This window comes from Eubalaena glacialis, chromosome 5 (assembly GCF_028564815.1).
Source record: "Eubalaena glacialis isolate mEubGla1 chromosome 5, mEubGla1.1.hap2.+ XY, whole genome shotgun sequence".
Classification (NCBI taxonomy): domain Eukaryota; kingdom Metazoa; phylum Chordata; class Mammalia; order Artiodactyla; family Balaenidae; genus Eubalaena; species Eubalaena glacialis.
The window spans coordinates 155,760,697-155,832,382 of NC_083720.1; the positions used below are offsets into that span (position 1 = coordinate 155,760,697).

General features: G+C 42.8%; 2 protein-coding genes and 1 pseudogene across 3 annotated transcripts; 1 reads left to right on the forward strand and 2 right to left on the reverse strand.

Annotated features, from left to right (window-relative positions):
* Window positions 1-4,457: 4,457 nt before the first annotated feature.
* Window positions 4,458-5,666, reverse strand: LOC133091868 (tektin bundle-interacting protein 1-like; annotated as a pseudogene).
* Window positions 5,667-6,708: 1,042 nt separating this feature from the next.
* On the forward strand, window positions 6,709-36,321 carry CTSO (cathepsin O). Of its 2 annotated transcripts, XM_061192673.1 has the most exons (8): window positions 6,709-7,076; window positions 20,728-20,836; window positions 21,407-21,546; window positions 24,410-24,577; window positions 26,143-26,264; window positions 31,811-31,974; window positions 32,555-32,647; window positions 34,555-36,321. In XM_061192673.1, the coding sequence occupies exons 1-8, from the start codon at window positions 6,975-6,977 to the stop codon at window positions 34,587-34,589; spliced, it is 933 nt and encodes a 310-aa protein (XP_061048656.1). In that variant the 5' UTR covers window positions 6,709-6,974; the 3' UTR covers window positions 34,590-36,321. The 2 variants fall into 2 exon arrangements, with proteins under 2 accessions (XP_061048656.1, XP_061048657.1); XM_061192674.1 differs by lacking the exons at window positions 32,555-32,647; window positions 34,555-36,321 and adding an exon at window positions 32,319-32,509.
* Window positions 36,322-38,980: 2,659 nt separating this feature from the next.
* Window positions 38,981-59,811, reverse strand: TDO2 (tryptophan 2,3-dioxygenase). Its single transcript, XM_061191780.1, has 12 exons — window positions 59,777-59,811; window positions 59,450-59,555; window positions 58,025-58,115; window positions 56,015-56,085; window positions 54,857-54,984; window positions 53,161-53,347; window positions 51,758-51,865; window positions 43,607-43,718; window positions 42,949-43,006; window positions 41,507-41,586; window positions 40,869-40,959; window positions 38,981-39,134 (listed from the first exon to the last, which is right to left on the reverse strand). The coding sequence occupies exons 1-12, from the start codon at window positions 59,809-59,811 to the stop codon at window positions 38,981-38,983; spliced, it is 1,221 nt and encodes a 406-aa protein (XP_061047763.1).
* Between the last annotated feature and the right edge of the window lie 11,875 nt (window positions 59,812-71,686).

The following is a 71,686-nucleotide window of genomic DNA, read 5'->3' on the forward strand; positions in this document are numbered from 1 at the left end:
TGTGCTGCTAGTGTCGAGAGGAGGCTGTGGGATCTGGTTTCCCAGGCGCACCAAGGGGTCCAGCTCCTGGTGTTCACAGCCTGTGTCATCCCCGCCACCCACCCTAGACCAGGCTTGGTGTGTGTAACTCAGGGCAGAAGGGTGCTGTGCAACTTCAAGGTTAGGTCACGGGAGACACTGCGGCCTCATCTCGGTCCCTCCCTGGCCTGTCCTCCCCACCCCTGGAATGGCTCGCTCTTGAGGAAGACAGCTGGCAGGCCCCATGGAGCCCTTGGGGGGGCCCAGGTGGTAGGGACCGGAGCCCTTCATCCTGAAGCCTGAGGACATCTGAGGACCCCTGCCAACAGCCATGTGAGCTTGAAATCGAATCCCCCAACCCCGTGAGACCGCCAGATGACCACGGCTGCTTTCCACAGCTTGCCTGTGTCAGCTGAAAAGAAGCCACAAACGAAACGTTGAGAATTATGTATTATTTGGCAGACATTCTGAGGACTTAAGCCCGGGACGCAGCCTCTCAGATGGCTCAGAGGGACTGTTTCAAAGAGGCAAGGGGGGAGCCAGGATATAGAGGAGTTTTTGCTACAAAGACCAGGTAGTCGGAACATCAAGAGATTACTGTTAAGTAAAGAAAACCAGACATCTCAAGTTAAGGAAGTTAGAGCTTTTCGGTGTGTGGGAAGATGCAAACTCTGGGCTCACTGAAATTGTTCCTTTGATGCGCACCTCAGCTCTCTGGGGCAAGTCTCCTTCGGGTGCATCACTGCAGGGTGGCTGCGGTGGCTGAGGGCTAGATGGCGGGCATCCTGTTTCCATCCTGAGTTCCCTCAGGGCTCACCATCCAGGCGGCTGTAACGTGCTGGCTCAAGGGCTGCAACATCCTTTGTTTACTGATACGGGGGCAACAGCTTTCATTGACATCTGCGACCCCAGGAGAGAGCCTGAGCCAGAATCACCCAGCTAGTTCGCTCCTGGATGCCTGCCCCACAGACACTGTGTGAGGTCATAAAGGTTAGTACTTTTACCTGCTAAGTTTGGGGGTTATTGTTATGTAGCAACAGACAACCAACACAGAAGCAAAAGAAGCCCAGTGTGCTATTCTGCCAATGTAATGAGAAGAATTACACCTCCCACACAGATGAAATTGATGATGTTTATTCTAAAAATTAGCAGGACCTGCAACCTTCAATTTTCAAGGTAAAAAGCTTTTTCAAATCCCTTTCTAAAAACTACTTCATAAGTAATTTTGATTCCCCTTCAACCTGCAGAAAAGTACACAGTCTGAGGGCCGCTTCTGCTCTCCCCGCTTTCTCTCGTCTCCACCACGCGGACGTCTTTGATGCTTCTGGACCATGCCAGGCGCACTCCCACCTCAAGGCCTCGGCACTAACTATTCTTTCCATCTTAGTTTCTCTCCCCCAGACACTTGAGCATCTCACTTCACCTCCTTCAAGTCTGCTCAGATGTCTCTTCCCCAGAGAGGTTCCTCCTAAGCACCTTACTGAAAACTGCAGCCCAACCACTCACTCCTGACCCTCTGTATCCTGTTTTATTGCCTAGTAACACTTTTACTAATTTTTGTGTGTATCCTTCCTCCCTGGAGGCCAGCTCCACGAGGGTGGAGACTTTTGTCTCTTCACTCACTTACTTACTGACAGATCCTCATTAACCAGAATGTCTGGCACTTAATAGGTGCTCAATACACAATTGTTGACGTGAGCTTAGGAAATAAATTTAGTTTAAATGGCTTTTTTACTGAACCAATTTTCCTGGAGTAAGGTGGCTGCCTGTATTTAAATGTTCTGACTCAGTAGGTTGTCAATAAACAGTAGCTATGATCTGAATGCAAACTTTTGCTAAAAAATATATATATATATATATATATATATATATTAGCTTGAGTGACTTACAGGAGAGGGCTGGTTGCAGAAGAACAGCCAGAGTTGATATGAGCATTGATCTGTGAGCTTGCTGTTTAAATTAAACCTGTACCCCCTACATTCCGAGAGCAATCGTCTCATCATACATGCATAGAAAAAACTTTCATGTCTTTATTCCTAATACCCAGAACAGGAGTACATTATCTTTATTATCAATTTTCCATCAGAGACTAGTATGACTCACCGTACCTAGGCAAAAACGAAAGACGTAAATCAGATGGTGGTTCTAAAAAGTCTAAGAGGACTGACCTTGACATCAATTCCGAAGACTCCTGGAAGCCTTGTTTAGAAAAGATTATAGTAGAAAGGCCTAGTAAGCCGCCTGTGTGGGCGTGTGGCACGGGGAACCACACAGGACCCTGTGCTGAGAGAGACTCAGCACTTGTTGCCATCCTGAAATTCTTACTTTTTTTTAAAAAATTTATTTATTTATTTATTTATGGCTGTGTTGGGTTTTCGTTTTTGTGCGAGGGCTTTCTCTAGTTGCGGCGAGCGGGGGCCACTCTTCATCGCGGTGCGCAGGCCTCTCACTATCGCGGCCTCTCTTGTTGCGGAGCACAGGCTCCAGACGCGCAGGCTCAGTAGTTGTGGCTCACGGGTCCAGTTGCTCCGCGGCATGTGGGATCTTCCCAGACCAGGGCTCGAACCCGTGTCCCCTGCATTGGCAGGCAGATTCTCAACCACTGCGCCACCAGGGAAGCCCCTGAAATTCTTAATAACGTGTGAATAGGGGGCCTCCATTCTCAGCTTACACGGGGAGCTGCAGATCACGTAGCTGCCCTGAGGCCAGAGAGGACAATATTACTCACTGTGCAAGGAAATGAGCAGAGATGAAATGACCAGAAAGGAATATGAATTTTCTCTGAGGGAGACACCTCAGCCCTCTTTCTTTTCCCTGCCGAGTGAGGGGAGCGGAGAAACCGCAGCGGGGTTGGTGCGCTGCTTGCCATTCTGAGCGTGGCCCCTGCTACCAGCAGCAACAGCCCTGGGAGGTGGTTAGAAAAGCATCATCAGGACCCACTCCAGAACTACTGCACAGGAATTTGCACTCACTCTGCACTTTAAATTGGAGAAACCAATCTGTGTTCTTCTAAAAGACAGTGGACACTGGAAGTGGCCTGGTCTCCTTGTTACCCAACTCGGGTTCAGTTGCTAACCGCTCAAAAGCCAGTAATTCGAGAGGCAAGTGTGAATAGAAAGGAAAGGTGCTTCAATCAGAAAGGGCGGCCACCTGGGGAGAAGGTGGGACTCGTGTCCTAACACCAGCTCCCAAGATTCTGCTCAGCCAGGACGGTGTTTAAAGGGAAAAATGGGGGAAGAATCTCAGTGAATCATGGAGGCAGAAGAGCATGCAGGCTGGCTGACTCCTTCTTCAGATGTTATCTCCTCTGCCTAATCTGCCTGCAGGATCGTTAAGGGGCCTTGGGGGTAGAGAGATAGCCATTCTTTACTTGCTGAATTCTTCATTCTTCCTTCTTTTTATCCAGGAAAAGAATCAACAGGTTAGGCAAGGCATGGTGTGCATTCAGGAGCGCATAAGTCAGACGTTAGGTTAAACTGCCTAGTGGTCTCGTTCCTATAATTATTCTTTTAAGGTTAGAGGGGGACAGAAATGTGTAAATAGGAAAGGAACAAAAGAGCTGCTTTCATCCTTAAAGTGGTCCCCCCCTTCACCAGAAAATCCTTAACCTGAGATGCTGCTGGAACGGGATGTTAACCGATTTGAACACTACTTCTGCTCCTTCTGTGGTCCGTTCTCTAGGATTACGTTAATATGAAGTGAAATGATCTGAAGAAAATAAAAAACAAGGAGAAGAAAGCGTGAAGAACTGGGTGACTATGAACTAAGCTGAGCAGGTGGAAAGCAGTGTAACAATAACCAAGGGGGGGGAAAGCTACTCAAAATAAAACACATAATAGCTAATACTGAGGGCTTGCAACGGGCCAGGCACGTGCCATAGCTAATACTGAGGGCTTGAAACGGGTCAGGCACGTGCCATAGCTAATACTGAGGGCTTGAAACGGGCCAGGCATGTACAAAGTGCCTTTGTGCGATGATATACTTTATTTAAACTTGACCACAGGGCCGGATGTGAGGCTCTTGGGCGCAGGGCCTGCCCCGAGCTCAGCCCCAGCCAGCCTAGGGTCTCCCGGGTGCCGCCAGCCCTGGAGGACAGAGCCATTGCTGAGCCTGCCAGGAGCCCAGCCTCGGGGTTAGGGGCTGAGCCCAGACCCTGGCCGTGGCGATGGTGAGGCTCAGCATGCCGGGCAGGCGCCCGAGTGCGGCTCCCTGTGCCCAGGCCGCCCGGGGCCAGGACTGGGGCCCGGGGTAGGGGGAGCCGAGGGCAGGAGAGGTCGTCTGTCTGACTCTGCCTTGGAGCTTGGTCACCAGCGTCCTGGTTCAGAGCTCCCTTCACCTGGCTGCCTGACGGCCCCAGGCCCCGGCCCCAGAGGCGGACAGACGCCTTGGGGGAGAGGCGCCGGGTCCCCGAAGAGCCACATCGGGCAGCGCGACCTTTATCAGTGACTGGCCGTGTAGACGGGCGGGGGCTGCTGGCCGGTGGAGGGGCATCAGGGTTCCGTTCCCACTGCCGGTAGTTCTGGGTGGTGCAGCGCGGGCACTGGGCGCTGGCAGGCATGGCACGTAGTCAGACGCGCGCCACAGCGGCTCCGCTCCGAACTGGTGCCTGCGGATCACTGGGGGTCCAGGACCCCGCTCACCGGCCGACCCCGCCTCCTGGCCCCGGGCTGTCTCCCCCCAGCCCCTGGGTCGCGTGCCCCTGGCCCAGGCTCACCGTACTCCTCGCCCCGATGGGTCTGTCTTCCCACAGCACGCTCCCTACCGCGCGCGGGGCCCTGTACTGCGCGGGGATGATGTTGTCTACCAGGCCGTCTCCCGGAGACGCTGATGTAGGCTGCAGGGCAGGGGTCGGGGGTCATCTCTGCACCTCTGGGCCTCACCCTCCCCTCGAGGCGGGCCTGGTATCGGGGCGGGCGGGGCCGGGCGCTCACCCGAGGGCATGCTGCGCTCCCGGGGGCTGTGGCATCCGCGCCTGCGGACATAAGCCTCGAGGTGCGGGCTGTCCAGAGCCCCCGAGGGAGCGTGTTGCAGGCTTCTCAGGGGTCCGAGCTGGTCAGGCCCCTGTACCACTGCGGGCCGGCCGCGTCGTGTCCCATGGGCGTGTACTTCCGACGGGGCCCCTCCTGGGACAGGTAGTCATCGCCGAGGGTGGGGGTGGGAGGAGAGAGGCTGTGCTTTCGGACCCCCTGCCCTCCCCGGGCCTCTTCATCCCCTTTGCCAGCACTGAGGGTGCAGAATGCAGAAGCTTGGCCCGAGGTGCGGGGGGGGCCTCGTCTGTCCTTCAGTACCGGACACCCTCCCACTCAGGCTGGCAGAGGGTGGGAGGCTGACCCCCTGTAGCCCCTCCTCTCTGCCACATCCTCCCCAACCCCCAGGACCTCCTAAACATTTCATCTTTTCTTGCCTCTACTAAGTCCTTTGCCCAGCCTCCCAGACCTGCAGGTCCTTTCCTCCAGGAAGCCCCCCTGGACTGGAGGTGCACCAGGAGGACGTGGTCTCAGCTGTGGCTGAGTGAATGGCGCTGGTTTCACTGTCATTGGTCTGGCCTGGGAGCCGTGGGCTGGGGACACAGGGAAAGTGTGTGGGGAGCCCAGGCTCCCAGGGAGACCTTCGGGGAGCTCTTGCACCATCACCACCTGCCCAGTCATCGGGGCCAGCTGGGAGTGAAGACAAGCTCACATTTAAAGGAGAAACTATGCAGCTACACAGGAGTGCCTGTTCCGGGGGCCTCCGTTGCCAGAGCCTGTCCCAGGCTGAGAGCATCAGGAGGGCTTCCCCGAGGAGGAGGTGGCAGTGATGTGAGGCGGGACCCGCTTGTGCAAAGGCCCTGGGGCATCAAGGATAGTGTAAGGAACAGAGGCTGGCAGAGCAAAGAGGGAAGTGGAAATATGCTAACGATGGCAAAAATCAAACCTCAAGGAGGTACCATTAGAACTAAAGGTATCCTTCCGGAACACCCTCTCCACACCACTGCCCAAGAGACAGACATGGGCACGAGCTTCGACCTGGCGAGCTCCCTCCGGGGAGATGCCCCAGGGAATGAGGCCGTGGCCCCAAGATGGTCCGCGCAGGGATGCTGATAAAACGTTCTCCCCTGTGCCTACTTGGAGTTCTCACTCCTCACGGAAAACCAGAAACCCACGTGTCTCATAAGAGGTGGGCTCAGCCCTGTTGGTTCCGGGACACAGGTTTCAGGAAGTGGCCGCAGGCTGGGTTTGCCGCTCGCAGGGAGGGGAGTTTGGGGACCATCTGGGGAGCCCCACTCTTCTGAACTACAAAATGAGTCGAAACTACAAAATGCACCTGGCTTGTAAAAAGGAATTAAAACAGTCTAAAATAACACACACACACACACAATTTGACCACAAGCTTAAGAATTAAACGCTACGTTTCTCTTTCTGTGCAAATGAAGAAACTGGCTTCCAAAGTTCGAAACGGCCATAATGTAATAAACCGAAACATTGTGTACTATTTTCACAACTGTACGTTTTGATATGTATTTAATAAACATATGCTGAATGAATGTCTCCGTGCAAATTCACAGACATTATTTCGGAATCAGGATCCCAACGTCAGAGCCCATCACAGAAGAAACAGGTTGAAGGTGAAGTTAAACTCCGCGGCCGCCTGCATCTTTCCATCCGAGACAAGAGGAGGCGGCAGAAGGGGCTTGACGCAGCAAGTGCGGTCACGCGACAGCGCGTACTGTCACGCCCGTGCGAGGCCGACCCTCAGGCTCTCTTCCGGCAGGCGGGAGGCGACCCCGGGGCACGGGGTCCCGCGCGGGCGCTCCGCCCAGCACAGCGCGAAGCCCCGGTTCGCGGCCGCCGGACGCCCATTTCCGGGCGGCGGGGAAGAAGGGGCGTCACCGTCTCAGCCCGCGCCCCGCCCGCGGCCCCCAATCCCCCGGACCCGCCGGCGGCGGGAGCCCGCGACCGGAAGAGGGAGCGCGCGCGATGGAGCTGCGGCGCCTCTGGCTGCTCTGCTGCTGCTGCGGCTGCTGCCCCGGCGCCGCCCCGGCCCCGCCGAGCGGCCGCAACCCGCCCGCCGCCTTCCGGGTACCGCGCTCCCCGGGGGCCCTTCCCGCCGGCCTGTCCCGGGAGGGGGAGGGGGAGGGGGACCTGAGCGCACCCCGGGGCGGGGGAGGGGGACCTGAGCTCACCCCCGGGGTCCCCTGGGCTTCCTGTCCCGGGAGGGGGAGGGGGACCTGAGCTCACCCCGGGGAGGGGGAGGGGGACCTGAGCGCACCCCCGGGGTCCCCTGGGCTTCCTGTCCCGGGAGGGGGGAGGGGGACCTGAGCTCACCCCGGGGAGGGGGAGGGGGACCTGAGCGCACCCCCGGGGTCCCCTGGGCTTCCTGTCCCGGGAGGGGGAGGGGGACCTGAGCGCACCCCCGGGGTCCCCTGGGCTTCCTGTGCCGGGAGGGGGAGGGGGACCTGAGCTCACCCCCGGGGTCCCCTGGGCTTCCTGTCCCGGGAGGGGGAGGGGCACCTGAGCGCACCCTAGGAGGCCCCTGGGCTTCCTGTCCCGAGACAGAGGGGCCACCGGAGCGCCACCCCCGGGGTCGCCTGCGCGCAGTCCGGTGACGCGCCTGCGTTCCGGAGCTGGCCTGCCGCCCGCGAGCCTCTCCCTCTGTCCCTGGTGTCCGGGTGTCGCTCTCCCCCAGGCTGTGCTGACCCACAGAGGGGTCCTCCAGGAAAGACGTGCAGCTGCGGGTGACCACTGGCTACGTCCAAGGTGGTCCTGATTGGAAGGCGCAGCCCCCGGGCGTCCTCGCCGCCTCCCCAAACTGTGCATTTCGGGGATGGGAAGCGGAAGTAGGCGGAGAAACCTGCCCATCTTCCGGAGGGGGCGCTGGCCACCTTCTGAAATCGGAATTTTATCCGCACACAGCCAGCCTTCAGCGAGCTCAGGGAATCCTGCCCGTTTATGATTCTCCTGAACCCGGGCCCCTTGGACTAGCGCACCCCCTGCAAGTTCCCCTGACTTGGTGGAGACCGATTTAGAGAAGGGGGACGCATTTCATTTCCTTTTCAGATTATTTTGAAAAGGCTTGGTAATCTCAGATGCGCGCCAGCATCAAAACTCAGGAACACACCGGATAGCTCAGGATAAATAAGGTTTTTCCTGAAACCAAGCAAGCTGCAAGAGGTGACGATTTAGAGTTGGCCTCACTGTGTTGTTGTCAATATGTATCCCATACTGTGTAATATGTTTTAAATCATGAGAGGTCATTATCATTTTTTAAGTTGTTATCAAAGAAAATCCTTTCTTAATCAAAAGCAAGTATGAAATCAGTAATCCTGCTGCGTAGTGGAATCGCATTTATTATTTTTCCTGGTATTTTCTTGAGCTTTCTCGTGGGGTTCTGTAGCGGTGCTGTCTTCTACTTCTCCTGCTCGTTGCCCTGGACCTCCAGTGTTTAGGAAGTGCCAGCCTTGCCTGATTCTGTCCATTCTTGTTTTTTGCCCAAACCAAGATGTGTATTTTTATCACCAATTTATTTCTCTAGCTTTCAAAACTACAAGCACTGGTATAATCGCTTAAGAACAAAGTTTTTGTCCTGTATTCCATTCCTGCCCTGAACTTGGTGGCATATGGTGGTGAACTAACACCTTAGGGGGAAAACAATCAATCCCACCCATACCGCTAATGTATTCATTGACTGAAGAAATAAAAGCACTGCCGTACTTCTCAAAAATAAAAGAATTGAGGATTGAAGTCACAAGGAGGCCAGAGTAATGAATATGTATTTTAAACCTATGCTATTTATATAATTTATAAATATGTATGTATTCACTCATATTGTATAGTTACTCGTACTAGAGGCCATACCCAGGAGATAATGTCTAGAAAATACAGTTCCTCTCGGGTTCTGCAAGGGTGCATGCCAGGAGATAGACAGTTGTAAGCAGACAAGGGCAGAGTGAGGGAGATTCTCGGTAAGTTTAAGAACCTTAAGCTGGGAAAGCCTGAAAGATGTTCAAAGCAACCGCTCTCGCTGGGAGTTTAGTTCTTGAGATGGGGGCCCGGAAGGGAGAGCAACGAGGGCTTCTGTCCACACTTGCTGGAAACTGTGTTTGAACCTAGACAGCTGTTTGGACCTGGGGCAGAGCTGGACGTGAGCAGATAGAAAGGGCCTTGCTTGCTGGGTACCTGCAAGCATTGGGAAGCACCCCTCTGGCCTGGCAAGATGGATGAAAATGTGTTGTAACTGACACTCAGTATAACTCTGCAAAGCTTTATCTCTTTAAAATTATGTCAGATTAGGAATTGGTTAAGTTGAGATTCTCTGTTTACCCATCAGGGTAAATTATGTACAGATTCTAGAAAATTCCTTGGCCATAACCAACTTAAAACCAACTTAAAACGAAAAAAAAGGTTTAAAACTTAAAGTTATAAAGTGCTCTGTGTTGTGCTAGGGAGAATGGAAAGGTTTTAGGGTGAAAAGTGGACAAATATTGAGGACCAGGAGCTGTAGACTTTGGATCTTGGTATCTTATTTAGGGAGAGCAAAGAGGTGTCCTCTTGTTTGCAAATGCATTGATGACTGACTAGTGGCTGCCCAAAACGCAGTGGAAACGTATTCAGGGAACTGCTGACACAGTCAGAGAAAGGATCTGATTGATTAGTAATGTTTTTCACCGTCATGGGTTCATGGTGAAAGGTTTTGTCATCCCTGCCGTACGGGTTTTCCTAAGTTCCCCGGGAATATTCCTTGAGCGGAAGTCAGGTGGCACCTGTGATACTTGTACACACACCGACACTTCGCTATTGTTGGGTGAAGACCAGGCGCCTCCTGGGATGATTATGGGATGCCTCACAGGATAAGTGACTGGGGAAGGGGGGACAGCAGCCGCCCCTCTGCCCTTTCGCTCCTTAGAAGCTTCTGGTGCTCAGGAAGGCCCTGCCGTTGGGTTCAGCCTGTTCTTTGTGCTACAGCCCAGGTGTGGACTGACATTGACTGAGGCTCCCTGTCTGACCACAGAGCAGCTGGTCTTCTGACCCCTGTGGGAGACCACAGACCCAACAGGGGAACCAATAAAAGTTGTATGTTCTCACCTCAGAATAGTATTTGTATGCCAATGCACACGTGATTTTGCCTAAAATTTCAGAAGCTCCACCTTAAAATTTCTTGCCTCCATGATTACATGCTCCGTTTTTTGTTTTTGTTTTTTTTTTTAAACATCTTTATTGAAGTATAATTGCTTTACAATGGTGTGCTAGCTTCTGCTTTACAACAAAGTGAATCAGTTACACATATACATATGTTGCCATATCTCTTCCCTCTTGCATCTCCCTCCCTCCCACCCTCCCTATCCCACCCCTCTAGGTGGTCACAAAGCACCGAGCTGATCTCCCTGTGCTATGCGGCTGCTTCCCACTAGTTATCTATTTTACATTTGGTAGTGTATATATGTCCATGACACTCTCTCACCCTGTCACATCTCACCCCTCCCCCTCCCCATATCCTCAAGTCCATTCTCTAGTAGGTCTGTGTCTTTATTCCCATCTTGCCACTAGGTTCTTCATGACCTCTTTTTTTTTTTTCCCTTAGATTCCATATATATGTGTTAGCATACTGTATTTGTTTTTCTCTTTCTGACTTACTTCACTCTGTATGACAGACTCTAACTCCATCCACCTCATTACAAACACCTCCATTTCATTTCTTTTTATGGCTGAGTAATATTCCATTGTATATATGTGCCACATCTTCTTTATCCATTCATCCGATGATGGACACCTAGGTTGCTTCCATGTCCTGGCTATTGTAAACAGAGCTGCAATGAATATTTTGGTACATGACTCTTTCTGAATTATGGTTTTCTCAGGGAATATGCCCAGTAGTGGGATTGCTGGGTCATATGGTAGTTCTATTTTTAGTTTTTTAAGGAACCTCCATACTGTTCTCCATAGTGGCTGTATCAATTTACATTCCCACCAACAGTGCAAGAGTGTTCCCTTTTCTCCACACCCTCTCCAGCATTTATTGTTTCTAGATTTTTTGATGATGGCCATTCTGACCGGTGTGAGATGATACCTCATTGTAGTTTTGATTTGCATTTCTCTAATGATTAATGATGTTGAGCATTCTTTCATGTGTCTGTTGGCAATCTGTATCTCTTCTTTGGAGAAATGTCTATTTAGGTCTTCTGCCCATTTTTGGATTGGGTTGTTTGTTTTTTTGTTATTGAGCTGCATGAGCTGCTTGTAAATCTTGGAGATTAATCCTTTGTCCGTTGCTTCATTTGCAAATATTTTCTCCCATTCTGAGGGTTGTCTTTTGGTCTTGTTTATGGTTTCCTTTGCTGTGCAAAAGCTTTTAAGTTTCATTAGGTCCCATTTGTTTATTTGTGCTTTTATTTCCATTTCTCTAGGACCTGGGTCAAAAAGGATCTTGCTGTGACTTATGTCATACAGTGTTCTGCCTATGTTTTCCTCTAAGAGTTTGATAGTGTCTGGCCTTACACTTAGGTCTTTAATCCATTTTGAGTTTATTTTTGTGTATGGTGTTAGGGAGTGTTCTAATTTCATACTTTTACATGTACCTGTCCAATTTTCCCAGCACCACTTATTGAAGAGGCTGTCTTTTCTCCACTGTATATGCTTGCCTCCTTTATCAAAGATAAGGTGACCATATGTGCGTGGGCTTATCTCTGGGCTTTCTATCCTGTTCCATTGATCTATATTTCTGTTTTTGTGCCAGTATCAAACTGTCTTGATTACTGTAGCTTTGTAATATAGTCTGAAGTCAGGGAGCCTGATTCCTCCAGCTCCATTTTTCGTTCTCAAGATTGCTTTGGCTATTCGGGGTCTTTTGTGTTTCCATACAAATTGTGAAATTTTTTGTTCTAGTTCTGTGAAAAATGCCAGTGGTAGTTTGATAGGGATTGCATTGAATCTGTAGATTGCTTTGGGTAGCAGAGTCATTTTCACAATATTTATTCTTCCAATCCAAGAACATGGTATATCTCTCCATCTATTTGTATCATCTTTAATTTCTTTCATCAGTGTCCTATAATTTTCTGCATACAGGTCTTTTGTCTCCTTAGGTAGGTTTATTCCTAGGTATTTTATTCTTTTTGTTGCAATGGTAAACGGGAGTGTTTTCTTAATTTCACTTTCAGATTTTTCATCATTAGTATACAGGAATGCAAGAGATTTCTGTGCATTAATTTTGTATCCTGCTACTTTACCAAATTCATTGATTAGCTCTAGTAGTTTTCTGGTAGCATCTTTTGGATTCTCTATGTATAGTATCATGTCATCTGCAAACAGTGACAGCTTTACTTCTTCTTTTCCGATTTGGATTCCTTTTATTTCTTTTTCGTCTCTGATTGCTGTGGCTAACACTTCCAAAACTATGTTGAATAATAGTGGTGAGAGTGGGCAACCTTGTCTTGTTCCTGATCTTAGTGGAAATGGTTTCAGTTTTTCACCATTGAGGACAGTGTTGGCTGTGGGTTTGTCATATACGGCCTTTATTATGTTGAGGAAAGTTCCCTCTATGCCTACTTTCTGCAGGACTTTTATCATAAATGGGTGTTGAATTTTGTCAAAAGCTTTCTCTGCATCTATTGAGATGATCATATGGTTTTTCTCCTTCAATTTGTTAATATGATGTATCACGTTGATTGATTTGCGTATATTGAAGAATCCTTGCATTCCTGGAATAAACCCCACTTGATCATGGTGTATGATCCTTTTAATGTGCTGTTGGATTCTGTTTGCTAGTATTTTGTTGAGGATTTTTGCATCTATGTTCATCAGTGATATTGGCCTGTAGTTTTCTTTCTTTGTGACATCTTTGCCTGGTTTTGGTATCAGGGTGATGGTGGCCTCGTAGAATGAGTTGGGGAGTGTTCCTCCCTCTGCAATATTTTGGAAGAGTTTGAGAAGGATAGGTGTTAGCTCTTCTCTAAATGTTTGATAGAATTCGCCTGTGAAGCCATCTGGTCCTGGGCTTTTGTGTGTTGGAAGATTTTTAATCACAGTTTCAATTTCAGTGCTTGTGATTGGTCTGTTCATATTTTCTATTTCTTCCTGGTTCAGTCTCGGCAGGTTGTGCATTTCTAAGAATCTGTCCATTTCTTCCAGGTTGTCCATTTTATTAGCATAGAGTTGCTTGTAGTAATCTCTTATGATCGTTTGTATTTCTGCAGTGTCAGTGGTTACTTCTCCTTTTTCATTTCTAATTCTATTAATTTGAGTCTTCTCCTTTTTTCTCTTGATGAGTCTGGCTAATGGTTTATCAATTTTGTTTATCTTCTCAAAGAACCAGCTTTTAGTTTCATTGATTTTTGCTATTGTTTCCTTCATTTCTTTTTCATTTATTTCTGATCTGATCTTTATGATTTCTTTCCTTCTGCTAGCTTTGGGGTTTTTTTGTTCTTCTTTCTCTAATTGCTTTAGGTGCAAGGTTAGGTTGTTTATTCGAGATGTTTCCTGTTTCTTGATGTAGGCTTGTATTGCTATAAACTTCCCTCTTAGAACTGCTTTTGCTGCATCCCATAGGTTTTGGATCGTCGTGTCTCCATTGTCATTTGTTTCTAGGTATTTTTTGATTTCCCCTTTGATTTCTTCAGTGATCACTTCGTTATTAAGTAGTGTATTGTGTAGCCTCCATGTGTTTGTATTTTTTACAGATCTTTTCCTGTAATTGATATCTAGTCTCATAGCGTTGTGGTCGGAAAAGATACTTGATACGATTTCAATTTTTTTAAATTTACCAAGGCTTGATTTGTGACCCAAGATATGATCTATCCTGGAGAATGTTCCATGAGCACTTGAGAAAAATGTGTATTCTGTTGTTTTTGGGTGGAATGTCCTATAAATATCAATTAAGTCCATCTTGTTTAATGTATCATTTAAAGCTTGTGTTTCCTTATTTATTTTCATTTTGGATGATCTGTCCATTGGTGAAAGTGGGGTGTTAAAGTCCCCTACTAGGATTGTGTTACTGTCGATTTCCCCTTTTATGGCTGTTAGTATTTGCCTTATGTATTGAGGTGCTCCTATGTTGGGTGCATAAATATTTACAATTGTTATACCTTCCTCTTGGATCGATCCCTTGATCATTATATAGTGTCCGTCTTTGTCTCTTGTAATTGTCTTTATTTTAAAGTCTATTTTGTCTGATATGAGAATTGCTACTCCAGCTTTCTTTTGATTTCCATTTGCATGGAATATCTTTTTCCATCCCCTCACTTTCAGTCTGTATGTGTCTCTAGGTCTGAAGTGGGTCTCTTGTAGACAGCATATATGTGGGTCTTGTTTTTGTATCCATTCAGCCAGTCTGTGTCTTTTGGTGGGAGCATTTAATCCATTTACATTTAAGGTAATTATCGATATGTATGTTCCTATTCCCATTTTCTTAAATGTTTTGGGTTTGTTATTGTAGGTGTTTTCCTTCTCTTGTGTTTCTTGCCTAGAGAAGTTCCTTTAGCATTTGTTGTAAAGCTGGTTTGGTGGTGCTGAACTCTCTCAGCTTTTGCTTGTCTGTAAAGGTTTTAATTTCTCCATCAAATCTGAATGAGATCCTTGCTGGGTAGAGTAATCTTGGTTGTAGGTTTTTCTCCTTCATCACTTTAAGTATATCCTGCCACTCCCTTCTGGCTTGCAGCGTTTCTGCTGAAAGATCAGCTGTTAACCTTATGGGGATGCCCTTGTGTGTTATCTGTTGTTTTTCCCTTGCTGCTTTTAATATGTTTTCTTTATATTTAATTTTTGATAGTTTGATTAATATGTGTCTTGGTGTGTTTCTCCTTGGATTTATCCTGTATGGGACTCTCTGTGCTTCCAGGACTTGATTAACTATTTCCTTTCCCATATTAGGGAAGTTTTCAACTATAATCTCTTCAAATATTTTCTCAGTCCCTTTCTTTTTCTCTTCTTCTTCTGGGACCCCTATAATTCGAATGTTGGTGCGTTTAATGTTGTCCCAGAGGTCTCTGAGACTGTCCTCAGTTCTTTTCATTCTTTTTTCTTTATTCTGCTCTGCAGTAGTTATTTCCACCATTTTATCTTCCAGGTCACTTATCCGTTCTTCTGCCTCAGTTATTCTGCTATTGATCCCATCTAGAGTATTTTTAATTTCATTTATTGTGCTTGTCATCGTTTCTTGGTTCCTCTTTAGTTCTTCTACGTCCTTGTTAAATGTTTCTTGCATTTTGTCTATTCTATTTCCAAGACTTTGGATCATCCTTACTATCATTATTCTGAATTCTTTTTCAGGTAGACTACCTATTTCCTCTTCATTTGTTAGGTCTGGTGTGTTTTGACCCTGCTCCTTCATCTGCTGTGTGTTTTTCTGTCTTCTCATTTTGCTTATCTTACTGTGTTTGGGGTCTCCTTTTCACAGGCTGCAGGTTCGTAGTTCCCGTTGTTTTTGGTATCTGTCCCCAGTGGCTAAGGTTGGTTCAGTGGGTTGTGTAGGTTTCCTGGTGGAGGGAACTAGTGCCTGTGTTCTGGTGGATGAGGCTGGATGTTGTCTTTCTGGTGGGTTCGTCCACGTCTGGTGGTGTGTTTTGGGCTGTCTGTGGCCTTATTATGATTTTAGGCAGCCTCTCTGTTAATGGATGGGGCTGTGTTCCTGTCTTGCTAGTTGTTTGGCATAGGGTGTCCAGCACTGTAGCTTGCTGGTCGTTGAGTGAAGCTGGGTCTTGATGTTGAGATGGAGATCTGTGAGAGATTTTCGCCGTTTGGTATTACGTGGAGCTGGGAGGTCTCTTGTGGACCAGTGTCCTGAAGTTGGCTCTCCCACCTCAGAGGCACAGCCCTGATGCCTGGCTGGAGCACCAAGAGCCTTTCATCCACACGGCTCAGAATAAAAGGGAGAAAAAATGGAAAGAAAGAAAAAAAGAGGATAAAATAAAATAAAATAAAGCAATTATAATAAAAAATAAGAAAAAAAATTATTAAGAGTAAATTTATTAAGAAAAAAAATTTTTTTTAATTTTTAAAAATAGATTTATTAATTTTTTATACTAAAAATAAGAAAAAAATTATTTAGAAAAAATTTATTAAGAAAAAAAATTTTTTAAATAAAAAATATGAAAAAACTTATTAAAAATTTTTTTAAAAATAGAAAATAAGGAAAAAATTATTAAGAAAACATTTATTAGGGGAAAAAAAAAATTTTTAAGCCAAAAAAAAAAAAAAACGGACGGACCTAACCCTAGGACTAACGGTGAGAGCAAAGCTATACAGACAAAATCTCACCCAGAAGCATACACATCTACACTCACAAAAAAAAGGAAAAGGGGAAAAGTTAATATATCCTGCTCCCAAAGTCCATCTCCTAAATTTGGGATGATTCGTTGTCTATTCAGGTATTCAACAGATGCAGGCACATCAAGTTGTTTGTGGAGCTTTAATCCGCTGCTTCTGAGGCTGCTGGGAGAGATTTCCCTTTCTCTTCTCTGTTCGTACAGCTCCCGGGGTTCAGCTTTGGATTTGGACCTGCCTCTGCATGTAGGTCCCCTGAGGGCGTCTGTTCCCCGCCCAGACAGAACGGGGTTAAAGGAGCAGCTGCTTCGGGGGCTCTGGCTCAGTCAGGCCGGGGGGAGGGAGCGGTACGGAGGAGGCGGGGCGAGCCTGCGGCGGCAGAAGCCGGCGTGACGTTGCAGCAGCCTGAGGCGCGCCGTGCGCTCTCCCGGGGAAGTTGTCCCCGGATTACGGGAGCCTGGCCGTGGCGGGCTGCACAGGGTCCCGGGAGGGGCGGTGTGGAGAATGACCTGTGCTCGCCCACAGGCTGTTTGGTGGCGGCAGCAGCAGCCCTAGCGTCTCATGCCCGTCTCTGGGGTCCGCGCTGATAGCCGCGGCTCGCGCCCGTCTCTGAAGCTCGTTTAGGCGGCGCTCTGAATCCCCTCTCCTTGCGCGCCGCGAAACAAAGAGGCAAGAAAAATTCTCTTGCCTCTTTGGCAGCCGCAGTCTTTTTCCCGGACTCCCTCCCGGCCAGCACCGAAGCCCGAGCCCCAGCTCCCAGGCCCCGCCCGCCCCGGCGGCTGAGCAGACAAGCCTCTCGGGCTGGTGAGTGCTGGTCGGCGCCGAGCCTCTGTGCGGGAATCTCCGCTTTGCCCTCCGCGCCACTGTGGCTGCGCTCTCCTCCGTGGCTCCGAAGCTTCCCCCCTCTGCCACCCGCAGTCTCTGCCCGCGAAGGGGCTTCCTAGTGTGTGGAAACCTTTCCTCCTTCACAGCTCCCTCCCACTGGTGCAGGTCCCGTCCCTATTCTTTTGTCTCTGTTATTTCTTTTTTCTTTTGCTCTACCCAAGTACGTGGGGATTTTCTTGCCTTTTAGGAGGTCTGACGTCTTCTGCCAGCGTTCAGTGGGTGTTCTGTAGGAGCAGTTCCACGTGTAGATGTATTTCTCATGTATCTGTGGGGAGGAAGGTGATCTCCGCGTCTTACTCTTCCGCCATCTTGCCCCTCCCCCATGCTCCGTTTTTAAAAAATAAAATTATGTGTACTTTGAGGCATGTTTGTTTACGTATAAATAGAAGGTCATTTTACAATGAATGATCCTAATGAATGAACCACAGATGTTTGCCGTAAACAGCCCCTGAAGATCTGGATTATTTACTCCATATAAACTTTATCCAGAATGCTTTAAACCGCAATTTCTATCTAACAGAAACGTTAAGAGGTGAAATTGATGTAAGACACTGTGGTTCAGGTGGCAGTTTCTAACGGCTCCAGCTTCATGCACACACTGCCAAAATGAAAGTATACCAGAAACTTGAAATCTTGGGTCCGAATTGATTCAGTCATTTGTTCATCCGTCCATGCGTTTATCCAGTACTTTAACATCTACTACGTATAACGAGATAGTCTAGGTTTTCTGACTAATTCAGTAGGGAATAAGACACAAATGGATTCTGTTCGAAGTTGGCCTCTGATTGAAATAGGCATTTCATAGATTCTTTCCATCAGGTTGAAGAAGTTTCTTTTCATTCACTGCTGAGAGTTTTTATCATGAAAGGATTATGAATTGTTAAGTGCTTTTTCTGCATCTATTGAAAATACCATATAGTTTTCCTTCCTCTTTCATTCCATTAATATGGTGTATTATGTTGATTGATTTTCAGATGTTAAACCAACATAGTCTTTTTTAATGGCCCTCACTTGGTCATGATGTATTGTCTTTCTTATAAATTGTTGAATTTGATTTGCTAATATTTTCTTAAGGATTTTACATCTATAGTCATGAGGGCTATTGGTGTGTATTTCTCTTTCTTTGAGATGTTTTTGTCTGGTTTTGGGATCAAGGTTATACTGGCTTTATAAAATCAGTTGCAAAGAGTTCCCTTCGCCTTTGTTTTCTCAAAGAATGTGCGTACAATCGGTATTGGTATTGGTATTTCTTTTTTAATTGTATAGAATTCACCAATGAAGCCATCTCAGCCTGGAGTTTTCTTTGTGGAGTAATTTTCAGTTAGGAATTTAATGCCTTTACTTGATAAAAAGCTGTTCAAGTTTTCTGTTTCTCTTGTATCCACATTTGGTAATGTGTGTCTTCCAAAGAGTTTGTCCGTTTCACGTAGGTTGTCAAACTTATTGGCCTCAAGTGGTCAGAATATGATTCTTCTAGTGCCTGAAGCGTCTGTAGTGGCCCTTGTTTCATTCCTGATATTGGTGATTTGTGTGTCTTCTCCTTCTTTCTTTTCTCTATCCCAGGAGTCAGGACTGAGAGGGGAAGTCGGGGAGGGTCAGGGAGAGTGTCTGCAGCAGCTCTGAGCTGAGAGAAGGGGTGAGGGCGGGGTGCCCTAGACAGGTAGGGTAGGAGGCCATGGGGACACACGAACCCCAAACCAGTCTTCAGTGGAGGCCCTTGCCCAGTAGGCCGGCCGAGTGCTTGGTCATGGCCTGGGTACAGCCTGTGAGCGCCAGGGCCTCCCTCCCTGCAGTCCTGGCAGTTCAGATGCAGGGGGTCAGCTCCCTGTGGATGGTCTGTGAGGCCCATCCTCCTGGCTGCCGCGGCCTTTCCTGTACATCCATAAAGGTCCTACCTTCTCAGGCCTTCCCTCATCCCTCCAGCTCGCAACAGTGGCCAGTAGATGCTCACAGGACGAAGGAAGGCGCTGAACTCCTCAGCAGTTTGCAGTCGCTGGCTTAGATTTGTCACACGGCCTCTACTCACACTTGCTTTGCATTTCAGTTCTGTTTATAGATTTTTACATCTCCTTTCCAAATTATATTCAAAGCTTTGCTTCATCAAGATTATCTTTAAATGTCTAAAACTCAATAACTGTTGATCATTTCATTGATTAACAATCCTTCCAGGCATGCTTAACAAGGAAAAAATAAGATTACGATAAGTCCCAGGAAAAATTTGCTTGAAAACAAACAGCTTATGCCATTTGCAGCAACGTGGATGGGCCTAGAGATTATCCTACTAGGTGAAATAAGTCAGAGAGAGAAAGACAAATACCGTGTGATATCGCTTGTATGTGGAATCTAAAAAAATGATGCAAATGAACTTACTTACAAAACAGAAATAGACCCACAGACATAGAAAACAAACTTATGGTTACCAAAGGGGAAAGGGGGGGAAGGGATAAATTAGGAGTTTGGGATAAACATATACACACTACTGTGTATAAAACAGATAACCAACAAGGACCTACTGTATAGCACAGAGAACTATATTCAATATCTTTTAATAACCTATAATGGAAAATAATCTGAAAAAGAATAGATATACATATGTAAAAAAAAAAGCAGCTTAGCACTATCAAGTGCATGACGTATATAAAATGTAATTATGCATATATTCAACAACAAATATTAATTAAGCATCTGTTGTGTGCCAGGTGTGTGCTCAGTGAGGGGAACACAGTAGCGAATAAGACAGACCAGCCTGGCCCTCATTTTGCTTATAGGTTTATGGGACAGACACGCAATAAACACGTAAGTGCACAAGCAAGTACAGAATAGCTAGAGCTGGAAACTTACCAAATGGTGGTCTCCTGAAGTTTTATTTATCCCACACAGTTGGTTAGAAGTAGGAAATTGAGGCATGTTCATACAAAAGACAAGCCTAAGATTATTATCACAGAACTCAAAGCTGAGGAATCTGTAAACAATGGTCCGATTTTCCCTTTGGAAAGACAAACCAGACGATCTTCCTGGGACATTTCCAGGATTGCATCTCTTTCCCAAAGCCTTTTTACCCAGAATGAAACAGAGACCTCTATAAAGCTCAAGGAGAATCAGATTTATTGATTCATTAGTTACTTACTCCTTTTTTCATACTTCATTAGATGTGCTGGGAAATACGAAGATCAAGAAGACAGTCTTCCCAGATTCATAGTTGTTGGATCACATGAATACTCTTTGGCGACAATTCCCACTAGTGTCTAGTGTTTATTTGCAATTTATTTTATTTTTTCCACTATGTTAAATAAACATATATTTAGTGCTTTCAACATGCTTAGTAAAGAGGAATTATAAATGGTTATCCATTTATAATTCCTGGAACATTCTTTCCCAGCTTCAAAAATTACTCCTGAAATCAGATAATATTTTTAATACAAAACATTTATAAATCTAATCTGATTATCTTAGATGACCTTCCATCGTGATCTGCAGGAAATAAATCAAGCTTTAACTTTTGCATCTGAAAGCTATCTCCAAGTAAGTTATATGCAGATTGCTCTGGAAAGTTAACATGGGTGATATAAATGAGTGTGGGTTTGTTTCCTTTTAGGAAAGTCTTAATAGACATCGACAGTTGAATTCTTTATTTCCTGGTGAAAACTCCACTGCCGTCTATGGAATAAATCAGTTTTCTTATTTGTTCCCTGAAGAGTTTAAAGGTATGGTGCGATGGGGCTGTTAGTTGATTCGTTTCCTGACTTGAACTTGTTTCCTTAACTTTTGAGAATTGTTCAATTGTGAAGCTAGTAAATTGAGTAATACTTAATATTTATTAAATGCTTAATAAGTGTCAAGCATGTACCTGGTGCTGACTGTTAGAAAAATAAATCCATGGTCACTCTCTTCTAATTATTGCTTAAGAACTAAATACCGTAAATATAGACATTTCCACGTGGCTCTGAGGGCTAATACCTCATCTCTCCTCCAGTTTTCTGTGCCGTTTCTATTCATGACACCCATGGTTCCATGGGTTGTGATAAAACAAACGATGTCAATTATACTCATTTTTTTTTTGACCTGCTTCTATCAAACACGTCATTTTATGTGACAGCCCCGACCCTATTGGAAGGATTCTCATCTTTGTAGCTTTCGGCTAATCCATTTCATGTATGGAAAAGCACAAAAGGCAGACTTTATCAGAAACTCCACTGTTTCTGTTGAAACATCCCTCCAAAAGGAATCCCTATAATAAAATGTTGGTTGCCTTTTCTTTTCATGTGTATCCTCAGCTATTTATTTACGAAGCAGACCTTCCAGTTTTCCCCGGTTTCTGGCAGGCGCGCACACATCCATCTCCAACCTGTCTTTGCCGTTAAGATTTGACTGGAGGGACAAGCACGTCGTCACCCCAGTGAGGAACCAGCAGACAGTACGTTTGTTTTCTTTCCCTTTTTAATCAGCGTCTGAGTCACTCTTGAGGTCAAGTCCGATCAAACTTGTAAAGGAGCCATCACTGCTGTAGGTGAAAGCACACCCCAATCATCAAAAAATGGCAAGGCCAGCAGAACCCCTGGTGGGGGAGACGGATGTCAGGCCGGGCTCTCACTCTGGAGGTGAGCTCTGTGGGCGCCCCCCCCCCTTGGCTGCCTAGCCCCCTTGTCACGGTCCCCAGGCCTCTGCAGAAGAGCGGGTGGAAGGCTGGAGGAGGTGAACTTGACCACTGACGCTTGAGCCGTTCAAAAGGGAAACGACGTGATATCAGGCACTGGCCCCCGTGCGCCCTGGCCTCTTGGGTTCATCCCCGAACTCCCTCAGAAGCCCTGCCTCCATCCCCACCCCTGCAGGATCGCATACTTTGTACCTGTGATCCTTAAAAATGCAGCCAGTTCTGCTGGAATGTGACATAGACGTTCCTAGAAATCACCAACTCTGCAAAATCAGGCAGTGAAAATGAGAGGGATTAGAGTAGAAATGAGGTTAGGACCCAGCGCTAAAGACTTCGTGACACACTAAAAAAAGAGAGGGAAGTAGTAAAAGTGGCAGTGCGGTTTTACGTGTGTTAAATGATAAAGAAGTGTGTAAGTCCTGCAGTAAATGCAGCCATTTACCGCCCTGCGATATCGCTTATATGTGGAATCTAAAATATGGCACAAATGAGCTTATCTATGAAACGGAAACAGACTCACAGACATAGAGAACAGATTTGTAGTTGTCGAGGGGGAGGGAGGGAAGGATTGGGAGTTTGGGGTCAGCAGATGCAGACTAGTACATATATAGAATGGATAAACAACCAAGTCCTACTGTATAGTACAGGGAACTATATTCAATGTCCTGTGATCAACCACCACGGAAAAGAAAATGAAAAAGAATATACATATGTATAACTGAGTCATTTGCTGCACAGCAGAAATTAACACATCATTGTAAATCAACTGTACTCAATAAAAAACAAATTTAAAAAATGCAGCCGTTTACCTTGCCGAAGTCGTGAGCGTGCCTGTGAAGGTCACCTGGAATCAGAGGGAACGCGGGGCCCCAGATGTGTGTAGGCGTGCTCATTCACGAGGCGAGCCATCTCTCTGGCAGACGCTGGAGGGCAGATGCGCTTGCCCCGCACCCGCGCTGGGCACGGGGATGTCCGCTGACCTGGGAAAGTGGGTCCCTCACCCCAGGGATGCGGCCCCAGTTTGTCTGCAGTAGAAACCTCAGTGGGTCACTCAGTCTCCTCTCGTAAGACCAGCACTTTGGACCCAACAGTTCCCCGGTCACCATCTAGTTAGGATGATCCTTTTTGCTTTCTCAGATTCTGTATTTATTGTTGTGGGTTAAATTTTACCACCAAATCATTTGCTTTATTTTTGGATTCGTAATGAAGGGTGATGTAGTCTGAAATCCAGTCCATCCAGGGTGTGCTTACATTGTATTAAAGGGGAACATTTAATTAGGAATCTTCTTACTGAAGGAAAGATGTTTTGGAGCAGGGACTGTCCCCCTGGGGCAGCGGTAGGTGGGTAACCTAAGGTGACCTGCATTTACAGTTCTCAAGGGGTGGGCACCCTGCTGGAATGTCCCTTAGTGAATGCCGTACCCTGCCCCAGGCACTGAAGCTAGAGGTGTAAATAAGACCACTTTGAGGCCATTAGATGGCTCAGAGCTTCCCTCCACGAAGACCACCAGCTGTGCGTCCTCTCTTTGCCTGCAGTACCTGGTCCCAGGATTAAGACAGTTCCGCCCAGTTTCAAATCCCACTCTCTGCCTTTCCTGCAGTTCTTCCTTCTTGTATGAAATTCTTGATCCTTTCCCTCCACCTCCTCCCTTTCTTGTAGGACCAGCCCTTTAATTCTTTTGCTCTAGTTTGTCCAGTGAGAGGAAGTTAAGAGACCCAGACTCAGGAAGACTGTCAGCCAGTATCTCAGTGAGGAGCGAGCACTATGGGTCTCCATCACTGGGACATTTCCTGTGTGTTCATAACTGTGATGGGCTGGAAAGTCATTCACCCAGTTCCTGGGTCCATCTGTGAAAGGGACCGACGTAGGCACGTGCATCCTCACCCCCACTCACCTCATCCCTGCCTTCTACCCGGGGGGAGGTGGATGGCCGAGCAGAGGGGTGGAAGAACGGGGTGGGCGTTGGTACACACCTTAGAGACAAGCCACCTGTTCAGTGAACTGGCTGGTTTTTTTATTTTTTTTAATGTATTTTACTGATGTGTAGTTGATTTACAATGTTGTGTTAATTTCTGCTGTACAGCAAAGTAACTTACTTATACATATATATAGATATACTTTTTCATATGCTTTTCCATGATGGTTTATCACGGGATGTTGAATATAGTTCCCTGTGCTGTACAGGAGGACCTTGTTGTTTATCCATTCTCTATATACTAGTTTGCATCTGCTGACCCCAAACTCCCAATCCTTCCCTCCCCCATCCCCTCCCCCTTGGCAACCACAAGTCTGCTCTCTCTGTCTGGGCAGACTCGTTTTTTAAAAAGACCATCAGTTCAAGTGTTTCCCCAGTCTCTAAAATTCACTTTTATTTTGCATCGTCTAACCTGCAATAGTGATACTACCAATTTACCTTTAATGAATAACTAGATTTTGATGCTTACAAGAGAATTTGGGGTTTCGTTTCTTTATTTCAATTAGAAAGTCGACGAGATCGGCGTTTGTATTCTGTGGGCCTCCAGACTGTGCTCACTTGACTTGATCATCTGAGATCCTAGCGATGTTGGCAGGCTTGATTTGCACGTTATTGGATGGTCAGTACTGTCCTGTTTCTGTTCCTGGCAGTGTGGCGGATGCTGGGCCTTCACCGTGGTGGGAGCAGTGGAGTCCGCGTGCGCCATAAAAGGGCAGCCTTTGGAGGCGCTGAGTGTCCAGCAGGTCCTAGACTGTTCCTACAGCAACTACGGCTGCAACGGAGGGTCCCCGCTCAACGCTTTGAACTGGCTCAGTAAGGTGACTAGGTCCACAGCCTTTTTAGCTGCTTGTTTAATGTGCGTTCAGAATTCAGACAATCTACTCTCATTTACTAAGTAATGTGTTCAGGGTCGGAAATGTAGCTAACCGGAGCTTGAATTAATCAGAAGATTTCCCAATGTGACCGTATCCGGAAATAGAGTCTTTAGGAGGCTCTGGAGGTTAAATGAGGTCATAAGGTTGGACCCTTACCCGATCGGACTGTGACCTCATCGGAAGAGGAGGAAGAGAACAAGAGCTCTGTCTGCCCTGTGAAGACACGGTGAGAAGGTGGCCGTCTGCACCGCAAGGAGAGAGCTCTCCCCAGACGCTGACCCTGCCAGCACCTTGACCTTGGACTTCCAGTGTCCAGAACCGTGTGAAAATCAACTTCAGATTTTTAAGCCAAAAAAAAAAAAAAAAAAAGAATTGCTTCTGGGCAGGTCAGCCATCAATAGAGAAACCAAAGTGTGAAAAATCTTGCCTGCAACCAGTGTTCAGAAAAATATTTATGTTTATTTCCTCACATTACTTAACAGATGCTTTTTTTTTGCAGATGTGTGTCACATGACTCACAAAGCTGAGAGCGTATTCATTTCCGTAGAATTTCTGAGTGTTCGGGTTTACAGGGGATTAGCGGTCAGCCGATTGGGTGCTCTCTGTAGGCACAGGGCTGCGCCCTGCCTCTCCCCCTCCAGAGGCTTCCCCAGCACGTACACACCCTCTGATGCTGTCCTAGGTCCAGCAGCAGTGGCGTGAAGCCAGCAATGAGGTGTTGTGAAAGGTCGTCACGCCAGCGCTCCCCAAGCTCCAGGGCCCCCCTCTTACTCATTTGCTGTGTTTTGAGTCACCGCACACCGGACGCTGATGCTCTGTACATGTTATGGGCAGCGGTAGGTAGAGCGTGTGCCCGCGCTCGCATAAGCCCTGCTCTCCGAAGGGGAGGGTTCCGTCCCGACAACTGCACGGTGTGTGGCATTTGCCAGCTGAATGGCAGCGAGAGAAGTGGATGGAAGGACACTTGTGAGCACACCCCAGGACCACTGCCCTGCCTGAGCCTCAAAGGCTTGGCAACCCAGAGCCGGAGCCGTGGAAGGAGAGTGGTTTACACGCCTGTACCCTCGGGAGAAGGAGGGCCAGACTTTATCATCAGATCACCAGAGGTCCCAGGAAACGGAATACAGGAAATGCAGGAGCCAAAGACAAAGAAAGACATTGAGTTTAATTACCTAGGATGTCCTTATGAAACACCTAAAGCGTTAATTTAAGATTTTCATAGCTCAAAGAATACCCACACGATGAAGGTGTGGCCAAGGCTAATCTTATTTTGACACATGGTAATAAGTTCTATTTGATTTCTTTTTTGTTTGTTTGTTTGTTTGTTTTTTTTTGAAAATACAATTTTATTGGAACACAGCTATACTCGTTCATTTACATACAGTCTATAGCTGCTTTTGCATTATAACAGCAGAGTTGAGTAGTTATGACAGAGACTGTATGGTCTCTATTTGATTTCTAACACAACCGTGTGACAGAAATAATTTTGGGTGCGCATTTTCTTTTAGATGCAAGTGAAGCTGGTGAGAGATTCAGAATACCCGTTTAAAGCCCAGAATGGTCTGTGCCGTTACTTTTCTGACTCACATTCTGGATTTTCAATCAAAGGTTATTCTGCCTATGACTTCCGGTAAGTGTCTCCTTCCGTTGTGGTCTCCTCTATATCTCTTAATTTATTATCTATTGATTATTTGGAATTACTAAGTTGATTGACAGCATCACTGCCTACTCTTAATTGTTTTAAAATGGACTTTTTACTGAAAACTGGTAGTCAACGTGGAGGTCTATGTACGTTGTTTCTTAAATATGATCTACTTTCTCCCACGTCATTACAAATAGAAGCAACACCCTTAAATTAACACATTTAAATCCAGTTTAAAGTATAATTGACACTCACCACCTCTTACCAAGTTTAAGTGTCACACTTACCTTTAGCGTATTTCAGTCTTACTCATGAATCAATAAAAGATTGCTCGGTGTAGACTTCAGCCAAAGTCAAGCAGTCTACTTACCAAGAAGCATTTTTGAACGCACTCTGTGTTCCTTGCATTTCTCAAGCGATCAGCTGTAAGAAAAACATGAACTGAAGTGTCCATATCAGAGGCAAGCAGGCAGAGCATATGAAGAGTAGGTGACGTGGCACATCCTGTAGGCTCGACGGGGAGCCCGGGGAAGAGGACTTGTGGTGGGCCTGGAAGGGTACAGTGACTTTGGACAGATTCAGGAGAAAATAATCATTTAAAAATGCTTTAAAAACACATGGAAAACTCAGAGCCGGCTAGAGAACCATTATGACCATTTGATTTAGTGCAATATAGGTGCTCAGGGGTGAGAAGGAGAGCCATGCAGCGCCTGGCTTCATTTTTTAAAACTATGAAGGGAGCTTGTCACAGCGTTGCGAAACAGAGAAAGCATAACGATTAAAATCAGTTCAGCTAAGGTGACAGACTGCCCTACTACTTCGTAAATATAAAAGGATCGCTGGGTCCAGATGGAGTCTCCCCATGGGATCTGAAAGAAATCACGGGCGAATCTGGATCCTTGAGCAAAATGGAACCCGACTACGCCAGCATCCTTGCGTCTGAGGACTGCCGACCGTCCCCGGCTCCCGTCTGCGGGAGGGGCTCTCACCAGGCGGCCTCAGGCCCCAGGAAAGGATGCGCAGAATCCACGATAAACGGACAGGGTCGCTGAGCACATAGGTCCCCAGCTCCCTTGAGGGTGAAGTTGACGCACTTTCTAAACAAGCAAGTGCATCTCTAAGCTCTCAGCTCCTGGAGAGTCTAAGGGAAGCGTCTGCACACGAAGGAAATGCATCTTCAAAGTGTCATTAGAAAGGACTCAGGGCATCCCTTGTCATGAGTAGCAGATTGAAAAAGTTAGGAAGAAGCAAAAGAATAATAGGCATTCGTCTGCGTCAGAGAGAGAGGGAGAGGGAGAGAATGCAAAGGTGACTGCTTGGGGCCTGAGCAGGATTCCTCCAGCCCTTGGATTAGAAGACAGAGGGCCTTGTAAAATCCCTCACGTTACAGCGAACAGTTAACTCTGAGAACACAGTGCCAAGCTCACCGCGTTAGGCTCTGCAAGAAGAACTTTCTTTGATCTATTAATTTATTCAAATATTTACTGAACCCTGTTTTAGGTTCTGGGGATTTGGCAGTGAACAAAACAGACAAAAATCCTGTCCTCAGGACTATATTTTAGTGATAGAGACAAGAAATACATGAAAGAAATAAAAGTATGCCTGGTCTGTTAGCTGAAATAGCTTTAAAGAGAACAAAGCAGCAGTGAGGTGAAGAGAAAACATGGGGAGGGGTGTATAGTCTCAGGACGGGAGCCCAGGGAGAGGGTCCCTGAGGAGGTGACATTTGAGTGAAGACGTAGCCCTACAGATACCTGGGGAAACAGTGCTCCCAGCAGAAGGAACTGTACGTGCAAAGGCCCTGAGGCAGAAATGGGTCTGGCATAGTTAAAGAGCAGTAAGGAAGCCAGCGTGACTGTCATGGAGAGAAGAACAAGACTGGCAAGTGATGAGGTGACAGGTCGTCAGTGATAACCTGAGCAGTGTTGTAAGAATGGCCTTAGACCTGGTGGAGACTAAAGCCCCACAGAGTATACTGAGGGATGTTTCTGAGGTTATACAGGAGAGCATCGCAGGGGACTCCGGGATTGTTGCCCTGAAAGACTGAAAGGATGGAGTTGCCATGAATAGAGCCGGGAAAGTCTACGACAGAACAGAGAACATCAGATTTGTAGGAAGTGACCCCAGGAAGCGCCGGGAGGGGACTAGGGTGTGAGACAGCGTGGGGAGAGCCGTGTGTCCTCGGGACGCAAATTAGTCCTGAGGGTAACTCGGCCCTCAGTCCTACTGGGGGCCTCTGGGATGCAGGGCAGGATGTGCGTGTCAGGGATGACGTCCTGCCCCAGTTGGTGCACATCACCTCCCAGGATTCAGTAGCTGAGGGCGCAGCGGAGGTAGCAGCGGGGCATGGGCTTGCTTTCCAGGCTCTTGAGGGGAGAAGGGCCTCAGGCAGGAGCTGCAGGGTCTCCTAGTGGAACCCTGGCTGCCTGGCCACACCGCAGGGTGAGGGCCGGAGGGTGTGGGAAGGTCCCCAGGCGTCTGCTGTGACCCGGCGCTGGGCAAGCCCCTTCACTGGAATGTTACCGCTTCCACAGGAGGACCTGAGCCGCAGGGCCCAGTTAGGGCTCATGTCAGGCCAACTCTGAAGCTCATGCTTTTTCCGCGACCTCTATTTTTACGGTCATGCTCTCTTAGTTTCTGAGTAGTCTCAGACAACATCAGCCCAGGGCACAGCTACCAGCCAAAAACTTCAAAAACTCTTGTGGTGACTCTAAAAAGATCTAAAAGAAAAAACCGCACTGAGTCATCAAAGCAAAATGCTCATTCGTACTCAGGCTGCATTCTGCATTTTTGCTCATCAGACCTCAGGAGAAACATTTCAGGAGTCAAACTAGGATATGAGCGTGACATTTAAATAAACAAAAGGGACAAATATCATATGGTATCACTTATATGTGGGTTCTAATAAATGATACAAAGGAACGTATTTACAAAGCAGAAACACTCACAGACGTAGAAAACAAATTTACGGTTACCAGGGGACAGGTGGCGGGGGGGTAAATTAGGAGTTTGGGCTTAACATGCACACACGACTGTATATAAAATGGGTAACCAGCAAGGACCTGCTGTACAGCACAGGGAACTCTACTCAATGCTCTGTAATAACCTAAAAGGGAAAAGAATCTGAAAAAGAGTGGATACTTGTATATGTATAACTGAATCACCTTGCTGTACCCCTGAAACTAACATAACATTGTATCAACTACACTCCAATATAAAATAAAAATTTTTTTAAATAAAATAAAATATTTATGGATGAAACAAACAAACAAACAAACAAAAAGGGATAGAACCTACTACATATAACAAGAGACTGAAAAACTAGGAGGCAGTATACCACACTGAATTCTAGGGAGGTTGAGGTGTAAACCTACGCACCTACCCAGGGTCTGTAACGGGTAAGACTCGCCTTAATCACCAAATCTGGATGACAGTAAAGATTAGGAGAATCCTTTAAAGACTGCAAGGTTTGCATCTTACTGATCTGTAAAATTAGTAGTAAGCTCATGGAACAAGATTTGATAATATGATAGTAGCTCCATATTGGGCTAAAAATGGAAATAAAGATACTGTTCGGAGCATATTTTAACTTGTTTCCAGCCCACACTGCTCTGAAAAACAAGTGACCGCAGTTCTGGGGCAAAATGGAGCCTTTCCCTGCCGGTCTAGACCGTGGCGTGCACTCCTATTTCCTACTTTCCAACAGCTGTGAAACCTCCCTAGTCCTGCCTCGAGCAGAGATTATAACTAAACCGTTTCCATCACCCCGCAGTGCCATTGCCCTCCGCGTTCAGAACAGCTTCTCTCCTCCCCATCCTTCTCCTTTCCTCACACCGTCCCTGTAAGGTGTCGCTGATGTCCTGTATTTACTGTATAGCTTTTGTTACCTTTAAAAGGTGGAGGGACTTCTCTGGCGGTCCAGCGGTTAGGACTCCGCTTCCACTGCACGGGGCATGGGTTCGATCCCTAGTCCAGGAAGATCCTGTGGGCCGCCCGGTGCGGCCAAAAAAATAAATAAATAAAATAGAAAAAATAAAAGGTGGAGGCAGTCGTGTTCTGGATAATACAGAGATTATCGTATTTGTCGTGGTCAGATTACAAAACATTCCCCAAAATTGAATAAAATAAAATATACATTATACACTAAAACCTGTGCTGAACAAAACTAATTTATTAGACAAGTGAGGAAGAGAGGCAATGTTTATTGTAAACCTCGAGTATAATTTATGGGTTAGGCAGGCCACAAAGTCTGTACCTATAATTGTATCCTTAGGTTGATTCTGAAGGTGGGTGCAGTGACGTGGCATACAGCTGGAATTTGAACTCAGCTCTGTGGAACCTCAAAGCCCATACCCTACCACGGTGCTTTCCCAGATGTCGTAATTGTGCTTGTCTTAGGTCTTCTCAATGAATACCAACTATTATTACAGTAGCAAAAGTTAGAAGTGCCTGCTTACAGATCTCCAAAAACAAATCTTCACCTTAACAGGTAACATGAGTGAATGTTTAGAATGAATGTGTCCTTTCTGTTGCAGTAAATCCCACTGTTACGCGCTCATGTTTTTCCCTCATCTGTGGACAGAATATCCCCTTCATAGAAACTAGCCTCCAGCTGACATGATGAGGGCTTATTTACTCTTTCAGGGCACTAATCCACCGTGCTTTGCTGCAGCAATAAACTACCAAAAGCTATCTTAATGGCCTGAAATATCAGTAATCTGGTTTCAGTGTCCTGCACCCACAAAGCTGACCTTTAAAAATGCAAATTAATGGTTTAATCACGTACTTTTAAGACCCATGAAGGCTGAACGCTGTGTAACATGAGACTTTATCAATACAAGGCCGCGTAGGAAGGCAGTAACTGCATCTCCGGCTGTCTTCCCAGTCCGGTCCTAGTTCTCCTGGCATCTTAGCATCTATCCTGCCCTATAACTGCATTCACCACTTTTGCATAACCCTTCCCTGTAGTTTCTTTATTTGACGATCACTGACCTAAGTTGGCTGGTCTCTTGATTCTTACCTGGTGTGGCAGAGACGACGAGTTATTGCCACACACCCAGGCTTTCCACGTTCCTTATTAAGAGCATCCCTATATTTTAGCGGGGTACTTTGACAGCCAGCTACAAAACTTCATTTCCCATCTTCCTTGAAGCTAGACTTGGCTATAGGACTGAGTTCTAGCCTGTGAGACCCATGCGGATATGTGCAGAATGTGTGATCACTTCTGGGATCTCAACAGGAATGTAGCACTTCCCCGTTCTACTTCCTGCTGTCTGAAATACGTGTTAAATGGCTGGGGCTCCAGCAGCCTTCTTGGACCATGAACTGACCTCGGGAGAGTTCCTGGTATCCTGGTGTCCCACAGCCCTCCTGGACTGCCGGTCTTCCAGACTTCTTTTAGCCTCCATCGATTAGGGCTTGATAATTGCAACCAAAACTACTCCTACCCATATACAGATTAAATAGATCACTTTTATAAAATATTTTTACCTGAAAAACTAAACTTCTTAACCAAACATTTCCTCTTTTGGTAGTGACCACGAAGACGAAATGGCAAAAGCACTGTTTACCTTGGGCCCTCTGATAGTGGTAGTAGATGCCGTGAGCTGGCAAGATTATCTGGGAGGCATTATACAGCATCATTGCTCTAGTGGAGAAGCAAATCATGCCGTTCTGGTAACCGGCTTTGATAAAACAGGTGAGTGCTGGTGAGATGTGACCAATTGCTTTGCAGCTTGAACTCCAGCTTGACAAGTGATTGCCATCCTTTAAAACGCTGACATTTGGTCCTATTACGTCTAAGTCCTCATGAGCTTTACAGCTTTTCACTAAACTTCCAGGTATACACGCCCTGCGGGTCCCACTGTCAATCTGGTAGATGCCTTGTTGAAATGACACTAAATTCCTGATCTAAATAATGGGCATTCTCCATCTGGAATGTTTAGGGTAACTGCTGGGAAAGAGAGGTGCTTATTATTTCATCATACTTATCTAACAATCCTTTTTTTTTTCTTTTTTTTCCTTTTTCTAATTCCCTGGAAGAGTATGTGTGTTTTCATTTTCTGCAGTAACTGCATTAAGTGAAATGAATTCAAACACATTTTCCATGGATTGGCGTGTGACACCAGTACTGCTCAAGTTGACTTGGCTGGTTTGTTAGCAGTTCATTACATTTTTTACCTTTTTCTTAGAGCCACTGTACTTTTCAAGAACTGAACTTTAAATAAACATTCTTTCACCACAAATATGTTCTCCAGGGTTTGTTTTATGTTTTTTAGGAAGTACCCCATACTGGATCGTGAGGAACTCCTGGGGAACTTCCTGGGGCATAGACGGCTGTGTCCATGTAAAAATGGGAGGAAACATTTGTGGTGAGTCGTGAGTTGATATTCAAAACTCCAGGCTAAACAGTCAAGGGAGAGACTGTGAATAGATTAAAATTACAGCCCGTCTGGTCCATAGTGTGCGTCCAGGGTACTCAGATCACTTTTACAGTAAGAATTGTCACCCTTTAACTAATTGATAAAAATACAACAGTGTTTTTTAAAAAAGACACTATTGTACACATTCATGTTTTTAAAAGGAAGAGGGACTGTAGTAAAAGCCAGTGTAATGAGCAAAACATTGTAAGACGTGGCGGTAATTTACCAAAGTTCACTACTTCCCACACCAGAGAAAGCGCCATTTAGGAGGCTGAGCTTTTCCAAAAATGTCTCCAATTCCAAATTGACTTTTTATAATTATATTACTTTCCATTATTTTATGTATTATAATACCTTCTCTAGGATCATCAAGAATCACTTTTTCTTTGTATCAAAATGGGTGACAATCTGAATATTAAGTTTGTTTCTGATTTAATATGCCCCTTGTCACCTACAGAATTCCAGCAAAAAATTCTACTCACTGGAATTGAGAGGCTTAAGAGAATGCCAAACATGCTCTTTTGTTGAATGACAACATTTTTTATTAATTAACAACAAACCAAATTAAAATAGCTATTTAAGTATGTTAAACGTATTCTAAAATCCATATTCAAATTCTATTCTAAAACTTTTGATGTAGAAAATCAGCATATTTTCTGAATCAAGTTGGACCCAAACTATGCTGTGTATACAACTTTTTAAAAATTGTAGAACACCCCAGGTTGTGATATTTATGATAAAAGAGAGTTATGGAAAAATTTGAGAGCTTATGTTTTGATTCCGTCTAGCGACGGCAGCTCAGTCGTTCCACAGAGCAGCATCCGTGTAGTTTAATAAATGGCCTGTTCAATCACCCCAGTAAAGAATTTTTCATAAATATTTATTAACAAGAGTCAGCCTCACAGAAGCTTTTCAGCCAGAGCGCAAGCACCCTAGCCAGGCCTCTGCTTTCAGCTTCACTGGGGCTCTGCAGATAAAGGGCCGCTGCCACTCCTGGAAGCCCTGCTGCCCCCACAGTTTATCCCCAGCTGCGGAGCGAGGGGCCTGCATCTGGGCTGAGGGGCGGCTGCTTTCACAGCCCTGGCAGGGGTGCTGCGAGGACGTGATCCGGATGCTGGTTCAGCATCACCTTGATTAGGACCCTGCATCCCCACCTCTTCCCAGCCCCCAGCTGCAAAGGGTGAGTCGGGATCATCTTTCCCCTGTACCCGTTTCCCAGTTTAAGTCTCCAAGGCCTGCCTGGTTGGTCATTATACAGGAATCCAGATCCTTTCTGAAAGGGAGTATTTCCTGAAAGTTAAATCCATGAGATGATCACATTATGACCAACTGCGGAAGGCGGGTAGCATTCCGCGGCCCCAAGAGATTTCAAAGACGCGGCTAATCGCAGAGAAATCCAGTCTTCAAATAGGATGTTTAATCACCTCCGCCATGACATTGTGATCTGTGTCCTTTTGTGCTAAGAACGCAGAGCACGCTGGTGATTTACTGAAATGTTGAAGTTCAAATCTTAGAATTTAAATTTTCAAATTGTCTTTAAAATAATCCCATAAATTATCATATTGCCTCTAAGCAATAAGTATGAGTGCGATACAGACTTCAGATACATTCACCTGTTCAGTTCGTAAGTCGTTTTGGGATTTTTAATAGTTTCTTGAAATAAAAATATTAGGTATCTCTTCTAACATCTGCGTTTGAGGTTGCCGTGTCTGTATGGACAGGTAACTATCACCAGTGAGTGAGTTTCTTAGTAGATATTAACTCTTTCCCAACCCAGATGAAAATTGTTTTAATTTGCTATTTAAAAGGCATATAAGGAGGAAATAGAGTAGTACTGATCGTTTCCTTTTTCTTAGGTATTGCAGAATCCGTTTCTGCTGTATTCGTGTGATATGTTCGCCAGATCAAGAGACAGATACAAAACTGAAGGCTCATGATGAGATACTTCATCTTGGCGTTTTCACCTTTAGGCTTTAGCCACTACCCACAAAAGACAGGTTCTAGGGCCTGGTCCTGTTGAAACTATTGATAAGTTGTAGAATGTTCTCTTCTTAGAGAGAGATGGACAAAGTCAGAAGGAAGAAAACCAGCACCGTGGCCTGGGAGGAAGTCTGTGGAACAGTTTCCTACTGGGAGGAAGGTCAGGTTAGGAGGTATTTGAGGTCTCTTCCCTCTGAAAAGGCTATTATCTGGTTTGTTTGATTATTGTTTCTGTTTGCCATCTGTTTATTTTTAATGATGTCTTTCCAATAGGATTAAAGAGGTGGTAAGAATTCCTTTTCCTTTATGGGATAAAATCCCCAGCCCAAGCTGCCCTGCATACAAGAATAGCCAACCTAGAACTAGGTGTGCCCCCCCCAGTTGTACTCCCAGCCCTCCAGGGTGGAATTTCGTAAGAATTTTGAAAGGCCGGTTGCTCTCCCCAGCACGTGGTGCTCGCTTGTGACCTGCGCAGATCACACAGGAAGCAGCATCATGCAGAAAGCAGCATCATGCAGAAAGCAGCATCATGCAGAAAGCAGCAGAAAGACTAAGGTACCTTTTAAGGCAGACAGTTAGCCTGATGGAAACTAAATGACCCATATGGCAACCAAGTGATAGGAAAATCTCAAGTAGCCTTGCCTGGAAGACAAATTATTGGGGGGTTTCACGGTCCGTAGGGTTCCAGTACATTTTATCTCCTCCTTTGTTCTTGCCGGATTGAGGCGCAGTGTGTCACATTTTCTCACTCTTTCTCTTACTCTTGGCTGTGAAACTTCTAAATCCTCTTGGTGGCGCGGCTTCCCTGGCGAAAGAAGTCTCGTTGTTTACTTTCCATGTCAATTTGAGGGCCATTTATTTGGCTCCAATTGTCTCTAAGCCTTTATCAGCATCAGGACCTCACCTGTCTGTCCGCCCATCATTTGGACGCACCACCTCTTTCAAAGTTCAACCTCATTAATCTGGGGTATCAGCCAAAATGTGTTTCCCAGCCTCTGTTGTCCCAGTTTTCTGCTTATTTTTCCCAGACTCCCATCCTAACTACTTTTTGTGCATCCCTTTGGCTTTCCATCTGGTCCCTGGTCCTCGAGGTCCGTCTCCTCTTTTGCAGTCATTATGCTTGGCCGTGTAAGAATCTCAGAGCATGAAAGCTGCTCTTCTGATTGAATATAAGTACAATCGTATTGTGTGAGTTAAATAACAAAATTGTATCAAGTACTACGTATGTAAGTATCTCCTCTCTCAAATTCACGGTTGCTGTCTAGTGTAGACTATCTTAAAAGCAATATTGTAGAGGTGGTAATAACCACTGAAAAAAATTGAGACATCCCATTTTTCCTCTCACGGTTGGCCTTTATTTATCACTCTCCTTATTAGAAGAAAATCAAAAACAAGACGCTATTTCTTTTCCTTACACCAACCAGAAGCAATTTCAAAAGAGTGTTTGTTGACTCAGGTTTAGAAATGACAAACTGATATTCTATTTGATTAATATTCTAAATATCTAACTATGCCAAAAAGGAATTGTGTCTTGATTGTTCTAGTTTGTGTTAATGTACTAATTCCTGTAAAATATGAATGCTTTTCTGATACTCTTTTACAAAGATAAATATTCTTTTGCATTACAAAATGATGAATACCTCTCGGCTCTTCTGGATTTTGATAACATTTATAATAAAACAACCTGTATCTGACTTTGGGTTAAGAAGACTCTGTCCATGTGTATGGCTTACATTTTGTGAACACAGTGTTAATGTGGTTTACATTCACACAAGAGTTTTCTCAGCTCCAAATCCATATATTTAATTTTTGGTTTTCTCCGTAGACATCTTAACTTCAATGTCTGCAAACCATCTCCTTCCTCTCCTCAAAAAAACACAACAACAGCAACGAAAAACCTAAAAAACAACAACAAACTCCCGCACCTCCTAGAGTCTCTATTTTGGGTAACAGCATCGGCATTATGTAATAACCCAATCAATAAAATTGAGGGAAATCTTACATGTTCCATCAGGTCAGCTACGCCTGAGGACCCATCAGCTAATCACCCACCTGCTCTCCATTTCCTTTCTCCATCCTTCACTCGATGCATGTTCTTTAGCATCTCTGACCCCCACTGCTCAGGAGTCGACCCACCAGACCCCGTGTCCCTCAGTCTGGGGCTTCTCGAGTACGGCCCCCAGACCAGGAGCCACCTGAGGGCTTGGAAGCTGATTCGTCAGCCCCCCAGGTGTTCGTGATGGACGGATTGATAATCCGTCTACTCTGTGTCCCCGGGGTTTACATTTCTAAAAGACACCATTGTCATGTTATCCCTCTGTTTTAGCCCATTCAGGGGCTCCCAGTGCCTAAAAGATAACATATCAACTTTTCTAAAGAAGCTTTTCCCAAAGAGGCCGCTTCCTGCCTTCTCACCCACTGGTGTTCCACGTGGGCGTGTGCTGGGCGCCCGCCCTGACCAGCTGCTGGACGTTCGCCAGTGAGGCCGAGTGGAGAGCAATGAAATCTGCACATAATAATTAGGAGTCATAATGAAAATTACCAAGATGTTCCTGGATGTGATTTCACTGGGATCTCAGAGTAAATACTAAATTAGCCTTACAGCGATTTCATGACTCATTTAAGAATTATTGAAAGCGGGTTGTAGGCACTAGAAGCAAGTTTAAATGGGGCAAGAGTACTAACTGGCATTATGAGTGGTTTTGACATTTACGTAAGAATTAGTGACACATCATTTGAAAAAAACTACAACTCTATAACCTAGTCATACCAAGAAACAGAGATAAGAATAACTAAATCGGATCATTTAGTCTATTAAACGAATAAGCCTTGACATATAGCACTTATTCCAGGATTCCAAGGCATCTTGATGGACAGAACATCCATTAACATATTTCTTCATTACTTCATGAGAAAAAGCAAAGATTATAAGTATTTTATCCCCAATACATGGAGAGGAAAATGGGGATTAAACTGGTTGTTTGGACCAAAGTAGACAATTAATAGATGCATTTGATCTCAAACTTGCTGACTTATTTCAAAGGGAGTGTCATTGGCCATGTTACTTGTCTCTGGATTTTTCAGCTTAACCACCATCTGGTACCATGTACCTGTACCTGCACACACACACACACACACACACACATGCCCTGGAGACAAAAGCAGGTATATGTAAATAATGTAGAGACAAACTAGACAATATGATCCTTATAAGAAAATTGTAATTGAGACCAAAGAATAGTTCACTTCCATCAAGAACCTACTGCTTGCCGTAGATAAGCACCCTAGGTCAAGTTGGCTGCGCATTCCAGATTTCTTTGATAATATTTTGTACTCCCCTCATAACAGGAATTTCACTAGGTATTGACAGACTGAGCTAGAAAAAGAAGAATGGAACTCCTGTGTGATCTAAACTCTTGGTCTAACCCATTTTATGCCAGATGAACCGGGTCATTGCTTCATCTCTTCACCTCTCCTTTCCTCTGGAAAGGAACACTCCCCGCTACCTCAATTCTGCGGTGTGCTAGGGTGGGCTCTGGCAGCCAGACACATGCCTTGAGGCTGGGGGGAGTCCAGAGGTGCAGGAAGAGGGACACAGCCTGAGGATGGAGCCGGTGCCCACGGGGCAGAGCGAGGCCAGCGCCTACAGAGAAGAAGAGGTGAGACAGAGGTCCTCCAAGGTTTGGGGAATGGCGTTCTCCAAGAGCTGGATCCATCCCTGTGCCTCCAAGCTCCCCAAGCCTCTCTCACTTCTGGGAGCTACTGGAGAAACTTCCTGATAAACCCCCTGCAGGTAAGTTTCCGATAGATTTCTGCGCTTGGTCACCAAGAGTCCTAACAAATACAATGTTTCCAAAACAGTGTATGTCAAAAGACTAAATTTTATTTACTATTTACAAAACTTTTTGAACACATCTTTGTACAGAATGACACATTTTATTGCATAAAATATTTGAAATAGCTGAAGTTTACAAGCTTATAAGGTATGAAACTGAGAAAATCATTACATTAAATGGTTACAATAAGGTAAACACAGTGACATTGTCTCTAATAGGAAAACACCCTAGGTACAATGCTACAATGTAACTGAATTTCTTATCTTACTGTTGAGTCTGATATCATCACAAACATGAGGTAATAAAATTATTTTTAGGATTGAATCAGAGCTACAGTGCTATATATGCTATATATATGTATAAACATATATTACATTAGGACTCTGCATAGTCATGAAAATTCAGACAATAAAAAAAGACCACAGACTGAGATATCAATGTTCTTCATAAATTTTTGCAGATGATTTTAATCTGATTCATCACTGCTGAAGTAAGAGCTGTCACAATATTCAGCTGTGTAAAGGAACTTATGGATAATTGGGTTCATCTTCGGTATCCAGTGTCGGGGAACCAGATATGTTGAGAGATTAAATAAATCTACAAACACCTTGTACCTGTCACTGGAGAAACACATATATACAGATGTTTTAGACTTATTGACATGAAAGATTTTTAAATTTCTCAAATAATGATATTTTGCCATAAATAATTAGTATTCAGTATTATATTATATGTTCCATGTTGTGTATATCAAAGAGTATTAGTATTAAGATTGCTTCATTTTTATTCCATATCCAAGGTTCATGCCCATAAAACCATGTTACGTGTTTCAGTGATCCGGACCAGGCTGGTCCAGATTAAAACCTAGAGCTTTATTATTGTCATGCTACCTTCATAAAGATAAGGGTGTGTTCTTGTTTCTGACTTTTAAAGGACAGGTTGCAAAATTATAAATTGAAAGCACACAGAATTCCTAGTTGTTCATCGGAAAATATTTCCCACCCGTTAAGTTGCTGCCAGGTAAGTGACGTGAGTGCATGAATAAATTGAAATGCCATCTTAGATTTATAATGTCTATAAGAGTGATTTTCACATTTAAAATTGCCATGTGTTTGTTAGTCAACTATTTTAACTTGCAGTTTTATAGCAGAAGAACATTTGTCTTTGAAGTCAAATTTGGGTTCAAATTTTGCTGTCATTTGCAACTCATGTGACCTTGGGCAAGTTGTGTAAAGCTCAGTGTTTTGGTTTCTAACTCTGTAAAATAAAAACTACACTCCCTTCCTCTAACCAGGCCTTTGTGAAGATGTAATGAGAATATGACACACCAGGAACGTTGTTTGTGTTCACTGTTCCCACCACCGATGGCTGTGCTTGTGTTGCACAATCGTTTACAGTTTCACGCTGCTTACAGAATTTATTCTCAGCAAAAGAGAAAACGTGCAATGACTGTGAAAATTCAAACCAATAACCTTTGTGAATCATTCAGTCTAGCGTTTATTCCCAGGGAAAGTGAAAATCTCTACAAATGATGAAAATAGAAACTGTGTGTTTTATAACTTAGTCCATCAGGTAGTAAGAGTAGGGATGAAAATAGTGAATTATAAAGAATTTTGGAGTCACTTTGCTGTACAGCAGAAATTAACACAACATTGTAAATCAACTATACTTCAATAAAATTTTAAAAAAAGAATTTTGGAGACTAAATGTGAACATCTAATTTATTCTCGGTTCTCCTTTCCCACGGGGCTCTGTAAGTTTCCCAGTTTTCAGATGTGTCTATCTATATATCCATCTGTCTATAATACTGTGAATACTAAATAAAGTAAGACCATGAATGCCCTAGAAATCTCTCTAGCATGTTTGAAGTACTCAGTAAGTGTTGCTTTCTTTCCTTGTAAACAATATGAAAAAGGCACTCTGGAGCACACGGGAGTAGTTTTTATCCTATCAACTACAGTCATATCAGCAAACAAGGACCTATTTTCAGCTGTGTCATTCATCTGGCCAAGAGGACTTGGCGGAATCAATGATACCCATTTCGGTCTAGCCCAGACCTGAGCCAGAATAAGTTGAAAACGCTTCTTGGGTTACCTGATTCCTGCCCTCCCAGGTCATGCAGACATTGGTACCCCGTCCCCTCGCATCCCAGGATGCAATGATGAATTTCCAGAACTAAGGATGTTTGCAGTGACCTCCGAAGGCTCCCACAGGAGTCCCTTAATCTAAGGATACATGGGTTGCGGGCAGTCCAGACAGGAGCGAGTGTAAGTGACTTTTCCTAGATAAGGCGCATCTCCGTGGAGAAAAAGGCGCTGGTGGGTCCCCGAGATGAGGAGGGACGCCCGGCTTACCTCACCGTGGAGCGCAGGTACTGGTACCCCGAGGACCCGCCGGTGCCCGCCTTGCTGCCCAGCATCCGGTGCACCACGCACACATGGTTGTCTAGACAGACACACGCGTTAGCTCCACGTGGGCCCAGGGCAGGGGGTCGGTAACGATTCTCGCCTCCCCTTACCCCTCAGCCGGGTGGGAGGTTCAGGTGTGAGCAGATGAGGGCGCGGGGCGGTTGCCCGGCGCCCCGCCCGGTCCAGGCTGCGCGGGGCGTCCATCCATCCTTGCGTTCAGCCCTCGGACGCCGTGGACGGAGGCCCTGTGCCTTACGGGAGCCCTCGCTACTCGTGTCCTCATGGGGCCCTTCCTCCATGAACCCGAGCTATTGAAATTATATTTTCAAGTGGTACTGACGCCAAGATGAGTACATTGCTATTACAGGCGAAATTTGCTTCGACCCAAAGCTTACTTGTTTCTTCTGATTATCAAACACAGCGTCTTCCTGGGCCCACAGAGGAACCGTGAACGCTGGGCACCGTGCCTGCTGTGCGCCCTGGGCGGGTCGGCCCTGAGAGCGGAGCCCAACCCCCGTACACAGCCGTGGAGGAGGGGAGGGTGCCGGGGAGGGGGCGGCTCTGGGGGGGCCGGGGGGACTTACATCTCCACTTGGTCATGAGCGAATCCACGTCCATGAGGGAGGTCAGCAGCTGGAAAGGGACCTGGAACCTGGGCTCTTCCCTGGCGAAGAAAAATAATAATAATAATAGTAATAGTAATAATAATAATGTGTTCAGGCAAGTCCAGTGTGTCAGGAAGAACACACATTCTACCATCTGTTGGGCCTGAAACAAGCATCCCCTTTTCCTCTTAGGAGCTGTGACAGCTCTGATCTCTCTCCCAGGCTTAGTTTCCTCATCTCCTAAAAGGGGTTAACACCACTCATGTTGCAGCACGTGTGTAAAAGTCTAGAACATTCCTCGATAGACGTGAAGTGGCCAGCCGGAGCCGCACCTCACACCCCTTCTCATAAAAGGCAGACACGGACACCATCTCGGGTTTTCTCGCCGATAACAGTCAGAAACTTCTTCCACGCAAAGATGTTAAAACGTGAAAACAAAGAGTGCTTGTAACAGTTCCCTCTGATATATTCGTTTCCTTTTTCATCTAAGCCCCCAACTCTCTCAGTGCATTTTCTGCCGAGGATACATAAGCCTGAACAGCATATGCTTACTAACAGTTGAGGAAAACAGAAGGGTTTTTTATGCTGCCGTTCTGAAAAATAGATGGGACAGGATTAAAAGATAAATCCAAGTAAGTAAGACAGGCAGTAAACACAGATTTTTTTTTTTCTTTTTTGCTTTTTACTAGTGTGCTATCTATTGCTCTGACACATTTAATCTATGAAACACAAAGACGGGCCGTTCACCCACGTGGCTAGGAGGACAGGACGTGGACGCCCCAGACACTGCGGATGGTGAAGACAGTTGGACTTAAAATTGCTGAGCAAGCAGAACAACAGTTTATAAGGTGTTTTCACTTCATTCTTTTTCATTTTACAAAACAGGAATAACAACATCATTAAGTGACAGAACCCATTTCATGGCTGAGTTTCTGAGACAGATTAAACTTTGGGTCCTTAGGACACTTAATGTCACATAACACTTTGCAGAATTTAATGAAAAGGATATTGATTAATTTGTGTGTTTTTTTTTTTTTTTACCCATCACAGGAATAAAATTGGACTCTTACTATTTGAAATAAAGAAAAACCTCATGAAACTTCACGATTATTTTCTAAGCTTCCCCTCCCCCAAATCTAAATGATTTTTTAAAACTATGATTGCAATGTATAAGCTTTATACTGGATTTATTTTCTATATCTACTCCTCCATTTTTACTTCTAATTCACCTCTTTTGGGAATTCCCTGGCGGTCCAGCAGTTAGGACTCAGTGCTTTCACTACCAGGGGTACGGCTTCCACCCCTGGTAGAGGAACTAAGATCCCACGAGCCGTGCGGCACGGCCAAAAAAAATCCCAAAAATAAATAAATAAAACAATCATGCTGTATGCCTTAATTCTCCTCTTTTGATTTGCTTTTACCTGTAAAAGTATATCATCAAGGCCCCCTGAAGTGCTTTGTATGATAGCCGTCTCTCTCCTGCAAGACACATAGCAAGTTTTAATTTAATAGGTAATTTAAGGCACTCATGTTCATTTGGCAATCATCACCTTAAATAATTGTGTCACATGTTTTTAGAAAATAATGTGAATGTTCGTTTAAATATTTTATCCCTTAGCTTGAATTTGGAAAACTATCATTTAAAACATTATTTTAATGTTAGATTTTAAAAGACAAATTTAAATATATATACATATATATGTACACATACTTTAAATTCTCAAAACCTTTAAATAGGCAGGGTTAGAAATCAAGCAATAAACAGCCACATGCAAAAGGACTTGACCTTTTTTCTTTTCCTAAATACTCAGTTCCTATATCATTTATGAATACCTTATTGGAAATACTTCAAATAAATTTTAGAATTATAAAATAAGGTTTATTAAATATATTTTAAGTCACTTAAAAAAAAAGAAAAACCTGGTATAGAAAATACTTAACTTCCACGACAAATGAAAAATTCCTTGTTCCTATGAGTGGAAATATCAGTGTGCATTTCTTCCCCCCAAGTAAGGTTTGACTTTTTGATCTCACGGTCTTACGTTCCAGGGGAAGGATCCTCGGAATAGAAATGCCTACCTTTACTAAGGAGATGCTCATGGCGTTTCTCATCAAATAAGGATAGTAACACCTCTTTCTGCTTCTGAAATTCAGCCTTTTGTTCCTCCTTTTCCTCTGACTCTTCCTTGGCCTTTGGGGAAAATACTGCATTAATATTCCCAAGAGAGAAGAGATCCTTATTTTAGAAAACATTGCTTGTGAGAAAAACTAGCTGGGTGCAGAAAGGGTGTACTTAGGATATGTACTATATCATCTAATACTGCAGCTTGGAAATTCCTGCTTATGAGACAGGACCTTCCTCATACCACTGGTTCTATACTTTTGTTTAAGTTTAAATGATTTGTTAAACCCAAATACTCTCTTCATAAATATCAAGAGAAATGGACTCAGATGGGCAAAGCTGGAGGTAACTACAAGTGGTCAATAATGGTCTAATTTTAGACAGCAATTATTTAATACAGGCAGTAAAGTAATTCCACTTAGGAAAAATTAAGAATTCCTAGTCAGAGATACTACTAATTCTACTGAAATTCTATCTTCAGTGCAATATTCTGTAAATACAATTCCTTAGATATTTTCCACTGTTATATTTTTTTTCATTTGGTATCTATTGATTTGTTTAAGGAAATTCTTATTTTCCTGCTTACAACACATGCACTACTTACAACTCAATTACTTGGGCTGGAGCAAAAATCCATTTCCCCAACTGTCTTCACTTTATCAGAACAAACACACTGTGTGGTAAGAATGTGTGTGCACACTATAGCCAATTGATTATTGATTTGTTCAGTAAATGTCAGGCTAATGTGATAGAGATAAAAATCATGAGCAAAATTGAGTCCCTTGATCTCTATCTGGTGGGACTGAAACACTGAAAAAAGTTAAATTACAACCATAGGCAGTGGTGTAAAGGAACAGTGTTGTCCATAATAACTTATAGTAGCAGAGAGGTTGGGTAAGACCATCCCACAGAAGTTGTCCTTGAACCAAGACCTGAAGACAGGGAAAGAGTTATCTGGGGTAGAAGGATCGAATCTGAAATTCAAGGAGCAGGACTTCCCTGGTGATCCAGTGGTTAAGAATCCGCCTTCCACCCTGTTGAACCTGTGGATGGCTACAAGAAAGAAGAAATTAACACATCCCTTCCCCGAGGCTGGCCATTCCAAAAACTAACACAACAGGGGAAATGAGCTGCTGATTGGACCAGTCAGCAGCTTTGCTGAGCAGCAGAAGAGTGACCTAACAGAGCCAATCTGCAAGAACTGGAAAGTGAATTACAACAGGAGATAATCAGACTTCTATGTAGTGGATGCCTGATGCATTTTTGGAAGCCTAAGGAAGCCACAGATAATAAAAAGGAGGTATGGAGAAACAAATAAAGATGGAAAAACAACGTTTCTAGAAGGTTAAATTATAACATGCCCAGCCTTGCCTAAAATCATAATAAGTTCACAGACACCTCAAAACACACCACTGGACGCAGCCCTGCCCACCAAAAAGAAAAGATCCAGCCTCATCCACCAGAGCGCAGGCACCAGTCCCCTCCACTGGGAAACCTACACAACCCACTGAACCACCCTTAGCCACTGGGGGCAGACACCAAAAACAACGGGAACTCCGAACCTGCAGCCTGCGAAGAGGAGACCCCAAACACAGTAAGTTAAGCAAAATGAAAAGACAGAGAACTACACAGCAGATGAAGGAACAAGGTAAAAACACACCAGACCAAACAATGAAGAGGAAATAAGCAGTCTACCTGAAAAAGAATTCAGAGTAATGATAGTAAAGATGATCCAAAGTCTTGGAAATAAAATGGAGAAAATACAAGAAACATTTAACAAGGACCTAGGAGAACTAAAGAGCAAACAAATAACGATGAACAACACAATGAATGAAATGAAAAATTCTCTAGAAGGAATCAATAGCAGAATAACTGAGGAAGAAGAACGGATAAGTGACCTGGAAGATAAAATAGTAGAAATAACTACCACAGAGCAGAATAAAGAAAAAAGAATGAAAAGAATTGAGGACAGTCTCAAGACATCTGGGATAACATTAAATGCACCAACATTCAAATTATAGGGGTCCCAGAAGAAGAGAAAAAGAAAGGGACTGAGGAAATATCTGAAGAGATTATAGCTAAAAACTTCCCTAATATGGGAAAGGAAATAGTCAATCAAGTCCAGGAAGCACAGAGAGTCCCATACAGGATAAATACAAGGAGAAACACGCCAAGACACATATTAATCAAACTATCAAAAATTAAATACAAAGAAAAAATATTAAAAGCAGCAAGGGAAAAGCAACAAATAACATACAAGGGAATCCCCCTAAGGTTAACAGCTGATCTTTCAAAAAAAAATTGCAAGCCAGAAGGGTGTGGCAGGACATCTTTAAAGTGATGAAAGGGAAAAACCTCCAACAAAGATTACTCTACCCAGCAGGGATCTCTCATTCAGATTTGACAGAGAAACTAAAACCTTTACAGACAAGCAAAAGCTAAGAGAATTCAGCACCACCAAACGAGCTTTACAACAAACGCTAAAGGAATTTCTCTAGGCAGGAAACACAAGAGAAGGAAAAGACCTACAAAAACAAACCCAAAACAATTAAGAAAATGGTAATAGGAACATACATATTGATAATTACCTTACATGTAAATGAATTAAATGCTCCAAACAAAAGACAGAGACTAGCTGAATGGATACAAAAACAAGACCCATATATATGCTGTCTACAAGAAACCCACTTCAGACATAGGGACACATACAGACTGAAAGTGAGGGTATGGAAAAAGATATTCCATGCAAATGGAAATCAAAAGAAAGCTGGAGTAGCAATTCTCATATCAGGCAAAATAGACTTTAAAATTAAGACAATTACAAGAGCCAAAGAAGGACACTACAAAATGATCAAGGGATCAATCCAAGAAGAAGATAGAACAATTGTAAATATTTATGCACCTAACATAGGAGCACCTCAATACATAAGGCAAATGCTAACAGCCATAAAAGGAGAAATCGACAGTAACACAATCCTAGTAGGGGACTTTAACACCCCACTTTCACCAATGGACAGATCATCCAAAATGAAAATAAATAAGGAAACACAAGCTTTAAATGATACATTAAACAAGATGGACTTAATTGATATTTATAGGACATTCCATCCAAAAACAACAGAATACACTTTCTTCTCAAGTGCTCATGGAACATTCTCCAGAATAGATCATATCTGGGGTCATAAATCAAGCCTTGGTAAATTTAAGAAAACTGAAATCGTATCAAGTATCTTTTCTGACCACAACGCTATGAGACTAGATATCAATTACAGGAAAAAAACCTGTAAAAAATACAAACACATGGAGGCTAAACAATACACTACTAAATAACCAAGAGATCACTGAAGAAATCAAAGGGGAAATCAAAAAATACCTAGAAACAAATGACAATGAAAATACGACAACCCAAAACCTATGGGATGCAGCAAAAGCAGTTCTAAGAGGGAAGTTTATAGCAATACAATCCTACCTCAAGAAACAAGAAACATCTCAAATAAACAACCTAACCTTATCCTAAAGCAATTAGAGAAAGAAGAACAAAAAAACCCCAAAGTTAGCAGAAGGAAAGAAATCATAAAGATCAGTTCAGAAATAAATGAAAAAGAAATGAAGGAAGCAATAGCTAAGATCAATAAAACTAAAAGCTGGTTCTTTGAGAAGATAAACAAAATTGATAAGCCATTAACCAGACTCATCAAGAAAAAAAGGGAGAAGACTCAAATCAATAGAATTAGAAATGGAAAACGAATAGTAACAACTGACACTGAAGAAATATAAAGCAGCATCAGAAAATACTACAAGCAACTATATGCCAATAAAATGGACAATTTCTGGACGAAATGGACAAATTCTTAGAAAAGCACAACCTTCCGAAACTGAACCAGGAAGAAATAGAAAATATAAACAGACAAATCACAAGCACTGAAATTGAAATTGTGATTAAAAATCTTCCAACAAACAAAAGCCCAGGACCAGATGGCTTCACAGGCGAATTCTATCAAACATTTAGAGACGAGCTAACACCTATCCCTCTCAAACTCTTCCAAAATACAGCAAAGGGAGGAACACTCCCACACTCATTCTACGAGGCCACCATCACCCTGATACCAAAACAAGACAAAGATGTCCCAGAAAAAGAAAACTACAGGCCAATATCACTGATGAACATAGATACAAAAATCCTCAACAAAATACTAGCAAACAGAATCCAACAGCACATAAAAGGATCATACACCACGATCAACTAGGGTTTATCCCAGGAATGCAAGGATTCTTCAATAAATGCAAGTCAATCAATGTGATACATATTAACAAATTGAAGGAGAAAAACCATATGATCATCTCAATAGATGCAGAAAAAGCCTTCGAAAAAAATTCAACACCCATTTATGATTAAAAAAACCTCCAGAAAGTAGGCATAGAGGGAACTTACCTCAACATAATAAAGGCCATATATGACAAACCCACAGCCAACATCATTCTCAATGGTGAAAAACTGAAACCATTTCCACTAAAATCAGGAACAAGACAAGGTTGCCCACTCTCACCGCTATTATTCAACATAGTTTTGGAAGTTTTAGCCACAGCAAACAGAGAAGAAAAAGAAATAAAAGTAATCCAAATTGGAAAAGAAGTAAAACTGTCACTGTTTGCAGTGACATGATACTATACATAGAGAATCCTAAAGATGCTACCAGAAAACTACTAGAGCTAATCAATGAATTCGGTAAAGCAGCAGGATACAAAACTAACAGAGATCTCTGGCATTCCTAAACACTAATGATGAAAAATCTGAAAGAGAAATTAAGGAAACACTCTCATTTACCATTGCAACAAAAAGAATAAAATACCTAGGAATAAACATACCTAAGGAGACAAAAGACCTGTTTGCAGAAAACTTAAGACACCAGTGAAAGAAATTAAAGATGATACAAACAGATGAAGAGATATACCATGTTCTTGGATTGGAAGAATCAACATTGTGAAAATGACTCTACTACCCAAAGCAATCTACAAATTCAATGCAATCCCTATCAAACCACCAATGGCATTTTTCACAGAACTAGAACAAAAAATTTCACAATTTGGATGGAAACACACAAGACCCCAAATAGCCAAAGCAATCTTGAGAAAGAAAAATGGAGCTGGAGGAATCAGGCTCCTGGATTTCAGATTATATTACAAAGCTACAGTTATCAAGACAGTATGGTACTGGCACAAATACAAAAATATAGATCAATGGATCAGGATAGAAAGCCCAGAGATAAACCCACGCACGTATGGTCACCTTATCTTTGATAAAGGAGGCAAGAATGTACAATGGAGAAAAGACACCCTCTTCAATAAGTGGTGCTGGGAAAACTGGACAGCTACATGTAAAAGAATGAAATTTGAATACTCCCTAACACCATACACAAAAATAAACTCCAAATGGATTAAAGACCTAAATGTAAGGCCAGACACTATAAAACTCTTAGAGGAAAACATAGGCAAAACACTCTATGACATAAATCACAGCAAGATCCTTTTTGACCCACCTCCTAGAGAAATAGAAATAAAAACAAACAAAAAAAAAATGAGACCTAATGAAACTTAAAAGCTTTTGCACAGCAAAGGAAAACATAAACAAGATGAAAAGACAACCATCAGAATGGGAGAAAATATTTGCAATTGAAGCAACTGACAAAGGATTAATCTCCAAAATATACAAACAGCTCATGCAGCTCAATATCAAAAAAACAAACAACCCAATCCAAAAATGGGCAGAAGACCTAAATAGACATTTCTCCAAAGAAGATATACAGATTGCCAACAAACACATGAAAGGATGCTCAACATCACTAATCATTAGAGAAATGCAAATCAAAACCACAATGAGGTATCAACCTCACACCTGTCAAATGGCCATCATCGAAAATCTGCAAACAATAAATGCTGGAGAGGGTGTGGAGAAAAGGGAACCCTCTTGCACTGTTGGTGGGAATGTAAATTGATACAGCCACTATGGAGAACAGTATGGAGGTTCATTAAAAAACTAAAAATAGAATTACCATATGACCCAGCAATCCCACTACTGGGCATATACCCTGAGAAAACCATAATTCAAAAAGTGTCATGTACCACAATGTTCATTGCAGCTCTATTTACAATAGCCAGGATATGGAAGCAACCTAAGTGTCCATCGACAGATGAATGGATAAAGAAGACGTGGCACATATGTACAATGGAATATTACTCAGCCATGAAAAGAAACGAAATTGAGTTATCTGTAGTGAGGTGGATGGACCTAGAGTCTGTCATACAGAGTGAAATAAGTCAGAAAGAGAAAAACAAATACCCATATACATGGAATCTACAAACAAAATGGTTCTGAGGAACCTAGGGGCAGGACAGGGATAAAGAGGCAGACGTAGAGAATGGACTTGAGGACACGGGGAGGGGGAAGGGTAATCTGGGATGAAATGAGAGAGTGGCATGGACATAATATATACACTACCAAATGTAAAATAGATAGCTAGTGGGAAGCAGCTGCATAGCACAGGGAGACCAGCTCGGTCTAGAGGGGTGGGATAGGGAGGGTGGGAGGGAGACGCAAGAGGGAGGGGATATGGGGACATATGTATACGTATAGCTGAGTCACTTTGTTATACAGCAGAAACTAACAACAATGTAAAGCAATTATACTCCAATAAAGATGTTAAAAATATAAAAAGTAAAAAAAATTAAAAGTAAAAAATAAAATAACATAGAATCCGCCTTCTAATGCAGGGGATGTGGGTTCGATCCCTGGTCAGGGAACTAAGATCCCACATGCCGTGGGGCAACTAAGCCCGTGCACCACAACTACTGAGCCCATGCGCTTTGGAGCCCGGGAGCCACAGCTAGAGAGAAGCCCGTGCACCTCAAGGAAGAGCCCACGCCCCGCAACAAAAGCTCCTGCCCCAACTAAGACCTGAAGAAGCCAAATAAATATTTTTTTAAAAAAGAAAGAAAAAAAGGAAATTCAAGGAGCTAACTAAGCTAGAGATAAACAGTCGAGAATTACTGGTGTCTTAGCAGATGCTGAATCAGTGGATATAAATGAGTTCACTGGTGGAAGATGACAGAGAGGGAATGCAAGGGATCTGAGCCCATGCCTTGTGAAAAGGAGACAGAGAAACAAGGGTCAGAAAACTAGCTGAAGACAGAATGTTGATACCAAAACCGTGGGGAAAAATGTTCAAGAAAGTGTAAGTAGTCATTAGTAGTAAAGCCAGTAGGAAATGAAGTAAAATGGAGATAAAAATGGCCATTGGATTTAGGTACCGGTGGCCATTTGTGAATGACGGGAAGGAAGGCAGACTGAACCGGGGCGAGAATTAGATGGAGAAAAAGAAATAACCATGCTGACTGCTGTTCTAAATACTCTGCAAATGTGAATCTCATGTAATGTTCACAGTAATCCTATGAGGTAGATACTCGTATTTTCCATTTTGCCAATGAAGGGAGTGAAGCAAAGAGAGATTAGGTAGCAGGAGGGGTTCAATGGCACACGGTCACCAAGCAGGGACGGGTGGACTTGACCCATGACTGTGACATCAGGTCCCTGCTTTAAACACCTCATGGCACAGCCTCTCAAGGTGTAGAATTGAAACAACTCTTTCAAGAAATTTGGTCATGAAGAAAGGATATGGGACCCATAACGTGAGGGAAATTGAGGAACCTACAATATTTTTTTTTAACTGAGAGAAACTTGACATTGTCTGAGAGCCAATAGGAAGAACTCAGCAGACACATCAGAGTGAAGGAAAGTTATATGGCTTAATGTATTGGATCACTGGTCCTCTGTGAGCCCACTTCTGTCTAGAACTGGTCATAACATGATATTTTCAATAAAAATGAGAAAGGTCTATTAGTCTCATCTATTCAAAGTCTTGCCTACAATCAACTTCTTCATTTAATTTTTATTGCACATCAGTAAAATTAAATCAATCATGTAATTTATTCCAAGCAGATGCATTTGTAAAAGAACATAAGGAAAATGAAAGATTAAGAGAAAATGTTTAAAATGAAATTCCCAGTACTTCCTCCTGTAGCAAACCTATGTTTACTTATGGCTTCACAAATACCTGAATTCTTGTGAATTCTTCTTCCAGGCCTTTGACAATGTTGTTTTCAAACTTTCTCCAGAAGTTAAATCCATGTGGCTCTAAACCTGGGGTTCTTTCCAGCCATGCCTGTAATAAATATTTTTCAAGTAAATACATTGTAAAATTTAAAATTTTGAAACAAACATTTATGAACTTGAAACAGAAAATTTTCATGGTTTTGAGAAACATACATCCTAAGTTTTTTGTGTGTGTAAATATTTCTCTTTCCTTTCAATTTCTTCATTTATAAAATAGCAATATTTTATTCTCCTAATCTTAAAGGAAATCACATTAAAGATATTTACTCTTTATTAAGAAATATATTATTACAGAAATCCCAATTTTTTTCTATAAATCTATGAACATATATATGCATTCTTTTAATGAGGGCTTCTGGTTTATTCTCAAAATAGTTTATGTCTTAGGAGCTGAAGGAATCATGACATGTATAAGATATGATTTCTTCTAAGTGCAGGGACATCGTATACTTAGCAACTTTGAAATCAACTGACTGCTCAGTTATTTTAAGATGCCACAGGATTTTTAATCTAGAAATAAAACCGAATCCATGCATCTCTGTGGGTTCTCACTTAGCCTATTTTTGGTTTTGAAATTAGTTTTCTGATTCTTTCTCTCTCTATCTTTATAAGCCATTAAATAGCATTACCTATAATTTATTAACCTAAATCTACACTTACAATGCCCAGGGGATTAGTGAGCAGAGTATAATTCACTAAAATAAAAATTTAATTTGCAAAGGGAAAGACTTTGTCAAGGAAATCAAGACTATACAATCCTTATTTAATAATTTACTTATGCAAAAACAAATTAATAATTCCTCAAGGCCATTTACAGACCCACACAGAATTAAGATATGAAGCAGAAAAATTCTGAAGGATAGAATCTTAGTGACTTAGTTTAATAAAGAAGCACAACTTAAGAAACACAAATTAAGAAACATTTTCAACAAATTAAGAAACACAAATTAAGAAACATTTTCAACACAACTCGTGGAACTTTTCAATAATGGAATATTTTAAAGAAATAAAGCTGATTCAATAAATAACCATACCCAATTTAAAAATCAGCTAATCAAATGTTGCTTAGCAAGAATATTTAAAAGGATTGTTATAATAAGATAAGGAGGTTATTAAATATTAACATATCATTGATTATATAAGTATCTCTAAAGTTCTCAAGAGAGCTTTTAATATTTTAATTAGTGGAATTTACCAGCTGAAGTATTTCTATAAAATCATTCTTCTCTTATTTACAATGAATGTGACCCAACTTTGATATGAATTTTAAAATCCGGGTGTCGCAAAAGCTCAAGTAACTAGGTGTGCTGAGTTAGGCATTCCCAGTGGCCTTTGCACACACACCTCCACCAGTTGCAGGAGGGTCCTTTCCTGCTCGGACTTCAGCAGTAGCTCGTTGTCTTCTCCCCTGAAGTTATCACGGTAGTGTCTTCTGTTGTAAGGGACCCTCAAGCTCTGAAGAACCCCTATCTTGTTTTCTAACAGTCGGAACTGCAGACTCTGGAAGCCTGATGCTGGGGATAAGTACTCTCTGTGAGAACAGGTGGGGGAGGGCAGAAGAGGAGGGAGGAGATTATTGTCAAGGTCAGTCGCCGCAAGGGTCTCTTCTATTGGGAAAGGTGGTCAGTGTGACTCTCCCAGGCATCACCAAACACAGACACATAACTGCCTAGCGTTGGACCAGGACTTGGACTTCACCGAAATCAGGACGACGACCTCCTAGCCATCATTGTCACTGTCAGTTGACGTTTGTATAGTTTGTGGAAGGTCATATGTGTATGTATGTGTGTGTTTATCTGTGTGTGTGTGTTTACATGTAAACTTATACATACACATGCAGACACGTACATGTATGTGTGTATACTAAGCTTTTCCTAAGATAAAGACAGGTGAACACTGAGAGATATTTTTCATTCAATAGTGCTAAAGGCTTCTTTATAAGTATTATTCAAGGGAATTCCCTGGCAGTCCAGTGGTTAGGGCTCAGCGCTTTTACTTCCGTGGCCCGGGGTCAATCTCTGGTGGGGGAAATCCTGCAAGCCATGCGGTCAAAAAAATATATATTATGCCATTTCCCATTAAAGTTCAATTCATTAATCTCACTACCTAGTATTATTATGAGCACTGGTGAGACCCTACAAGTAAAATGAATGGGATGTTGACTAGCACAAAATAGGGCATCACAAAGTGTGAGTACTCCCACCCCACATAGCTCTCACATCCTTACAAATTTCCTTCGTCTAACTGGTACTAAGACTTCAAGTTGTTAAATATACTACAAAGGAATTCTACCAGTTTTCAATTGATCGTCAAATATGTAGAAGACACTGTCTGTTCCATCAGTAAATGCACCTGATGCTCTTAGGAAGATTTCTTCTCAAATTTTGGTTATGAAAAAAGATTTCATAGATAGATAGATGTCTTTCTGGATATGTACCTCTAAAATTTATAGTTCAACTGTTCAATATTCTGTAATAACCTAAATGGGAAAAGAACTTGAAAAAGAATAGATACATGTATATGTATAACTGAATCATTTAGCTGTACACCTGAAACTAACACACCTGAGTATAGTTGTTAATCAACTATACTCCAATATAAAATAAAAATTAAAAAATATTAAAAAATAAAATTTATAGTTTAATCCATAACTTATACTGACACTTTTGCTGACATGCTTCTGTATATATCACTCCTGTTTCTCTTTTATTTTCAGTTTTTAATCATTTAAATTTAGTTATGTGTATTATATCAGCCTTTTTAGACATTTTGGTAAGTTGTCTAAAATCCTTCTGGGATAAAAATTGGGCACACACGATGAATTGAAATTCATGGATGGTGTTATGTTCATACGTAAAAGGAAGGGATGAAACATTTTCAATAGCTGCTTAAATGTGTGTGGTGATGATTCCCAAGTGCTCCCAGTGACAAAGTGTCAGCAGGACAGGCTCCTAACGTCACACAACACAACACACACGTTCTGTCCAGCCCGTCACAATGGGAGGGTAACCCCTGCGTGTTGGCAAAGCCGCGTGCACACCTGAAGTCGTTGAAGTCCAAGGCTGTCATGGTCTCCAGGACGGAAAACTGCTGGACCAAGAGCTTGAGGATGACCCCCACGCGGTGCACTCGGGTTACCACCTTCAGCATGTTCCTCTCATCCCTGACCTGGGGGGAGGAAATGACGCAGGAATCAGTCCTCAGTTCTGGGAGATGCTCAATAGAGTATGAACAACAATGGGTTCCTGTTCATGCCATCTCTCCTCTAAGGAGGAACCTTTGCACGAAAATGTGCCTTAGGTCGACATTGAACTAATAGCAGCTCTGAATTGTGTACAAGGAACGCCTGCAACCTCAAAATCATTTTTTTCTTTCAAAATAGAAAACTATATGGAAGCAAGTTTTCGGTAAATTCTGGACCACAACTCCCACCGATTCCTTAGCAAATGTCTCTGTTAGTTTTGCTTTAAGGAATAAAGTCCAAGAGAACATGGGGTCTCGTGCGTGCAGGTTAAGCAGACCCCTGGGTCCCTGGGCTCCATCCTGAGGCGGGAGTTGCCGCTGAGATGGACGGGGTCTGCGTTCACAGGCACGAGCAGGGCACTGTCCGAGGATGGATGTTCTCTCCTCCCAGCCCCCTTGGCGCAGGGGCTCCGAGCTGGGGGACCCAAGGCCGGGTCCTGTGTCCTCCAAGGGCGGAGGAAGGTGTGGGCAGGATGCAGGCTGGGAGGGAGGCTGCGGGAGCTTCGCGGGGCGCCCCTCTCTGCCCTCGCCGCCCCCCACCCCGGTCCTCCTCAGCATCTCCTCCCTCTTTCCCCTCCTCCTTCTCCCCGTCTCCCTTTCCTCACCATTGCTCCTGTCTTCCCATGCAAACGGTCATTAGAAATACAATTCTGGTACCTCCTGATGAAAGAATCTGCATTAGCTGTCCTGGCAACCCACCGTCGTTCGTCATAACTTTTTTTTAAGGGGAAAATATGGAGTTCTAAGCAAGGGGTTTGGAACTAAAATTTGAAAGGAACCTTGAAGCAAGTTGATGACGAGGCTGGGAAGATGTGACTAAACTCTTCTCCGCTACAAACTTTTTTCCCCCGTTAAGTTATAATTCCACCATTTGGTGTTAAACTTTTCCCATTAATAATACTTTCTACATTCTCCAAGAAAAGTATGAAAACAATATTGTGACATAGCAACTCACGTGGCCATGCTGAAAGATCTCGCGAACAGAATCCAATTCCCAGAGGATCTGCTTAAACCAGAGTTCATAAGCTGCGAGGGGAAAATCATTGTCAGTTGGAAAGTGATGGGAGCCTTTTGACCATAATTATATGAAAGACACGGTTAACACACTGAAAGAGAAATCAAAATGTAACTTAAAAATCAATAAAGGCCAATATAGCCCCATTTTATGCTACAAACAAATATTAGTGATAAAGTTATAACAGCCTCCTTTTATTCAGTGCTTGAATATGTCAGGCGTGTTATCCATATGCTTTACGTTATTTTCCAATTGACTTCTCTCAACAAAATATTGTTAATGTCTTTGAGGATACAGCACGTAATCTAACTTCCCATGTGGAAGCTGGAGGTGTGTGGAGAAGTGGAAGTGATACTAAACTTCTATAGCGTGAGACCCTAATACTCATTAACCTAATGCGTATGACAACGTATTTGTTTCTAGGGACTGGACTCTATGGGGAGGACAAGCTGTGAACAGGCTGAAACTCTGTCATACTCATCTGTTTCCCTCAGTTCCTAGCACAGTGCTTGGCATAAGATAAATGCTGGGTGATTATTATATAAATGGATGAACTAAGCAGCCAGTGTAGTCATTAGAGGAGCACGGAAACCAATCATCTCAGTGATCGCTAGTGCTTTCTGTTTGGGCACACGCTGTGCTTCTGTACTGATGAAGGGGATCAAATTATACCTTTAAATTACATTTAAGGAGACTTTCAGAAATCTATTTTCCATATTTGGACAAAAAGAGCAAACCAGATATTTTTGGATCAGTTTGTGAGTCACGTTTTCAGGTTTAACTTTGCGTAGCTGGTCCCATGACCCACTGCCACGTGTTCTGATGGAAGGAAAGTCTCCCCATCAGACGACAGGTGCTACCATTGGTTGTGTGCTGACTGCGTGCTCTACCTTGAGCTCAGTGTGCAGTGCGCGTTACTCATGTCATCCTCACAACAACTCTATGCGTGAGAAGAAACAATCATTCTTTCCATTGTATAGGGGGGGAAATGGCGAGAAATACTGGTCAAGAAACCTGACCGAGGTTACACCATCTTTAATGGTAGAGATGGGATTCGAAACAAATTTCTGATTCCCAACGTGTGCTGCCCTGCGGTGATTCCTCCCCTGCTGATTTTGCCTTCGAGCCACTGATAAAAATGTCAACATAAAAAACAGGAGAAGTAACACATTAGCCCCATTATTTTCCATTTTTAATTTTTTTTAACTCAAAGGAGACGATCATATTAGCCAGTCCGTGAAGAAAACAATCATTTGAGGAAAAGGCACAAAGAATTGATAGGACAAGGAAACATCTAGAAACGCAGCACTGACCCGCATGAGTCACTGGGCCCTGGTCAGCCAGAGGGCAGTATTATGACACCAACAATCTTAGAGGAAATCTAAAGGTTTGGGGGTCACAGACCTCTGAAAGACACGTTTGTGAAATTTTGCACAAAATTTCAAAGAGTTCAGGGACTTCCTAAACTTCCAAAGTCAAGGACTCTACGTTAAAAACCACTACCCAGAAGTCAGAAGTGTGGAGAGTAGGAACACACATTTTAGACAAAATTCACATTCCTGTTTAGTACCAGCTCTCTGTAGGGTATGTAAAGTTACAGTAAATGTGAGGGATTTGTTTCTTGAAAATGTCTTCTAACGTTCCAAGTTGAAAAATAGTGACATCTTAGCTTGCAAATTCTTTGTGAATTCCAAGAGATAGAAAGCCCCCTTGGGTTTAGGACAGAGTCCTAACTGATCCAGCAAGCACGGAGGTAGCAGAAAGAAGACTGCTACAAATCGCAGAGGGAGGTCCTATGATAATTTATCTGACAGCAAAGTATTCGCAGCATCCTAACAAAGGTGATCCCTTAGTCCTCCGCCGTCTTACAGGTCAAAGTGTGGTATCTTTCCTCGTCACTGATGGAAAATTACTATGAAGAGTTACCGGCCAACCTTGTGTGCAACTTACCTTGATGAGTTATGATGAAAAGATGCTCATCATGGATTTTATTTCCTTTTATTTCACTTTGAAGTTCCTGAGCGTTCAAAACTTTTTCCAACTTTAAGCAAAAAAATAGAAAAACTGATTTTGTAGAAACTTCCAGTTACAAGATGAATAAGTTACGTGGATCTAACGTATAGCATAGTGATTATGGTTAATGACAATGCATTACATACTAGATATTAAGTGTTCTCACCGCAAAACAAAGAAGTGGCTGTGATGTGACATGACAAGGGGTTAATTAATGCTCTGGTGGTAATCACTGGGCCATATATAAGTGTATCAAATCAACGTGCATGCAGCTTAAACTTATGCAACGTTATATGTCAATTATCTCTTGATAAAGCTGGAAAAAAGATTACAAAAAGAAAGACTGATTTTGAAATTGCAAAACTAGATTTTTACCAACTTTAATAAATAGAATACAATACTGAAAAAAGTCCCCCAAATCCCAAATGCTCAGGAACCCATCTACTTTCTTTTAAACAATTACTGTCTCTTCATAAAGAGTGAGTTGAATTTATGAGTTTTATTCTTTTCAGAAGAAAGTATATTTGGTAGGACTCTATCATAACAAATGCTGTTACCCTCACTGAGAAGTCACGTCCCTTCCATCTCTTGGAGCGAGTGCCATAAAAGCTTCACAGCTTCCTCAGCCTACTGTGTGTCCGCTGCTCTTTTATTCTCCTAAAGAGTCGATTCTAATAAGATCTTAACATTGCCTGTCAGCTCATCCTTAGAAACCCACCAACAAGGGCATCAAGGGCTCTAATCACTTCGCGTCTTAAAAATAATCTCCAGGGACTTCCTTGGCAATCCAGCGGTTAAGAGTCCACGCTTCCACCTCGGGGTCATGGGTTCAATCCCTGGTCGGGGAACTAAGATCCCACATGCCGCGTGGCACGGCCAAAAAAAAAAAAACGAGAGATAAAAATAATCTCCAAATACCTCTTTGTAACATCTTTCTTTCATCTAAACATACGCCTTCAACATTTCTAGTTTACGATAAAGAATTTAAAAGAGAAAATTTTCTGGCTACATCTGCAATTATCTAGGCTGGGATTCAGGAACCAGGTCTCAGGTATACAAGTTGTGCAATGCCTGCCGTTATCTGCGCTTTATTTTATCCCATGTGCTCCTCGGCCTGGATTCTGCATTCTCTGCTTTTATTGTACTTCTGTCAGGCAGGTGAATCTTCACATACGAGTCTCCTGAACTGTTCTAACAAAACTTGAAAAAGCATACGTGTGTATGAAAAGAGATATCTTTAGGTCCAGAAAACTATTTGGCGACTGAGAAAACAAACAAACAAACAAACAAAAACCCAAACATGAAAATGTCACCTAGCGCCTAGCAATGAAAGCTACTCCTTGTAAGGACTCGGCCACTTACTTGCAGGTAGTTCCCATAGATAAGTCCCCCTTTACTGGCTCTATTCACACCCATTTGTGATTTGTCTTCTTCACTGCCTTGTACAGAGAGGTTTTTAAAAGCATATCTGCAGATGACAAAGTGAGAAGAAAAAAACAGAGCTTGAGAAAGAACAGTAACTAATAATAAGAGTGACGAGAATTCTTATTGCCAACTTTTCAAAGTAGATTATTAAACAAGGGAAGAAGGGTGACAGCGTTCACCCTTGCTTTTGAAATTCCGAAATTAGCGTTCATACTTGACATTCCTAAGAGCTTACCCATACTTAGGATAGAGGTAAACACTCACCCAAAGCTGCTTCCTAAAAATGGGCACCCACTCATGGTGAAGACGTGCTGTCAGAGGAGCCCTGAGCTTTGCCTCTGGCCGGGTGATGTCTTTGCCCCCCAGATGTTCCACAGCTGCCTTTTATGGACCCTGCCCACCCTGCCCAGCCAATCAGCCCCTCTGTGTCTCTTACCAAGGCTCTTGTTTCAGCTGGAACAGAAGCTGAACTTTGGTAAACGTTAGAGTGGATTTGTGTTTGGGACAGTTTGTTTGCTAGAAGTGTGAGTGTCCTGCCTAACAATATTGGACTTGTCAACTTCTGCTTTCATATCCACAGTAGCAGGCAGCAAATAACTCGGTAAGAGGCAAGGGGAACAACCCAAAGATTTAACTGCTCTGTTCCAAGAGCACATTTGCATGGTGTTACAGTGTATAAGAGGGTGAGCTTGTACACTGTATGAGAAAAACAAATATTTATTCTCTCAGTCTCAGATCTGGATATTCTTACAACTCCTCAGCCACAAAGGGACCTTGAATGTCTCTGGGGAAAGAAATTCATTATGTAACAGACGCAGGATTCATGCTTAAACCCCGTTTCCATCCCCTCTTCATAGTTCTTCTGGCCTGAATCTCATCTAATGATTAGCAGCAGTTAGGCTGCTGTATTGAAGTGGAACTTAAATGCACATTATTAATTTACTGGTCACCTGTCGCACCCTGATTACCAGGCAGTGGCAGTCATCCCACTTTGTCTGCAGACAGTTTTTATTTTTATTTCTTTTTTCTTTTTTTTTCCAGGATACAATATGTAATGAGCTTGGTTAGGTGGACGTACATGTTTAATAAAATGGTGACGGTGACATCGCTTTGAGAGCACAAAGTTAGCACTGCAGCATCCAAACTCTAATGTTGCCAAGTCACCTGTTATGATGCAGTGCAGACAATTTTTAAACGATAATAATGTGCCCAGGGTTCCAAACAATGTCTGTGAGAAAGTATTCTTTCTAGAAAACATTATTTATTGGACTAACTTCTAAACCGTTGCTTTGAGGCCCCTGGAGCCAGGGCAGAAGCTCCATCCCCCTCCCTACCCACCGCTGAGAGGCACAAAGAACCACACAGAGAGACAGCTTTTCCTATTTCTCTCACCATCTAAAGTGATCAATTTATGTCATCAGAAGTCAGAAGCTTCATTTCTAGTCTTGGCTCACTAATTCGCGATATGGGAAAATTAACTTAATGTCTGTACACATCAACTTCTTCATCAAAAGAAATGAAGGTGTTTAAAATTGATTGTAATTTCGAAGATCTTGATCCACCCGAAAATTCTGATTTTATGACTATAATAAATTGTAACATCAATGCAGTTTTACAGACGTATAAGCAGCATGAAAATGTTATAAGAGCTGGGAAATCACCTAAACCACATCCTACATCCCTGTACTCCACGGGGGTTTTTACAGATACCTCAGGCTATTGCTTATTTTCTGGACGGGGGTTTGTCAGCAGGAGAGGTAGCAATAGTTCCTGGTGTGCTGGCCCAGAGTGTCTGGAAGCAGAAAATACTTAATAGCTCCTCTTCCTCCACGTGGTTATTCAACTAAGTGTGTGTTTACAAAGAATACAGCTAAATAATTTATTCTACTCTCTTCAAGCCTTTCGGCTGAGAAGTGATCTTCACTTACTGGTCCCCATACTACTGAAAGAAATAAGGAAATGTTGTTTTCACTATAAATTAGAAAAATTAGATATTTTAGAAGCAAAAAAATTTTGTCTTTTTTTTTTTTAAATAACATTCCACTTAGATCTTCTACGCAGTGTCAATTCAGTGGCTTATCTGAGCAACACGAGAGCTGATTATTCAAAGATTTGAATTCAGTGCATCAGAGAAATCCTAAGCTAACCTAAGAAACGCTTGTTTCCTTCAGCCAGGACAGTAGCTACAATGACGGCCCCTCAAACACATGTAGTCTCATTCTTTTCTTTCTTTTTTTTTGGCTGTGTTGGGTCTTCATTGCTGCACGCGGGCTTTCTCTAGTTGTGGTGAACGGGGGCTACTCTTCGTTGTGGTGCGCGGGCTTCTCATTGCGGTGGCTTCTCTTGTTGCAGAGCACGGGCTCTAGGCACACGGGCTTCAGTAGTTGAGGCACGTGGGCTCAGAAGTTGTGGCACACGGACTCTAGAGCGCAGGCTCAGTAGTTCTGGCGCACGGGCTTAGTTGCTCCGCGGCATGTGGGATCTTCCCGGACCAGGGCTCGAATCCGTGTCCCCTGCATTGGCAGGTGGATTCTTAACCACTGCACCATCAGGGAAGCCCTCATTCATTTTTGCAATAGAAAGTATTATGAGATTTAGGACTAGTTATATTCTGGTCAGCATCTTGCCAACACTTAAACGTTGCCAATTGAAAACCAATTTGTCAACCTGATGCTTACCCCATACTGAAAATGTTTTCTTCGTGATCAGATTTAAAACTTCTATAACCAATATAGTACTTACTGTTCCCAATATAGCTTATGTACTGGATATTTTATACAGACCTTCTAGAAATATACTTTAACGCAAAGAAATCTCACGGTGAGAACCTCAGACATTAGAGCAGGTGAAAAGAGGAGACCATATGGCTACAGGCAATGCTTTGTGGTAATCTCTTCTAAACTCTTCACAGGTCCTCAAGCACATAACTCTGTGTACCCATGGGTTACAGAGAGAAAATGCTAGAGGCAAAGCTGCCTGATGTCCATGCTTAGAAGACAGGAATCATGCCCAATCCTGGGCCGAAGGAAACCCTCCAAACCATCCAATCTGTAGAAGTAAAAATACTGAAAACGTGGGAGACAAAATAACCTTTTTTTCTCAGATTTGTCCTAAAAGAATATTAAAGGAATATCAAAAATAACTTGACTGTCAACATAAAAACCCATGTCTCTGGTCCTTTTATTGGTCTAAGATTAGGGGGTAGAGAGTGAGCCCGTGAGATGGAGCAAAGGGAAGAATTAGCAAGAGCTGGTGTTGGGCATAATTTAGAAAGTGAGGGGAATTTACTTTATTCATTCAGCCACACAGCATTGGTTTCAAGCAAAAGGCCACCTGTAATCTGCTGAGGAGCGGTCCCTTTCCTTCTTTCGCATTACCCTCAAATCTTAGAACTGCCGCAATCCCCACCCTACGCCCCAACCCAACTGTTCCCATTTTTCTTACTCAATAGTTAAAGATGGCGGCAGACATGGAAGCACAAAGCCAGGAGGGGAGTTCTCATGGATAAATGCCCCAGCATCCTGTTTTTCAGAAGATGATTCTGAAAACACCCCACACCCTCCTGGAACCATCCAAGTGGAATCCCCACTTGTCTACAGCCTTGACCTCCATAAGGAACCCTGATTTTGGCTTTTCCTCCCTCCCTGCCCGTCTCATCACCTCACCTCCTCCTGGGACCAGTTCCCAAAGAAACTGCCTCTGCTCAAGCCCTTGCCTCAGGCTCTGCTTTGGAGAAAACCAAAGCAATATGCAGATCTCTTATTCATCATTTAGGAACGAAATAGTTACCTTTGTTTTTCAAAATCTTTTTCCTTTCCAAGCAAAGAAAGTTCTGTAAACATAGCAGCCATTCAGCAATCCATTTTCATTCATTTATTTGCTATGGTGAATTGCCATTTGTTGTATGAAGTAGCCTTTCTTTGTTGCTTTGTAGTTGTTGATGTTTTGTTTTATTCCCATAGATGGGCGTCTCAAGAGAATTAAAACCCCTTACCTGGGGGTTTCCCTGGCGGTCTAGTGGTTAAGACTCTGCACTTCCAGTGCAGGGGGTGTGGGTTTAATCCCCAGTTGGGGAGCTAAGATCCTACATGCCGTGCAGTGTGGCCAAAAAATTAAAAATTTAAAAATTAAAAAAAAAAAAAACTTTACCTGGAATTTAAACTTCGTTATACAAGTAGGAGCTTTGCAAAGTCTTTTGGTAAAACTCTGGAACAGCCATCAACAAGTAATATTTGCTCAGTTGTAACTATTACGGCAGACCCATAAGAAACAGAAAAGAAACTCTTAGGACACAAATTTCAAGGGAAGGGGTACTCATGTTGTGAATTATGGCTCAATTAAGGGACTATTTCTTTCCTCTGTGTGGATTTAGGATGACTAGAGTCATCCAAAAAACAATGCAGAAGTCAGTAACTAAGAAAAGAGATTTTGGGGGCCTTAAGAATCACAATTTGGGAGACATAGATTCAGGTAAAACCAAAAAAGTGTTCTGGGGAAGAGAAAGACTCAGGGCCTTATAAAGACAAAAAGCCAGAAGGTTGTTAAAGTTGCCTGGTGAGAACTGTGACGGACTCCAGCTTGGGCCAGGAAATGTTTGTCTTTAAGGATCATGAGTTGTTTTAGGGTAGGGATCTGATAAGAAGACAGGCTGTCATGGGTTATTTTAGGGTAACAGTCTGATAAGTATCTTGAGTTTCTGGCAGATGTTCTGGATGCCTTCTTTGGACAATAAGTGGTCAAAAGGTCAGATTCCATCCAGGCTAATGTGCACAGGTCACACTTCCTTACTGGCCTCCTGGCTCCATTTTGGAGAGCTCTCTTAACGATACCAACTCCATTTTTATTTTCCTTCTTTTGACTGAGATCTTCCATTAGAAAGCACTGATGGTCAACCATTTGGTTATTTGGCATCAGTATCAACTCCCTTGCTTCTGGGAAGGCTCGTTCTCAGAAAGCATGCCTCACTGAGGGGTAAAGAGGTGGCTGTGTGAGAGGTATGCCCTTTGAGAGTTTATGGCCCCATAAGAGCAGCACGAAGCCATCCAGGATGTGAGTCTTCAAAATAGGCATGTATCTTCATCGGGAGGGGTCTTATAGGAGTGGTTAATCATCTCAAGACCTCAAGCTACCATTATTCCTGTGTAAGGTATCATAGCACAACAGCAAAAGATACAAAGCACAAACTGTTTAAAACAGCAAAGAGAGAACAAATCAGAACCATAATTAGAATCACTAGTTGTAATCCGGATCGCAATAAGGCGCCGAGTCCAGAGTGGAGCCAGCTGATTTCTAGATGTCAGGTCCAAAGCATGTTTTGCAATGTCTCTGATGCTGTCATCGGGTGTTTAGGTAAACTTTCTGAGTGGCTCAGATACAAAAGGTACAAAGATTGTCTATACAGCCATGATGTTATGGTGATTTCTCTGAGGTTTATATCAAGTTGTCCAATTTTAGTTCCCATGACTTTGGAAAAAGGGCAGTTTTAGTTCTCAATGATTCCAAGTTTTTAAAAAATGGGAGAAGAACTGAAAATGTTAGTGTGGAGAATTATAGCCAGATATTGGAGGAAACCAGAAGAATTCAGGATCTAGTCCAGTTTACAGATAAATAACAAAACCTCACAGACAACTGAGTACTGGAACCTAATATCCACAAAGGTATATTACGGAAACATAATTCTTCTCTCTCAAAACACCCTCATTTCTACCAAAGATAGTCTAATTAAGACTAACTTGTTTGCAAAATGTCTGGTTTCAAAAAACTTGATCTGATTATTTATATACATGTAACAACAATAACAATTGACCATACAGGCTTTTTAAAACAGGATTTGCTGAAACTTTTCATAAGGAATCTCAGATTGAATTTTTTTTTTTTTTTTTTTGACCATGCCTCATGGCTTGCAGGATCTTAGTTCCCTGACCAGGGATGGAACCCAGGCCACAGCAGTGAAAGCACCAAGTCCTAACCACTGCACCACCAGGGAATCCCAGATTGAACTTTTAAAGACCTCTCAAGGCAAGGAAAGACAAGCAAAGGATGGCTATCAGACTTTGCCTGCAGTACCTACAGATGTGGGTGAATTCTTCTCTTCTTGAGGTCCCCAAAATGTCTTGAGTTTTCTGCACCTTCCAGGAAGTTACCTTCCTTACTAAGCTGGTTACGCTGCTGGGAACCATGTAACCAAGGTACCAAGTGGCTATTTCCAAGAGTCTTATTGGCTCTATAAAGTCAATTTTACTTCCTTAAAGCTGTCGGGTCACATCTGAGTCTGTTTCTCTCAAATATGACACTCCAGTCAAAGCCTTGGTAATACAACATTTCCAATAGTGTCCTGTAATAAGGAGAACAGATTCTTATTGAACTTATGCAAATAACTATGTTGAAATAAAAATAAAAATACTAAGAGTTTCCGAATTCTAGAGGGATCGGGTAGGGAGAATAAGATAAATGTTTCATCTTTGTTTACAAAGGTGTACTTTATCAAATTGCTGCAAGTCATAGACAGCTTGAGAGAGGAGGTTTCTTTAAACCTGGAAGAGCAAAACATAAATGAACCAGCAAGGTTTAAAAAAAAAAAGTCATAAATATTGTAATCATCCCCATCAGTTCATTCAGTCCCATGGAATAAATTCTTGGTCTTTATCTTTTGTTAGCAGTTATATGAAGCCATCAGTTTCTTCATTAGAGTTTCATAAATTCTTTCCCAGTTCAACGGTATGATCTGAAAGTTCATTAGAATACTGTACTCTAGATTGTGTCAGAGTCCTTTACTTGAATCTCTCTGAAGATGAAACATGTTTGTAAAAGCATCAATGTAAAACAATAACTGTCTAGAAACGACAAAAAACTTAAAATGACATGGTTAAAGAGCTGATTACAATGCGATTGACAAAGGAAATTAGGTTATTTCCTTTGTGGTATACAACATTTTAAGACAATAAATAGAATTGACTGATAACCTTTACCAGAAATATCAGATTTCTAGGAACTTCACAGTTTCTGAAACACTTATATGCCTATAAAGAAGTCTTAGTCTTTCTTGCCCATGTACTTTAACATATCAAATAAAGTTAATTAACGACCCTTTTTTATAAGGAGAGAGAACAAATCTTTGAGATATTTCAGGGGCCCTCTGAAACATATCTCAAAGTTAGTTCTAAGTAAAAAGAACAGAATTTGATTTGGGGAAGTTTGTCAAAAATATCAAAAAATTTTAAAACACTTGGTCAAATTGGATTAGGGGTCACTGTGAAATAATGCTTAGTTATCCATTTAACCAAAATAACAATTAAAGATGTCACAGGCAAATATAGATGGTTATATAGTTGTAAAAATCTTTGTTTTTCCAGACAGATTGCATTAAAAGTAAAGAAAACCCTTGTTTACAATTTATCATTAAGACCAGACCAATAATCTAAGAAAACTTTGTCTTTTAACGGAGAGAAAAACCAAATTTTAACTTTGCACCAGCTTACTTTGGTTATTAAAATTCATTTACTAAATTAAAGTTATTCCAATTTTATCCAGATTGGCCACTCATAAAGTTCCTTTCTAAAGTTTCCTTTTTTGGGCTTCCCTGGTGGCACAGTGGTTAAGAATCCACCTGCCAATGCAGGGGACACGGGTTCGAGCCCTGGTCCAGGAAGATCTCACATGCCACGGAGCAACTAAGCCCGTGCGCCACAACTACTGAGCCTGCGCTCTAGAGCCCGTGCGCCACAACTACTGAGCCTGTGCTCTAGAGCCCGAGAGCCAGAACTACTGAGCTCATGTGCCACAACTACTGAAGCCCATGCGCCTAGAGCCCGGGCTCCGCAACAAGAGAAGCCACTGAAATGAGAAGCCCATGCACCGCAACGAAGAGTAGCCCCTGCTCGCTGCAACTAGAGAAAGCCCGCGTGCAGCAACGAAGACCCAATGCAGCCAAAAATAAATAAATAAATGTAGAAAAAATATATAGATTCCTTTTTTAAAAACCTTTCACAACCTTCTAATTCCATTTTATTTGCCCCTTGTTTTCTTTCCCATTTACAAATAACCAGCTTTAAGACAAAATCACTTTTTTTCCCTTAACAAATGCTTTTCCATTCTTTATACCTTTTTTAAAAAGTTTCCTTTCATTCAAAGATGCTTTCCTTATAATTTTACGAGTTTTAATTACATATATTAAGTAGAATTCTTAATACTTTGAAACCCTAAATTTTTTTAGTAAAAATAAAGAACTAAACAATTGTGAATTGTGTTAATGTTACATGGCTTGGCATACTTATAAATACATTTTATAATTTTAAAAAGGATATGCTACTTTATAGCACAATCTCTTAATAAGGCACAAGATATACACATTTACTTATAGACCCAATAGTTTTAGTCTATCTGCAAAAGAGGTCAAAAGTAAGTAAACTTAGACTTGTTTAGCAATAAAGGTTTCAGTATTTTATCTTATTTGGAAATGATCTAGACATTGTAGCATTTAACTAAACTTAGCAAAACTCTGAAGTTTTAAATTACCAAAATGTTTTGGGGAAACTATTATGTAGACATATCATAAAACATAATTATTCTAAAAGAGTTCATCTAAAAACTCTTTTCCCATTTACATTTACTTAACTTACTTTTGAAAATATCACACCAAATTATTTTTCTTGCTGACAAATTTTGTAAAAGATAACGTGAAATTACTTGACTTTTAGCAAACCTAGGTACAATAAAAGTATTATACTTAATGCTGATAACTCTAACAACGTATCTGTATTAATTAAACCAGAAAACTTAAACAAGTTTTACACCAAATGTTAATTTAATACCAAATATTTCCCAGACCACATGAACCTGAAATTCATTTGGGCTAGTTTCTATTATATTTCTGAGAATTTATATAAGTACTTAATTTTCTTTAAGTCAATTAAATAGAACTCTTTACAAATTAATTTTGGTTATACCATCTAGAGGTAGAAAAAAATACCATATCTAAAATGTACATATCTAGACATACAAAGTGTTAGATGCCGACAGAGATCTCACAGCTTTCTTTTTAAAACTCTAGCCAGGGAATTCCCTGGTGGTCCAGTGGTTAGAACTCAGTGCTTTCACTGCCGGTGCCCAGGTTCAATCCCTGGTCAGGGAACTAAGATCCCACAGGCCAAGTGGCATCACCAAAAACAAGCAACCTTTAGCCATAAATCAATTATAACACAAAAGTCACTAGTTTATAAATTGCAGTTGGAATAAAGTAAACCAACTTGCTTAGATGGCTTTTATAATTTGTGGGGAAGACTTTTAAGATTTGTGTTTGTCCTTGGCAAGCAATTTTAAGAAGGCTGTTTGGACAAGAGAGTCCCGTTAGCAGTTTGTGTTTAAAAAGACCCCTTTCCTCAGTCTTTTAAATAAATCTTCAGTCTTAGGATTGGTGATGATCTAAAAAAGGGTTCTTGAAGAACTGGTAGAACATTTACATTTCAAAGGCACAGGGAGAGAAATGCAAGCTCCTCCTAGGAAGACTTTTGTTCCCTTTAAGGTCAGAATTTTGAAAAAATAGTTTTTTCGCAATGATTATAATAATCATAGACAATGTCACCAGGCCATTGGATGCATTGCTGACTTCTATGGGGGATCAATCTTAGTGTTATAAGAAATAAGTTCAGAGAGAGATGGGCAGCAGGGAGAACACTGCAGCGGACATTCAGAGGAACAGGAAGAGGCAGGGGTGGGGTGTGGGGCGGAGGGAGACCTTCAGAAGCCTCAGAGGATGTTTTTCCAATTTGGAAATCCTTTGAAGTAATCGTGAGTTAGTTTCTCTGAGGGACGCTTTAGTGGATTCATTAGTGTGTTTGGAGCCCTCAATATACCAATTGAAATGTGCTTCCCTATTTTGTCTTACATCCTTTTTTCTAGCTGACTGGGCAGATAGACTAACAAATAAATTAGATAAATGAATAAATAAATTAGGTAAACCAATTCAGGGATTTCAAAGGAGCCACAAGTAGGTCAATTTAATTGTTAATCATCCCAGGTAATCACAGTCAGCAAAACAAATACTTGCAGGGCTGGGGTCCACAGTTCTCATACGAAGACCCAGCAGGAGTTCCAGAGGGATTGCTCTGCAGACTGACCCTTAGAGAGTGAACTTTCCATATTCGACAGTAATTACTCCCCGGACCAAACAGAAAACGACATCTTGAAAACAGAAGTCAACAACAGAGGACCAACAAATAAATTAGAACCTCTCCCAAGGTGAGAGCCTTGAGTAGAGGGGCACTCACCAGCAAGTCCAGGGCCGCGGAGGAGATGCTGGAGCGCCGTGCACTCCCGCAGGGGCTTCACTTGCATCCGAGGTTGTACCAGAGCTGGGGGTGTAGCCTATTCATCGGATGCCGTGAAAGGTCGACCCCCAAACAATGCAGAGGCTGCAGTTAAGAAAAGAATTTATTTGTGGGCTTAAGAACTGTAGTTTGGAAGACACAGATTCGGGTAAAACCAAGAGTGTCCTAAGGAAGAGAAAGAGTCAGAGGCTTGTAAAGACAAAAAGCCACGAGGTTGTTAAAGTCACCTGGCAAGAACGGTGATGGACTCTTGATGTGGGTCAGGAAATACTTGTCCCTGAGGAATCATGCGTCGTTTTCGGGTAGGGGTCCAAAAAGCACATGGACTGCGGCGAGTTATTTTAGGGTGAGGGTCTGGAAAGTGTCTCGAGTTTCTGGCAGATGTTCTGGACGCCTTCACTAGGGCGATAAGGATAAGTGGTCAAAGGTCAGATTCCATCCGGGCTGAGACGCACTGAAGTCACATTTCCCCAGTGGCCTCCGGGCTCCATGTTGGAGCTCTCTTAGCAGTACAGACACAATGATGATTTTCCTTCTACACTCGTTTCCAAGGGAAAAGGAAAAAAAAGAAACACTCGTGGGACATGCGTTTGTGCAAGGCTGCTCTAGCCCACTGGGTAGAAATGGCTTTTGTCCACTATTGCTGGTGTGATTTGTCATGAAACTCCCACCAACATTTCAATATTCATTCTTTCCCTAGGTCAAACGTGATATTTTGCCATTTAAAATATGTCCCCAGATTATGCTTTTCATTATATAAATTAATATAATTTTTTAGATAACTGTACTATTTATACAATGAGAAATCATTAAAAATTGTCTATATAGTATGAGTTGTACAAAAACAAATTTTATGATACAATCTTCATGTATCATAAATTTTTAAGAGTACTAAGAACACATTTTATAATCAATTGTATAAAATGGATAAAATAATGAAAAAGTTTAGGTATGTAGCCATAATATATTGTTTGAATCAAATGAAATTATTGCTTTTGTAAGTCAGAATAGTTGAATATCAGCAACTTCATATGGTTCATGTTATTACTATTCAAGTAATACTTAGTACTAAACATAAAAATATTATTAAAGGGGGTTTTGAGTCAGGAAAATTTGTGAAATGCTCAGATAGACAAGTCAATTCTTTGAAAAGGAAGAGGGAAGCCAATTCTGATGCTGCCAGGTTAAACATATCTTTAAATATTCAACAAAATCTGCATAATAACTTATTAGCAGAGAACCCAAGATTTCAACCTGTTACAGATTGTGCAATTTTCAGATATTATTTCCCATCGCTTCCAACCCAAACATCTCTTAATAAATCTGAAGCCCAGTGACTAAGTTCTGCAGTTTCCTAAGTCCTTCATTCTTAGCGTGCTCACCGCGACTCTCCTACTGAACTCTTACTGGTTCTTTAACATGGCACTTCCTCCGCTTTGTTTCCACGCTTTCCGTGATAACCCCAGCGGAGCACTGTATTCCCCTCCCCAGTGTTCAACAAGACTCTGTACTTAAATTCTTAGACTTACTATATTTGATTGCTAACCTAGGGTTTTCTGCCTGATTTGCTCACTAGGCTGTGTTTCCTCTAGGTGAGTTCGGTGTGTTCTCTCCCTTGCATCTTCGACATGCAGCAACCACCCAGGTAAACAAGGATGCAACGAACATTCTACCAAGGTGAATCTCCTCTTCCCATCACCCCTTGTTCAGCGGAGTCAAGGACCAATCTAAACGCTCAGCTACTTAACAGAAAAGGAGTCTATCGATAGTACTTAGAAACATGGGGATAAACATGGATAACCATTGAAGAAAGTCAGTGAGCTTTGCTTTAAAATTATGAATCTCAGGT

Bases quoted from the DNA above. Each gene is read 5' to 3' on its own strand.
- CTSO (XM_061192673.1), top strand. From the start codon at position 6,975: ATGGAGCTGCGGCGCCTCTGGCTGCTCTGCTGCTGCTGCGGCTGCTGC. The intron at 21,547-24,409 runs GTACGTTTGTTT...TGTTCCTGGCAG, and splicing joins CAGTGAGGAACCAGCAGACA to TGTGGCGGATGCTGGGCCTT. The intron at 26,265-31,810 runs GTAAGTGTCTCC...CTCTTTTGGTAG, and splicing joins TATTCTGCCTATGACTTCCG to TGACCACGAAGACGAAATGG.
- TDO2 (XM_061191780.1), bottom strand. From the start codon at position 59,811: ATGAGTGGGTGCCCATTTTTAGGAAGCAGCTTTGG. The intron at 59,556-59,776 runs GTGAGTGTTTAC...TGTCATCTGCAG, and splicing joins TTTTTAGGAAGCAGCTTTGG to ATATGCTTTTAAAAACCTCT. The intron at 51,866-53,160 runs GTGTGTGTGCAA...TATTTATTACAG, and splicing joins CCCTCCTGCAACTGGTGGAG to GCATGGCTGGAAAGAACCCC.